General features: G+C 42.4%; 2 protein-coding genes and 1 long non-coding RNA gene across 3 annotated transcripts; 2 read left to right on the top strand and 1 right to left on the bottom strand.

Moving 5' to 3' along the window:
• The first annotated feature begins 12093 nt into the window (after nt 1-12093).
• Nucleotides 12094-13398, top strand: LOC124664383 (probable 3-hydroxyisobutyrate dehydrogenase-like 1, mitochondrial). The gene has a single exon (XM_047201917.1). It carries the CDS (start codon nt 12123-12125, stop codon nt 13149-13151), a length of 1029 nt encoding a protein of 342 aa, XP_047057873.1. The 5' UTR covers nt 12094-12122; the 3' UTR covers nt 13152-13398.
• An 18774-nt stretch (nt 13399-32172) lies between these two features.
• LOC124663792 (cell division cycle protein 48 homolog) lies at nt 32173-34530 on the top strand. The gene has a single exon (XM_047201454.1). The coding sequence runs from the start codon at nt 32173-32175 to the stop codon at nt 34528-34530; it is 2358 nt and encodes a 785-aa protein (XP_047057410.1).
• Nucleotides 34531-43614: 9084 nt separating this feature from the next.
• LOC124663793 lies at nt 43615-46820 on the bottom strand. The gene is made up of 5 exons (XR_006990418.1): nt 45939-46820; nt 45770-45782; nt 45545-45664; nt 44748-44807; nt 43615-44655 (listed from the first exon to the last, which is right to left on the bottom strand). It is a non-coding gene; the product is annotated as an uncharacterized LOC124663793 (long non-coding RNA).
• Between the last annotated feature and the right edge of the window lie 25269 nt (nt 46821-72089).

Genomic DNA, 72089 nt, shown 5'->3' with positions numbered 1-72089 from the left:
AAGTATTTTGGATGCATGAGAAGTATTCGCTCTCGATACAAGGTTTAGGCTAGCAAGGCTTATTTGAAACAAACACAAGGATGAACTGGTGCAGCAAAACTCACATAAAAGACATATTGAAAACATTATAAGACTCTACACCGTCTTCCTTGTTGTTCAAAACTCAATACTAGAAATTATCTAGACTTTAGAGAGACCAATTATGCAAACCAAATTTTAGCATGCTCTATGTATTCTTCACTAATAGGTGCAAAGTATATGATGCAAGAGCTTAAACATGAGCACAACAATTGCCAAGTGTCACATTACCCAAGACATTATAGCAATTACTACATGTATCATTTTCCAATTCCAACCATATAACAATTTAACGAAGAGGAAACTTCGCCATGAATATTATGAGCTAAGAACAAATGTGTTCATACGAACCAGCGGAGCGTGTCTCTCTCCCACACAAGCATGATGTAATCCAATTTATTCAAACAAAAACAAAAACAAAAGCACACAGACGCTCCAAGTAAAGCACATAAGATGTGACCGAATAAAAATATAGTTTCAAGAGAAGGAACCCGATAATTTATCGATGAAGAAGGGGATGCCTTGGGCATCCCCAAGCTTAGACGCTTGAGTCTTCTTGATATATGCAGGGATGAACCACCGGGGCATCCCCAAGCTTAGAGCTTTCACTCTCCTTGATCATAGTATATCATCCTCCTCTCTTGACCCTTGAAAACTTCCTCCACACCAAACTCGAAACAACTCATTAGAGGGTTAGTGGACAATAAAAATTAACATGTTCAGAGGTGACACAATCATTCTTAACACTTCTGGACATTGCATAAAGCTACTGGACATTAGTGGATCAAAGAAATTCATCCAACATAGCGAAAGAGGCAATGCGAAATAAAAGGCAGAATCTGTCAAAACAGAACAGTTCGTATTGACGAATTTTAAAATGGCACCAGATTTGCTCAAACGAAAATGCTCAAATTGAATGAAAGTTGCGTACATATCTGAGGATCATGCTCGTAAATTGGCGTAATTTTCTGAGTTACCTACAGAGAATTAGACCCAGATTCGTGACAGCAAAGAAATCTGTTTCTGCGCAGTAATCCAAATCTAGTACTTACTTTACTATCAAAGACTTTACTTGGCACAACAAAACACAAAACTAAGATAAGGAGAGGTTGCTACAGTAGTAAACAACTTCCAAGACACAAATATAAAACAAAGTACTGTAGCAAAATAACACATGGGTTATCTCCCAAGAAGTTCTTTCTTTTTAGCCATTAAGATGGGCTCAGCAGTTTTAATGATGCACTCGCAAGAAATAGTATTTGAAGCAAAAGAGAACATCAAGAGGCAAATTCAAAGCATATTTAAGTCTAACATGCTTCCTATGCATAGGAATCTTGTAAATAAACAAGTTCATGAAGAGCAAAGTAACAAGCATAGGAAGATAGAACAAGTGTAGCTTCAAAAATTTCAGCACATAGAGAGGTGTTTTAGTAACATGAAAATTTCTACAACCATATTTTCCTCTCTCATAATAACTTTCAGTAGCATCATGAGCAAACTCAACAATATAACTATCACATAAAGCATTCTTATCATGAGTCTCATGCATAAAATTATTACTCTCCACATAAGCATAATCAATTTTATTAGTTGTAGTGGGAGCAAATTCAACAAAGTAGCTATCATTATTATTCTCATCAAGTGTAGGAGGCATAGTATAATCACAACAAAATTTACTCTCCATAGTAGGTGGCACAAAAAGACCACTATCATTATCATCATCAGAAATAGGAGGCAAAGTATCATCAAAGAAAATTTTCTCCTCAATGCTTGGGGGACTAAAAAGATCATGAAAACTAGCTTCCCCAAGCTTAGAACTTTCTATATCATTGTCAACAATGGTGTTCAAAACGTTCATACTAATATTACTACCAGCATGCAAAGAAGATTTCATAGGTTTTTTTATTTTCGCATCAAACAATCCATGTTTTAAATCAGGAAATAGAATAAGAAGCTCACTCTTGTACATTATGCCAAACTAGTGTAAACAAGAAACAACAAGATGCAATTGCAGGATCTAAAGGAAATAGCTTTGAGCACACACACAACGGCGCTGAAAAATACTTTACCCGGGACCGTAGTATGAGTGCCTTTTTACCTTTCCTCCCCGAGCAACGGCGCTGTAAAAGTGCTTGATGTCTACGGGAGCTTCTATTCTTGTAGACAGTGTTGGGCCTCCAAGAGCAGTAGGTTTGTAGAACAGCAGACGAAGTTTCCCTTAAGTGGATACCCAAGGTTTATCGAACTCGGGGAGGAAGAGGTCAAAGATATCCCTCTCATGCAACCCCGCAACCACAAAGCAAGAAGTCTCTTGTGTCCCCAACACACCTAATAGGTGCACTAGTTCGGCGAAGAGATAGTGAAATACAGGTGGTATGAATAAGTAGTAGCAACGGCAAAAGTGCTTCGCCCGGGACAAGTAAACAAGCAAGGTAGTAACGCAGCAGTAGTAACGCAGCAGTAGTAAACAAGCAGTAGTAACTCAGCAGTATTTAGGAACAAGGCCTAGGGATTACACTTTCACTAGTGGACACTCTCAACATTGATCACATAACAGAATAGATAAATGCATACTCTACACTTTTGTTGGATGATGAACACATTGCGTAGGATTACACGAACCCTCAATGCCGGAGTTAACAAGCTCCACAATAATGCTCATGTTTAAGTAACCTTTAGTGTAAGATAGATCAACGCTACTAAACCAAGTACTAGCATAGCATGCACACTCGTCACCTTCATGCATATGTAGGAGGAATAGATCACATCAATATTATCATAGCAATAGTTAACTCCATAATCTACAAGAGATCATGATCATAGCACAAACCAAGTACTAACACGGTGCACACACTGTCACCATTACACACGTGCAGGAGGAATAGAACTACTTTAATAACACATCACTAGAGTAGCACATAGATAGTAGTGATACAAACACATTGCAATCATAAAGAGATATAAATAAGCACCTCACTATGCCATTCAACAGTGAATAAGTATTCTGTGAAATCTAGCCTAAGAGACCCACACGGTGCACACACTCGTCACCTTTACACACGTGGGACTAGGAGTCTCCGGAGATCACATAAGTAAAACTCACTTGACTAGCATAATGACATCTAGATTACAAGCATCATCATATGAATCTCAATCATGTAAGGCAGCTCATGAGATTATTGTATTGAACTACATAGGAGAGAGATGAACCACATAGCTACCGGCACAGCCCCGAGCCTCGATGGAGAACTACTCCCTCCTCATGGGAGCAGCAGCGGTGATGAAGATGGCGGTGGAGATGGCAGCGGTGTCGATGGAGAAGCCTTCCGGGCACTTCCCCGCTCCGGCAGGGTGCCGGAACAGAGACTCCTGTCCCCCAGATCTTGGCTTCGCGATGGCGGCGGCTCTGGAAGGTTTTCGTGGGTTTCGTCGAACGCGATAGGGTTTTCTGATCCAGGGGCTTCTTATAGGCGAAGAGGCGGCGCAGGAGGTCGAAGGGGGCCCACACCCTAGGGGGCGCGCCCCACCCTTGGCCGCACCGGGGTGTGGTGTGGGGCCCCCGTGGCTCCCCTCCGATTCTTCCCGGGTGTTCCGGATGCTTCCGATGAAAATAGGAACTTTGGCGTTGATTTCGTCCGATTCCGAGAATATTTCGTTACTAGGATTTCCGAAACCAAAAACAGCGAGAAACGGAACCGGCACTTCGGCATCTTGTTAATAGGTTAGTTCCAGAAAATGCACGAATATGACATAAAGTGTGCATAAAACATGTAGATAACATCAATAATGTGGCATGGAACACAAGAAATTATCGATACGTTGGAGACGTATCACCGATCCACGCGACCGGCCCCATGATGATGATAGACGGTACCTAACCGAGGAGGAAGTGAGAAGCGTGCGGTATCAACGTCCACTCTCCGCGCATCTCCTTAACAAGTATGAACAGCAGTATGACCGACGTCGGCGCTACGACGTAGATGATGAGAGATATCGTCGGTCTGATGTCGAGGGCAGGAGGTATCGTCAACATGATAGAGACAACAACGGGTACGAGCTTCACGCTAGAGGGAGGTCAAGGGAGCAAGATAACATGGATAAGCATTGGGACTGTCCTTTCTTTAAACATTGCTGGGACTCAGGAATGAGCTGATTGCCAACAATCGAGAACTGCCTGAATGCGTGACGGCGAAGGAAAGGGACAAACAAGGTTTCGGTGTTCGAGCGTCTAGGACCTCTCCCACCTCAGAACAAACGAGCTGAGTCATCTCAAGAAGAAGACTTTGAGGAGTCGGATGGTGAAGAAGATAGGTATCACCGGCCAAGGTGGTGCCCTGATGGACTCAGCCATTCTCGGAAGCGTAGGGTGCAGCGGCTACGAAACCCGGAGGAAGCCGAGGCACGATGCACCGTACACGTTGAGGAAAGCACGGCCCGATCTGGTCGTGAAAATTCAGCAAACATTGGAGACAGAGGCGCGCCCGCCGAAGAAAGTGTGGCGCCCTAAACAGACAGAAGCCGATGCAGAGGCATCGGCTGATACAAACATAGTGTCCATGATCTTAACAGAGTAGCAAGGTCCAAGACAATGGACGTACGTGGCAAGGCCGATCCCAGCGATCGGCCCCAAAAAATGGAAAGCAAGAATCTCATCTCAAGCATGCCACGTAGCTACAGTAAGAAATCAAGACATGGTAAAGCTTCACTAAGCATTGCACATGAAGAAGGAGGCCGTTTCTAGCAATCGGCCAAAATTATCCTCACCATACATTCCGCCCGGGTTCGGCATTGATCTAACAGGGAATACACGAAGAGCCGATACCCTCAATTACTTGAAAGAATCGGCTCGGGGGGCACCTAGGTGGATAAAACACGAGGATATGAAGTTGAAGTGGCTTTCAAATGCCCAGCAGCCCAAGATATTCTTTGATGATGGGTATTGAAGTATGGGGGCCGATACATAAATCGGCCGCGTAAAAAATTCAAAAAATTTTAAGCACAGCCGATGCGCAAACATCGACTTAAGGATAGAAAGCCGAAAGCCGATGCATGGCCATCGACTCAAGAGGTGCAGCTGTTATAAGCAGAGGCTCAATGAAGCAGTTGGCGAGTTACAAGGAGAGGCTCTACTGGATGAATTCCTTCTCAAGGCCTCCAACTCCTTTTGCAAATCTGCGAGTTCAGCAGTGCCAGTATAAGCGTGCAGATCAGGATTAAGGGTGAGTCCAGCAAAGGGAGCATACCTATCTTAGGAGCATGAGAACAGCCGATGACGAAGCCATCGACTGTGACGTTTTTGCCTGGGGGAACCAAGGTGGCGACTTGGTCGATGTCACTTTCAGAGGTTGTTACGTCCAGAGTTTGGAGGGCATCAGAAATTCAAAACATCCTCACCGGAAGTTGCATCAACCTGCCAAAGCTGATGAGCCGATCTGATCAGCAAGACGCGAGAATTGGACTGGAGAAGCTCGGAGGGGCAGCTCACCCTGAAGGTTCTCTGCTCTGGGGAGCCGATTTTGTTGAAATCGGCTGGCTCTGCGTTATAACTTGGGAGCCGATGATGGCACATTTGGGCTGGCTCACTACTTTTCTCGCCTGGACTGAGGCTCGGGGGGCAACTAACTCGGTAGATACTCTGTTCTTAAGAAGCCGATTGGGATTCCATCGGCTGACCCTGCATCATAAGCTTCTGCAGAAGTGGTGGGCTGTTGCAAAAGAAGACCACCAGAGCTGCTGGAAGGAATCTGAGAGGAGAGCCATCATCATCTACCGGGTCTGGGTTGTCCTGTTGCTGCAAATCACGGCTGGGTCGAGATGTGTCGCGACGACTGGAGAGTATGCAGCCTTGATAAGTAATAACGTTAAGGATCTTACAAGATTCAGGCTTTGGTCACTTGAAATAATCAAGGAGTATAAAGTATCGTGATCAGTTAAGGACCGATACGCTGCTACCGGCTCTTTGCGTGGAGACTTACTTTGGCAATCGACGAGACTGGTAAAGGGACATAATCGGCTGGGAAATGTCTTCTTCATTAATAAGAGAGGATTTTTACAATGAAGAGCCGATTGCTCAAGAAAGGAAGAACAAAAGAAGAGCCGATTGCTCAGGGACTACTAATCCTATATTGCTAATCCTCGCTAGCATCATCGTCGGCATCGGAGCTGCCGTCGGCGCTACCTCCGGAGACTTCCTCGTCGTCGCTGCCCCTGACCTTCGGCCGGAGCTTCTTCTTCCTCGTCATCATCATCATCCTCGCTGTCCGCCCAAGCGCGGAAGCGCTTCGCCGGCGGATACCCGGCGGAAGAGGAGGAATCATCCTCCTCCTCTTCTTCTTCTTCCTCGTCATCATCATCGTCCTCGCTGTCCGCCCACATGCGGGAGCGCTTCGTCGGCGGGTACCTGGCGGGGGAGGAGGCCTCTTTCTTCTCTACTTCTTCTTCTTTCTCCTCCTTGTCGGAGGAGATGGGGTTCGCCCCGGAGTGGAGGTCGTCCTCACTTTTGTTCTTCGGCGAAGATTGGAGGAAGAGGAAGACATTGCTACAGGGGAAGAGGGTTTTTTGGGTGCTGGTGAACAGAACAGAGCAGGGGGATGAAGCGGCGAACCGTTCGGCGCAGATAAATAAAGGGGTTGTAGTGGAGATTTAATGCCATAACAGTTCTCGAGGACATGGGGCCAAAACTGTCAAATCGTGCAGAGAAGTTGGGAAGGCAAGTCGTCATGATGAAAAATACTGCGACGATTCTGCTCTGCCACGACATGACCCTTCGAAGGAAAAACAGAGTGGTTTTGAAATTATCATTACCAAAACCAGGGGGCATGTGTTATCACCAGATTTTGGCCAAATCAGGAGACAGGCCGTAAGAGAGATGGGCTTGAAGGATATACGCGTGAAGGATCTCTGAAGCGGCCTTGCACGAGAATTTGGGCTAAATTGCCCGTGTATCTGTATTATAGTAGATCGCATCTTAGTTTAGAAGTTAGAGTTTAACCCGTGCACGGTTCGGTGCACGCTCGAATTAGAAAGTCCCCGGACTATAAATATGTATCTAGGGTTTATGAAATAAACAACAATCATCGTTCACAACAAACACAAACCAGGCGCATCGCCACCCCTTCTTCGAGGGTTTCCTTCCGGGTAAGCATCATGTCGCCTAGATCGCATCTTGCGATCTAGGCGAGACACGTTTATTCGTCTACCTTGTGTTACTCGTCGTTGAAGCGTTGTTGATGGCGAGTAGCACTACTTATCTTAGGTATTTTGGGGCTTGCATTGATGCTTTTCTTATGCATATCTGCTTAGCAATGCCGTCCCTTGACACCTAGCTGCCCTTACGCCTCTCTGGGCGTAAGGGCAGCATCTTGCTTGTTCGATACTTAGTAGATCCGATCTGTTATAGTTGCTCCTTGTTCCGCAAGGATTAGTTTAATATCCGCATGATTAGGCCTTATGCTTGGGGTTGGAGGATCCGGTAGTGCGCTAGGTGCTTGTTTACCGTTCCTAGAAGGGATGTTCCGGGAATTAACGTAATGTTGGTTTTTAGGCCTCTTCTAGGGATAGTTTTCATCATCTTTCGTATCCGCTAGGCCCAACTACGCGTAGGATGTTCCGGTTATGCGGTGAAAACCCTAAAGCTGTCGTAGATTGGTTTAGCTTTGTGTTGATCAAGCGGGGTCCCCATGTCATTGCAAATCCAACATGAACCATGGGGCGATCGGCTCTTTGAGCCGATCCACGAGGCAACCCGAGAGCCGATAGGGCTCGTATTTAATGTTTACGTGTCTACCATGCGGGAACAATCGAAGCAATCTAACACCTTCCCGATCGGGTCTAGGTCGGGTGGCACGCCCTTGCAACCGCCAGGACGTGTGCAGGAAACTTGCGGGACGACGCGAGGTGCCAGGGTCCACTAAGCGGCCTTGGGAGCCTCCCGGCTCTTCGTGTTGCTTAACCACTGCTCGCCGGTGAGTTTTGGCAGGCAACAGGATGCCATGAATATAATGTTATACCTTTGGTATTGGCATCAAGATCATCGATTTGAAGAGAAGAATATGATATGACCAAGAATAAGAAATGAAGATGGAGTTATTGTATGGAACTCAAGTTAGCCATGCTCTAACTTATGTGTTAATCAATGAATGATCAAGATATTATGATAGAGCATGGAGAGATACAAGGTCGACCAAGAATAAGAGTGACGATTGAATTCAAGTTGGTGCATGAAGCATAAAGATTGTACCACTTTGGATCATCTGATCTTGTGGGTGGTAAGCCTTGTCAATTATGCTTCATTAGCTAACCCACTATATATATGCGCATTTGTGTTGTTTATGTGGGTTCGGTATCTTTCCATGCCCATGAGCGGATGGCATCAAGCTTGGATGTCATCAAGGTTGAGAAGGGCAATTTCAAGATGAGCATATCGAAGATATCATGCTTGAAGCTTGCCATCTATTTGGTGATAATGGACATGTCAAGATGTGCCTTAATGATGCTATCCCATAATGGTGTATGGGGAAGCAATTACGAGTCTTCATGAAGCAACAACGATCAAGTGATTCCGGCTTGAGTGGAGCTTGAAGCGTTGTCGTCAAGATCAAGAGGGATATGCAAGGCAAAGGTATGACTTTGCTAGGCTTTCCTTTTGTCGGTCTCAAGGTGGTTGTTCGGAGACCAGGTTATAGGATAGATAGCCGCACTATCAAGATGAGATTTTGATTGAGTAAATTGATTGCATCGTCTTAGGGAGCTTAATCATTTGCATCCCTATATTATTTTGTGCTTCTTGGTGTTTTTCTATGTGAGGTTCTTGAGCTTGTTGCTAGTTTTTCAACAAGCCCAAGTTCATCGAAAACGGAATTCATATGCATCTTCTATTACGTTTTCGAGTTTGGATGTATTTACCGTTTCTTGACGTTGGGAGGCTCCCACAAGTCCAAGTTCATTGAAAATAGAATTCATATGCATCTTCTATTACGTTTTTGAGTTTGGACGTATTTACCATTTCTTGACGTTGGGAGGCTCCCTCTCTAAAATCACCTAAAAACATTCTATGAGTTTGTCGTTATCTTTCCAACAAAATTGGTTTCATCTCAATCGAAGTCCGGATGCAAAAGTTCTCGCATTTTTCGTAAGGGCTCTATTGTTCTCGACGCCACGGTCGGCGTGTCGGGTGCTGCTACGAGGCTGTTCGGCACCTGGGCCGGCATGTCGAGTGCTCTACCTGGTAACTTGGCACCTGTGTCGGCATGCCAAGCCCTATACTCGGTATGTCGGCACCCTAGGCGGTCCTGCCGGGTTCAGCGCCGGGTGGCTCGATTTTAGCTCAAACGGTCATTTTTCTTGAAGGGGTACAAAATGGGCCTTCTTCCCCATTGTTTCTTAGGGTTCTTTGGCACGTTGTTTACCACCATTCTTGAACCTCTTGACCTTGATTCCTCTCCCTTTCATCCCATGATTCTTGCATATTCTTGAGGGACTTGAAACGGGAGATCTAGATCTACAACCTCCACCAATCAATTCCTCCTCTAAGTGAGGGAAACTCTTGGGATCTAGATCTTGGAGTCATTTGTTGATTTTCACCATTATTCTTCCTCTCTAGTTTCTCAATAGCATTTGTTGCTTTGGTGGAATTGGAGTGTGAAGGATTTTACCACCTTTGGTGTTCTTTATTTTGCATCCTTGCATAAGTGTTGAGCTTTCCATTACGATTAGTTCGAGTGAGAGACCGTGAGCTTGTTACTCTTGGAGGGTTTACCTCCTAGTTGGCTTGGCGGTTGGTGCTCCGATGACCTCTTTGTGAAAGTTTGTGAACTTCTCCTTCGTCGAGCTTGTGAAGTGGTTGTGGAGCTTGCCATCTCCGGAGTGGTGAAAAATCTAACCATAAGGGAAAGGCCTTTGTCCTTCGTGGTATTGGCTTGGAGAAGAAGGTGAGCCTTCGTGGCGTTCAGGAGACCTTCGTGGTAGCCCGCATTTATCACCTTGCATGGAGGAACACGGGAATACATCTTCGTCTCCGCGTGTCTCGGTTATCTCTATACATGAGTTTAATTTCCGTGTGATAACCATCATGCTTGAAGTACTTGTATCTTGCTATCACTTGTGATCTATATATCTTGTGCCTATCTTTTTTTATCTAAGTTGAGCCTAGCATATTTAGGTTGATGTGCTTGTAAAATAAACGTTAGTTTAATTCCGCATTCTTACAAGTCAAATTTGTAATAGTTTTCAAAACGCCTATTCACCTCCCTCTAGGCGACATCCCGTCCTTTCAGTCATCAATGGCTTCCCTCCCATGCTATATGAGGAGACGAGAGACAAAACAGATATAGAGTTTAGCGCTCCCTTCCGTCTCTCTCACTCTCTACCAAGTTCTTTTGTTGTGATGCTATCTAGTCTTCCCCATCCCAGCGATTTCGTGCACGGTCGTTCGGGAGAGCAGGCCTCCAAATCCCCACCCGTGGAGATCCTGTACTGGGAGACGAGCGATAAGGTTTTTGGGCAACGTCTTGGCGCGACTGCTCGTTGTAGTTCAAGTTCTCCCTCGCCGGTTCTTCTACTTCCTTGACAGATATGGCTACTCCGACAACACCATGGACGATATCAACCTAGTGATGTTGCTGCTGGAGCAACCTTCCCGGTCGGGATGTATGTGCTTACCCTCTCTCGGTTTGCACCCGCACTTGCTCCATATTCAGGTATGCTAGATGTGTATTGTTAAATATTGTAACGCATATGTAATCTTATTTTCGGTAATAAAACTCACTTGAAAATTGCATAATAATCTACCATGCATTAGTTCAAATCAATTTTTGAGAGGTGTTGAAATCGTTTCTAAAAGAACTGCTTTGCCGGTCTATTTTAAAGTGGATCTTATTATTTTTTCTGGTAAATGATGTAGCTCGTGCGGACAAACTTGGATGGGCTTCACAACTTTTCCGTTCCCTATAAGTATATTTAAACTTCAAAGTTCAATTGCAACGTATGGGTTGAAAGATAGAAGTGACTTGTCTGGACTTTTTTTTTGCATTAAACGGTGCGATTTACAGAGAGGAACACAAATAAAAAGGAAAATACAACTTGGTCCTTCAGTTTTGCACAGAAGACCCTAGAACAAAAACTGAAAAAGCAAGCGGGTCCAGTCTTCTTCCTCCACAGTAATGAAGAAACAGATCACACCGCCGGTCTTGTTCTCCATCGCCGGGGAGCGTGCCACTTGGGATGGGGAAAAAGAGAAACTCCAGCGCTGATCCGTTGATGAAGAGCCTCCAAAGAAGGTTGAACATGCGACTCAACGACGTCGGGGAGAGGCCACTCTGACGGCCAAAGATCATCGCGGCAATCTAGGCCTTCATGTAGGTATCTCCAAGTTGTAGCAGATTTCTTAGCTCACCTCCAAAGCTGTTGATCCTCTCGCTACCTCTCGACCTCCCCTCGCCTCCATGGTCGGCCGGAGAGAGAAGTTGCAGAGCAGGCCGCCAGCTCGAGAAGAGAGCAACATAGGCCTTATTTATGGAGATTCCAGCAGACCCCAATCCTGCCGCCTCCGGCTCCCACCATGAGAGCGCCGCCACGAGGTGAAGCACCACCGGCCCGCACCAGCTTCGGCCCAGGGGAGCTGGCACCAATCTCCCGGTATAAAGCCAACACACGGCATCTCGCCGATACAACAAGCTACTAGCTCTAGTACTACTGCTACTATAAACACTAGGAGAACCGGCCCCTTGCCTCAACTCCCTCCGGCTGGCATCGCCGCCGAGGAAAGCTTCGGGTCGGCCCGGAGCACCGGGAGCGACTCTCAATGTACTGTAGCTATGAGAGAGAAGAAAAGGATGATAATGACTTGTGCTCATGTATGGACAATGGATAGGAGGTGCGATGTACCTGGCTGTTGTTATTTGTCTCAGAAAAATAAAGAACATAAAATAAAAACTGGCTGCTGCTATCACCTTTATCGGTTGATACTGCGAGAGTGGAGGGTATTTCAGTCAATTCCCTTCACACCCAGACAACTTACCTGGCTGGCAGTCCGCCCCCAAATCCAAATGCTCGCCTACATCTCCCGATCCATCGCACGCCGCAGCCCGCGCCTTCCGCTTGCCTCCGCCGCCGCAGTAGCAGCCATGTCGTCGTCCGGCACCGCCGCGAACGACTCCAGCCTTCCCATCTCTCCGGACACCACCCGCGTCGCCTGGGTGGGGACGGGCGTCATGGGCCAGTCCATGGCCGGCCACCTCCTCGCCGCCGGCTACGCGCTCACCGTCTACAACCGCACGCCCTCTAAGGCCCATGGCCTCGTAGCGAGCGGTGCCAGACTCGCGGACAGCCCGCGCGCCGCCGCGGCCGCCGCTGACGTCATCTTCCTCATGGTCGGCTTCCCCTCCGACGTCCGCTCCACTACCCTCGACTCCTCCACCGGCGCCCTCGCCGGCCTCGCCCCAGGCGGCGTCCTCGTCGACATGACCACCTCCGACCCCACCCTCGCCGCCGAGATAGCAGCTGCCGCAGCGGGCAACGGCTGCGCCGCGATCGACGCCCCCGTATCAGGCGGCGACCGCGGGGCCCGCAACGCCTGCCTCTCGATCTTCGCCGGCGGAGACGCGGCCGTCGTCGGCCGCCTGGCGCCACTCTTCAAGCTGATGGGCAACGCCGTGTACATGGGCGGTCCTGGCGCGGGGCAGCGCGCGAAGCTGGGCAACCAGATCGCCATCGCGTCCACCATGGTGGGGCTCGTGGAGGGCATGGTGTTCGCGCACAAGGCCGGGCTGGACGTGGCCCGGTGGATGGAGGCAATCTCCACCGGCGCCGCGGGGTCCAAGTCGCTGGAGCTGTACGGGAAGCGGATGCTGGAGCGCGACATGGAGGCCGGGTTCTACGTCCGGCACTTCGTCAAGGACCTCGGCATCTGCCTGTCGGAATGCCAGACCATGGGGCTGGCGCTGCCGGGACTCGCACTTGCGCAGCAGCTATATGTGTCGCTGCTTGCGCACGGCGAGGGCGGGCTCGGCACGCAGGCGCTCATACTGGCCGTCGAGCGGCTCAACAACACTAGCCTTGAGAAGAAAGGAGAGTGAGCTTCCCGGAGCCGTTTGTTTCTGAGAGTTGGGTTGATGTGCAATTTGAGAATGTTGGTGCTGTTTCAGTTGATCACTCGTGTAGTATTTGGAATTGCAGGCTCTGTCTGTTACTCTTCACAGTGGTTAAAGGTTCATCAAATAAGATTGCGAAAGTGGAGTGCTAAAACTTCACTACTTGCATTCAGCCCGTAATGGCAATCAACCATGGCAATGAAAACAGCATATTCAGGCTTATGCATTTGAAGTTCACTTTGCATTATTATACTTGCTTATATGGTCTGGAATGACATTTCTAACATTCGGTATGAATTATGGCCATGTGAATTGCTGCTAGTACTATAACTCAGAAGGCCAAGTAAGTTTTTCATCTATCGTCCTCTGTTACTAAACCTGTGGGTTTAATCATGTATTATGTTCCTATAAATATTCAAGAATGCAGGAACATGATAGACAAATCCTTGTGTGGTCTCCATCACCTCCATCTTTGACTGAACTGGTATATAATCTATCTATTGGCATCACACGATTTTGTTGGATTTTTATAGCGAGATATGTTCTCTAAACAGAAGTTTGAGAAGGAATATGATATGAACTTTTCAAGTAAATTTGATAGTTGATGCTGCTAAATACCTGCCCGAAGATGATGACAAGAGGCAACGGGGTTTTGCAGCTGATGAGGATAACTGGAGTGACTGAGAACATATGAGTCGATCATGCGTCTATCCTAGGTTGCTAACAGTATTGACACTCGGGGACGCTGAGTGTTTATAAACACTCGATGTCACTTCGGTTGCAAATATCATACTCAGGGATGCTAACCAGTAATGACTGATAATGGCTCTCGAAAATTTGGTGTTGACTTACTACTCTGTAAGTATGTTGTGCACTAGCATATGAAATTTGTATATTTCATTGAAACTCAAGTCAGACGTTATCTTGAAAAGAAACGAGTATTCTGTATGTTTCACTCAACTCTGATTCTCTGAAGCGTGTTGTTCTTGCAAGCATTGGACATGCTGACTGATGGCGAAGGCTCTAAAAGCTCAACCAAACACACCCCTAGTACATTGTGAATCTCTGCCTTTAGAGCATCTCTAGTAGAGCCCGAAAAAGTGGAAACTGAAAAAGTGGAATTCAGTCCCCGAAAACGTTATTTTGTTCGATTTTGGCAGTGGCGCAGAATAGAAACCGTAAAATAGGAACTGAAAACACGAAATTAAATTCTCGCGGGAGAATTCATCGATGAACACATATAGATGATAGTTCTTGCTCCGATTGAGCACCAAACTTTACATAATACGAACTAATAATCTAAATTAACTACTATCCGCAGCAACGCAAGCTAATTTTGCCCAAAATTCGGCCCCGACGGCCTCTACGCGCGGTGGCGGAGGTGGTGGCGGTGGAAGGCGAGGCGGCGGACGCGTGGAGCTCCTACTCCGCGTCGAGCTCAACGATCACCAGCTTCACGCGACGGACGCGTTCTTCTCGGCGCGCCGCCTCGTATTCCCGGACGGCGTCGGCCTCCTCGCGGCGCCAGCGTGCTCGGGCCTCCGCGTCGGACACGGCCGCCACCTGAGGGACGACCGCCGCCTCCTCGTCATCGTCGTGGACGTAGTCCCCAGTGGACAGGAGCGTCCTCGCCGGCTACGCGACGACCGCTTCCTCCGCCTCCTCCTCCTCCTCGGACGAAGGGGGGCGGCGCGAACCGCCGGAGGAGGACCCCTCGCCTCCAAGCGCGTACCTTGCAAGATTTCCTGGGGGCGTGAGCCCCCAGCTGGTCCACCGGCGGGCGCTGCGCTTGCGCGCGCCCTCCGAGCGGACCCATTTCCGCCGCTCCTCCTCCGTGCGGAATACGGGTGGGCGCGGAGACGAGTCCCCGCCACCCAAACTTCCTCCTCCCCCTAGCGGAGCTTTCGCGGCTAGCCATGCAGAGCTCTACGGGCGGCGCTGCGGCGCTGCGGAGACGAGAATTATTGCTCGTCGGAGCTAGCGGAGCGAGGCGGCGGCAGCGGCGGAGGGGAGTAGGTTTTGCGAACTGAATTCCCCTCCGCGGCCCCTTTTAATACGGGGCGTGTGGGAAGTTTCTCGGGCTCCCGAACTTCTTTTACGGGCCGGCCCACCGATTCGGGCTCCGTTCTGCGCCACATTCGGCGCGAACCCGTAAATCCGCCGGGATTTACAGGTTAGATGTGGCGACCCGGCATACCACTGCATGGTGTAGTATGCAAGTCTGATATAACACCAATGAAACACCGTTCCACTAGTATTATATCGCTCAGAGTGGTACAACAGAAACATATGCGGGTCCAAGGCATGTCTATAGAATTACAACATTTAACTCTGTTACATAAGATCATCACGACCTCCTACTTTACAATGAGGTAAAGCGCAAATAAACTCCGGAAGAACGACTCGTAGTCTAGTCTTATCACGAACTCTATTTGTAGTGTATTTCGAGTAACTACGAGAGGCTAAGAATAGACTCTAGCTAAATAGGAGCTAGGCTTAGGAAGCTAGTTCCCTTCTATGGCTAAACTAGGTTTTCTTCTTGTTGGATGTGGTATTGGACTCCTCCGACGAGTTCCTGTCTCTTGAAGTAGTCGTTGACTCCTCGACCTTCGAGTTGTACTCGTAGATCCTCCTTTGATGCCTCCATATCTAAGCGGGGATTTAAGAGTGGGATGAGTACGAGCGTACTCAACAAGTTCATTATAGGAAAGAGGTGTTTAATGCACTAGCTACGACATTAGACCGGAAAGTCTAATACCAATGCAAGTTTTCATAACCATTTCTTCAAAAGGTTGCTTTTATTCGGAAGAACTATGTCCGTCGGCCTTCACCGGTTTACTAGAACTTCATGGAGCTCCTTTCAGGCCGCGTTCGCAGTTCCATATCCCGGAACGAGGAGTGACAGGTCACGGTTCTTTACACTCTGCAGAGGTGTGTTGCTTTACCCATAAGAGATCTTAACCTTGGTGCCAACCGGGCATATTCCCCGTCCACACTTCCTTTGGTGTGAGGCCCGGTATAAGGTCTAGCCAATCATGTTCCTCCGCTACCTCGCACACCCACCCTTTGTTGCATACCCCGACCCTGGGTCCTCGTCGGTCCTCTTATACCAATTAAGGATGGACCCCGACCACGACAACAGTTTGGGACTCGTTAACCAAACTCCTTCGCCGACAGCTGCAACCCATCATAGACCACTTACCGTGGGGAATTAGAATGGGATCCCCACCCCACCGCTTGCCCAACCTGGGTCAAGTGTCTACGGTAAGCGCATCCGTTGATGTACGAGAGGTGGAAACACTTTTGACTACTCCGTCCCACTCCGGATCTTATGGTTAACACGGTATTACGGCACAAGAATCACTCGGCGACATTTGTTGTTTAATCCTAGATGGATATTAACCTTTGCAATGGAACCTCCACCATATCAACACAATCCATGGTTCCATTGCCCACCACATAGTCATATTCATAGTTATGAAAGTAGTGGTTTTGGTTTTTATGCAATAGTGATAACCATAATACTTTGCAAGTAATTTGATAGAAGTACTCAAATGACATGAGCAAGTGATGAACTTGCCTTTCTTGACTGCAAGATTATGCAGGCAAGGTCTTCGATACGTATTAACTCCAAATTCTGAAATAGCATCATCGTCCGATAAGGACGATGTTTAAAAGATTGGCAAGGATGCAATAATGCATAAGAATGAGATGCAATCGCTCTAAGCGTGACCTAACCCCGATGATTTATGATTAGTGAGTGGTAATGATTGATTCAGGGTGTGTTGCACTTTTAGGGTGATTCACAAACAAGGTTCTTATTCAGGTGTGATTACTTGGTATGATGAACAGGTAGATAATAAAGCACGATAATCAATTGAGCACACAAAGAATGATAATTGGCATAATGTTAACATGTAAAGAACAGGTTGTCGAGTTTTAGTACTATATGGCATGGTTAATGATTACTTGTTATATTCTTCAAAAGAATAACTTTTGAAGAACGAGGTTCTTTAATAAAGAACAAGTATGACAATTGGGTTTGTGGTTTATTATAATTTATTCTGGTTTCAAGTAGTTTCTGGAGTACGTATAAGATGGATCACAACATAGTTGGATTCATCAGCAACTAGGGCTTGTGAGGTTGAGATAAGCCTAGGCATCTTGAGCAATCTATTATAAATAGTTGCTATCAAGGTTGGTATACCTTGCTGGGGATAGCTAGTTAGGGTTTATAGGTCCTGTTAGGTAGGGTTGAGGATACCCTCCATTTTCTTCAAAAGAATAACTTTTGAAGAACATACTTCTTAAATACTAAGAAGTATAATAATTAGGTTGAGGTTGTTTAGGTTTGCTATTTAATTCCTTAAGTAAAGATTGGTTGGTTCCTAAATAGGATGTTTGATAATTATCTAACACTAGTAGGGTTTAGTGTGTATAGTATATGATGCATATTATTGGGTATGGTTGCTATTATGGTTCATCACAATGGTGTGATGCTAGTCAAGGCTAATTAAGGATGAAATCTTAGGTAATAGGATCTAGGGTTGATCCTATTTGATCATCTAGGTTTTATTAAGATGAACACATGGAATTCTAAATTCTTAGTGATAGGGCTCCTTCTTTTATGTGGACATGGCAAGTATTTAATTGTTATTATGGTTCTATGATAGAAAATAAAATATTATGATCACATGTTATAACCTAGGGTTTAGGTTTAGAACAATTTAGGGTTCATAGGGATTAATGGAGCTAGGGTCTAAATGGAATTAGGGTTTTAGGTTTGCACATGAAATGATGAGGTTATCACTTTATTTATAATGGAACTAGGGTTTCCTAATTACCCTATAATTATTGGATTAATAACTTCATTATAAAGTTGAAGTTATTAATAACTTAGAAATAAAAATAATATTGAATTTGGCTTTTTATTATTTTTAAACATTTAATAATTAAAGTAATTATTAATTAGGGTTTAAATTTCCACTAATAAAGATTTAACAAAATAACAAATAAAGAAAAATAGCTTTAATGTTTTCTTTATGTTTCTTACTGGTTTTTATTTATTTTAAAAGGTTTTACTATTTATTGAATTTTAATTCAATTTAGAATTAAAGAAAAGGCTTATTTAATAAGTATTAAATAATGAATTTCTATTTAAAAATATAAATTTCATTTTATATTTTTATTGGATAGATTTTTCTTTTATAATAATTTTGATATCTTATTTGTATTTTTCTGAGCTTTTATGAATTTTCTACATTATTACAAAGTTTCAGGCATTTTCTGTAATTTGAAATTAAACTGAAATACTAAACGTACCCGGCTACGCCTACCCCTACACACTGACTAATGGGCCCGTGGCCACGTCACACGCCACGGTGGCGTCGACATGGCTTGGGTTCACGGTGGCCGGCGGGGCAGTCGCCCATGGTCGCCGGCGTTCCCGGGTTCCCGCGGGGACGTGCGTAGGCGCGTTGTAACGAGGACGCCGAGGCGAACCTCATGATGGTGGCGCCGCTCCGGTTTGGTCACCGGAGCGTGCCCGGCGACGAGGTGTTGCGGCGGTGCCCACGGACTAGCTATGCGGCGGCGCTACGGCGTGTAATCGAGCAGGGCGAGCTAGCCACGAGGTAGAGTGGCTCACCGCGAGTATGACGCGCGTGACGGCGAGGTGGATGAAGGCTTGTATCGCCGGATTTCATGGTTCTGGCCGTCGGAGAAACGAGGTTGACGACGGCGCTACAAGCTGCTCCGGCTCGATTCCTCCTACACGGTGATGATGTCGAGCATGGCGGTGACGACAGTGGTCACGGCGAGGCTTGGGGCTTCCCCAATCGGCGGCGAGAGGTGGCGGTCCGGGAGCTAGGGTTTCATCCATTTTCGGGATAGAGACAGAGAGAGGGGAAATTTGAGGGCTAGGGTTTCATCCGTGGCATTTATACTACCCCTCGCAGTCGTCGGCGTTCGCGGGGTCAACAATTTCGGCCGGGACGTGGAGCTCCGTCGACGCCGTGGTGTCGATCCCTGGCGAGAGGACGAAGACGATTTGCTTCTCTGCCTTTATCCAGACGAAGGGTACGGTGGGCTGTGATGGGCCGTGTTGGGCTCCAGCTGCTGGGCTGCTGGTGGGCTACTCCACGGTCTACACGGCCAGGTAAGCCTGGTAAGTCCTTTTCTCTTCTTTTCTTTTTCTGTTTGATTTTCTATTTTGTTTTTTTCTATTTGAATTCAGATTTGTATTCATAGTTTAACTCTTTTCTGTTTTGCAGGTATTTGACAATTGGAATTCCATGAGAACTAATACAGGGATCATTGTATTACTGTATTGTTTTTGCATAAACATAATTATATGTGAGCCTTGTTGCAATATTTAATTAGGCAAGAATTTTAGGTATTCATTTTAGTTTCCTTTCTCATTTGTAATATAACTCCCTGTTGAATAATTAGAGTTGGTTATTCCTTTTCCAATTGTTTTGGAAGTTATTATTGGGACTTGATTTCATATTGGAGGAATTGGTCAATTGCACATGATTTTATGTGAGCTCCAATGTACTAGGGTTTTATAGTTTCTATCATAACCCCCTTATTAAGGTAATACTATTATTATATTTAAAGTATCTAAGTAGGTATTGTTTCCCTCATGGTTCATCTTGATTACAAAGTTAAATGGTTGTTAACCACACCTGGTTTAATTAAGGACTAAGCATTAGGTGGCTCTTTTGTTTTAAAATTGAAGCATAGAATCTGATTAATGAACCATTAGGGTTCAAATGTTATTTACCTAATGATACCTGGTTTGAATCTCAATTATGGCCTGGTTTTATAATTGGAATCACCCAAGTTATTTACAACTAGGTTTGAGATATACTTCTGGGTTGTAGAGTTGAGATGACACCATATTGCATGTGCTAGGGTTTAATCTCCCCCTAACCATGATAAGGTGGTTGTTTACTTAACATTTTAGGTTCTCCTCTAGTTATTATGATATTGAGAATTAGTTTTATCTTCTACCAATTGGTTTCTATTATTAACCTCAATTTATCATTTAAGTAGCTACATTGATTATAGTTCTTTTTATAGTTAACTTTGGTCTTATGGATATATGGTTTCTCACCATATAAAGTATAGAGTTTAACTCTAAGGTTTTCTTAGGTTGTTTAATTTCTGAAGTATAGATATGGTAGGATTCTACTTATGATCACTAAGTGGTTCACAAGTAAAGGTTGAAATCTAAGCCTAGGGTTGCTTATTATTGATCTCCTTATACTTTCATGTGGCTAATGATATCTGCTTATCCTATTAGGGTTTAACTTATCCTCACATACTTCAAGAGTATGATTATGGGTTAAGCATGATCAACTTGTTCTTAATATTTTTACCTCAAGTTCTTAGGGTTTATGATCATTACCCAATTTGTAATGATCAAGGTTTGGCTTCCTAAGGTATCTCTTATTAACTAGGTTTCTCACTTCCATAATCAAGCATTGTCTTGATTATCTAGGGTATAGTACTTCTATTTCACTTTCTAGGATGGCCTACTATGGTTGCCTCTAAAATATATATCCCGGGTAATGCCTGAGATATTATGTTAGGTTCTACTTAATCAATGATGATATAATCATCTGGTTATATAGATAGTTCTCTCCCTCACATTCAAGTGTTGCCTCAACTAGCTTGAGTGTAACACCATAGCTTGAGCTCTCTTTCATAGGAATATCTATTCTAGGGTTTATGGTATGTTCACAAGATCTCATTAGGTATTTAGTCCAAAACTTCACTTGGCTATCTTGGTTGTAATAATCTCCTCCTCTCCTCTTTAATCCATGGATATAATCTTATTCCATGTGATATTAGGTTGTTTCACAACCCCAAGATGAAATGGTTAATCTATTAATACTTTAGTTCAAAGGTTGTCCTTTATTCTTAAATAGGTAAAGCTATGATTTGTATGATTGGTCTTTCTTATTTTGGAAAGGACTTTAATACTAACTTAAGGTTAGGCTCCATAGGGATTGACGTGATCATCAATATCTATGTTTAACATAAATGGTTTCTCTCTCTAGGAATGTCTTGAATAATATCCTAGGGTTCCTCTTAAAGATGATGATTTAAATGCTTGGATGTATATCCAAGGTTTAGCTCAAGGTTTTCCATTGCTTCTCTAATAAATACTATAGAACTCTCACCTCTCTAGGTTTGATGTGTAATAACTTGGAATGGAGAAGAATATCTATTTATGGAGTGGATCTTCTTGTTATAACTCCAATGTTGAAGTGGAGTGAATACCCTGAGGTTTCATGGTAGGATTATGGATTAGTTTTAAGACATGGAGAAGATAAGTTAGGAATAGTTACTCCAATTATTGTTACTTGATTTCCAATTAAATGGATGTTCATATGTTGTGGCAAGGATTACCATATTATAATCTTTTATAAGATCAAGCAATTGATCATTGATTAAAGTGTTGTTGTGTTGATTATTAGTTCCATTTGATCTAACCCCTTAGGTCAAATCATCTCTACCCAAAACAATGTTTTAACCCAAAGTCACATTGAGGTTTATAGCGCTTGACTTGATGAGCTACTTCAATTCCACCAAGGTCAAGTGAAACTTCGATTCTTGTGATCTGTTTTACTTTAAAGCGCGAAAATTCCCAGATTTTCTATGCATGAATGCAATGCACACATCTGTTTCCTCTATTTTTGTAACCCCATTACCTGGGATATTACAGTCTCTACCCCTTAAACTAAACTTCGTCCTCGAAGTTTGATCGCTCTCACGTTTCCGGTGTGTGGATCTGACTTGTATAGACTAAAACTTTTCTCGAACTCCATGGTGATCTCACTAGATATAATTGAATATATCCCTCGTCCAGATTCTTCCTGGAATCCATTAGGGTTTGACATCAAACAACTATTACTTCCTTTACTTCCATGATTTCCTCCAATATTATAAGCTTGTTTCCTTTCTCATTGAATATTCAATGATTGGGACTCTTTCTTGTCCTGACAGTCTTAATTGAGGCCTAATTGGATAACATTCTCCTATTTGATAGAATAGGTCTTTGTTTTTCCCTTACTACCAAACTGCAATAATGATACTTGGTAAGGTACTTAATATGGAATGGTCGTGATGGTTTATTTTCCTAAGAATGGATTAGACTAATTTAGTCCATCCAATCATGGTTTATAGTTGATACCTACAACTATTTTGGTTTATTTAGGTTCCATGAAAGGAATCATTCTATTAGTCTTTGGTATTGGTATATTCTATCTTCTTCGGTCCTTGGCCTTTTTGAGCTGTATTTGGTCTATAGTATTTCCTTCATCCAACTTCTTTATGCTTGACTTACTTGAGATTTCATACTTCTGAGTAATCCCTACTCACTTTCTCAAGTGATAGTCCACTTCTTGCTTCCTCGAGGTATAAACCTCGGCTTCTGGTCTGACATCCATCTGAAATTAATGTTCAACAATCTTATGAAAATAAGATTGAACTTCCTCTCAGTTCAGACATTCTGCTCCTATCAAGCTTACAGTATTGAGTTATTGTACATCTAACTCAATCTTTACTCTACCCCTTAGAGTTTTCTTATGGTCTTCAACTCCTTTTCTTCCAACCATTGGATTGATGGTCAGAATATTGGTCTAGATGTAGTTTATGGTTTGTACTCTTCTAAAAGTCTCATGAAGAATGTTTGTGGTGTATCCACTCAATTGTGGACATCCAATGTGAATCCTTCAACTAAATGATTATAGATCTAGCTATTTGGCTGACAAAATTTTTATTTGTTCGATCACAAACTTTTGTTACAATTAATTAAATCGTGGACTATTTGTAATACCAACTGATACCAGCTGTGGTTATTATACCAACTGTGGCTATTTGTTATGTAAAAATAGATTCTGTTATAGGTTCTGATCAACTGGACGAGACATCTTCTGCTTTATCTCGCAATATTGATCCTATACCAATTGTGATCTTCTGATATCAACTATGGTCTTCTTATATCTGCTATGATTTCATAGGTCATCTTCCTTTCTTCGAGGGTTTATTGTTGCAAGAAAACCACTAACTGACACTATGAATATAGTATCCTAAGTGATTTCCCATGCATTCCCTCTTCCATAATGACTATGGATCTGCTTGAGCTTCACCATAATCACCAGATTTCTCATCTTCATGCTTCTTCCGTACTAAAGTACTCCTCTGTTGAGGCAAAGCATGAGTTTTGGTTGGTACTATCTTCAGAGTATTGTGGTTACTTCCCACAACTTTGCTTCCTTTCTCTGATGAACCTTCATCTTGTTTTTGGAATCTTCCAGAATTCGTCGCTTCCTCACACGAATACTATTACCCTCTAGATCTATAGCATCAAGTAATGACTTGATTCTGCAACATGCATTTGCATATCAAAGTTAAACTTCATGTATGGATCTAGTCAAACAATGAAAATCCAAATAAAATCCAAGAAGATTCAGCTTTGTGTTTATAGTACACACCATCATAAGCCTGAATATACTAGTTGAGTAATACATCTCTAAACATCAGGCTCTGATGTGTAGTATATAACACCACATAGATAGGTTTATATCGTGATACTTAGCATGATTATATGGGATTCTACTATTTGTCTCAACATTTACCTTAATTGCACATTTGCAATGAGATAAACTTGAAACAAAGTGGTTTAGGATAGTTAAGGTTAACCTAATTTTATCTGGAAGTACTACTTAACTTCCATTTTGTTGAGGACTACTACACATGATATGTCTGTTTCTAACATCATTATTCTAGACACATAACTATTGGAATATAGCTCCTATACTTCCAAGTTATTGTACCATAAGGCTATGGTTCTGATGTGCTTGGCACACTTCCCATGGTTTTGGAATACAATTCTTGCACTATTAGTTTAGCACTTGGCTTCTTATTGTACTCCTCCTAAATACTTTAGAGGTTCTACTTCATCACATAATGATTCTCAAGTGAATCATATATGACTAGCAACTCTACCATGTAAGTAGACAAGTTTTATTCCTATCACTCTTCCTTACTTCCCATGATTGACTCATCATGGTTTATACTACCTCGTATAACTTATATTCATCCCTTACTATCAGTTGTTTCACAATTTTAGATAAATTTTACTTACCCATTACATAACTTGGTCTACATCTTCTATTAGGACATCTTAATTATCTTTATCACTTGATACTACTCCTATTACAGATCTGGATAACTCTTATTTAATCATAACATATGTTGGTACACATCTTCCAATAGGATAGCTTCCTTATGGTTGTATCCTCTCTTTGGACTACCATGTTTTGTATACCAACAATGATCTACTCATCTATGGTTTTAAGAACTTATTGATGTGCTACATGTTTAGGATTAGCTAACTAACTTCACTTAGGAAAGATAGGTAAGAAATGTTGACTCAAGTGTGTCAGGATTATTCTCAAGTGAATATCCATCTCAAGTCATAAGAATATTTGGTTTAACTAAGACAACTTCCTATAGACACTACCAATCCTATAGGTCTCCTTTAAAGGGTTTTAATCCTTAGGTCAAAGCATTTGCTCTGATACCAACTGTGGTGACCCGGCATACCACTGCATGGTGTAGTATGCAAGTCTGATATAACACCAATGAAACACCGTTCCACTAGTATTATATCGCTCAGAGTGGTACAACAGAAACATATGCGGGTCCAAGGCATGTCTATAGAATTACAACATTTAACTCTGTTACATAAGATCATCACAGCCTCCTACTTTACAATGAGGTAAAACTGCAAATAAACTCCAGAAGAACGACTCGTAGTCTAGTCTTATCACGAACTCTATTTGTAGTGTATTTCACTAACTACAGAGGCTAAGAATAGACTCTAGCTAAATAGGAGCTAGGCTTAGGAAGCTAGTTCCCTTCTATGGCTAAACTAGGTTTTCTTCTTGTTGGATGTGGTATTGGACTCCTCTGACAGGTTCCTGTCTCTTGAAGTAGCTGTTGACTCCTCGACCTTCGAGTTGTACTGTAGATCCTCCTTTGATGCCTCCATATCTAAGCAGGGGATTTAAGAGTGGGATGAGTACGAGCGTACTCAACAAGTTCATTATAGGAAAGAGGTGTTTAATGCACTAGCTACGGCATTAGACCAGTAAAGTCTAATACCAATGCAAGTTTTCATAACCATTTCTTCAAAAGGTTGCTTTTATTCGGAAGAACTATGTCCGTCGGCCTTCACCGGTTTACTAGAACTTCATGGAGCTCCTTTCCGGCCGCGTTCGCAGTTCCATATCCCGGAACAGGGAGTGACAGGTCACGGTTCTTTACACTCTGCGAGAGGTGTGTTGCTTTACCCATAAGAGATCTTAACCTTGGTGCCAACCGGGCATATTCCCCGTCCACACTTCCTTTGGTGTGAGGCCCGGTATAAGGTCTAGCCAATCATGTTCCTCCGCTACCTCGCACACCCACCCTTTGTTGCATACCCCGACCCTGGGTCCTCGTCGGTCCTCTTATACCAATTAAGGATGGACCCCGACCACGACAACAGTTTGGGACTCGTTAACCAAACTCCTTCGCCGGCAGCTGCAACCCATCATAGACCACTTACCGTGGGGAATTAGAATGGGATCCCCACCCCACCGCTTGCCCAACCTGGGTCAAGTGTCTACGGTAAGCGCATCCGTTGATGTACGAGAGGTGGAAACACTTTTGACTACTCCGTCCCACTCCGGATCTTATGGTTAACACGGTATTACGGCACAAGAATCATCGGCGACATTTGTTGTTTAATCCTAGATGGATATTAACCTTTGCAATGGAACCTCCACCATATCAACACAATCCATGGTTCCATTGCCCACCACATAGTCATATTCATAGTTATGAAAGTAGTGGTTTTGGTTTTTATGCAATAGTGATAACCATAATACTTTGCAAGTAATTTGATAGAAGTACTCAAATGACATGAGCAAGTGATGAACTTTCCTTTCTTGACTGCAAGATTATGCAGGCAAGGTCTTCGATACGTATTAACTCCAAATTCTGAAATAGCATCATCGTCCAGTAAGGACGATGTTTAAATGATTGGCAAGGATGCATTAATGCATAAGAATGAGATGCAATCGCTCTAAGCGTGACCTAACCCCGATGATTTATGATTAGTGAGTGGTAATGATTGATTCAGGGTGTGTTGCACTTTTAGGGTGATTCACAAACAAGGTTCTTATTCAGGTGTGATTACTTGGTATCATGAACAGGTAGATAATAAAGCACAGTAATCAATTGAGCACACAAAGAATGATAATTGGCATAATGTTAACATGTAAAGAACAGTTGTCAGTTTTAGTACTATATGGCATGGTTAATGATTACTTGTTATATTCTTCAAAAGAATAACTTTTGAAGAACAGGTTCTTTAATAAAGAACAAGTATGACAATTGGGTTTGTGGTTTATTATAATTTATTCTGGTTTCAAGTAGTTTCTGGAGTACGTATAAGATGGATCACAACATAGTTAGATTCATCAGCAACTAGGGCTTGTGAGGTTGAGATAAGCCTAGGCATCTTGAGCAATCTATTATAAATAGTTGCTATCAAGGTTGGTATACCTTGCTGGGGATAGCTAGTTAGGGTTTATAGGTCCTGTTAGGTAGGGTTGAGGATACCCTCCATTTTCTTCAAAAGAATAACTTTTGAAGAACATACTTCTTAAATACTAAGAAGTATAATAATTAGGTTGAGGTTGTTTAGGTTTGCTATTTAATTCCTTAAGTAAAGATTGGTTGGTTCCTAAATAGGATGTTTGATAATTATCTAACACTAGTAGGGTTTAGTGTGTATAGTATATGATGCATATTATTGGGTATGGTTGCTATTATGGTTCATCACAATGGTGTGATGCTAGTCAAGGCTAATTAAGGATGAAATCTTAGGTAATAGGATCTAGGGTTGATCCTATTTGATCATCTAGGTTTTATTAAGATGAACACATGGAATTCTAAATTCTTAGTGATAGGGCTCCTTCTTTTTATGTGGACATGGCAAGTATTTAATTGTTATTATGGTTCTATGATAGAAAATAAAATATTATGATCACATGTTATAACCTAGGGTTTAGGTTTAGAACAATTTAGGGTTCATAGGGATTAATGGAGCTAGGGTCTAAATGGAATTAGGGTTTTAGGTTTGCACATGAAATGATGAGGTTATCACTTTATTTATAATGGAACTAGGGTTTCCTAATTACCCTATAATTATTGGATTAATAACTTCATTATAAAGTTGAAGTTATTAATAACTTAGAAATAAAAATAATATTGAATTTGGCTTTTTATTATTTTTAAACATTTAATAATTAAAGTAATTATTAATTAGGGTTTAAATTTCCACTAATAAAGATTTAACAAAATAACAAATAAAGAAAAATAGCTTTAATGTTTTCTTTATGTTTCTTACTTGGTTTTTATTTATTTTAAAAGGTTTTACTATTTATTGAATTTTAATTCAATTTAGAATTAAAGAAAAGGCTTATTTAATAAGTATTAAATAATGAATTTCTATTTAAAAATATAAATTTCATTTTATATTTTTATTGGATAGATTTTTCTTTTATAATAATTTTGATATCTTATTTGTATTTTTCTGAGCTTTTATGAATTTTCTACATTATTACAAAGTTTCAGGCATTTTCACGTAATTTGAAATTAAGCTGAAATACTAAACGTACCGGCTACGCCTACCCCTACACACTGACTAATGGGCCCGTGGCCACGTCACACGCCACGGTGGCGTCGACATGGCTTGGGTTCACGGTGGCCGGCGGGGCAGTCGCCCATGGTCGCCGGCGTTCCCGGGTTCCCGCGGGGACGTGCGTAGGCGCGTTGTAACGAGGACGCCGAGGCGAACCTCATGATGGTGGCGCCGCTCCGGTTTGGTCACCGGAGCGTGCCCGGCGACGAGGTGTTGCGGCGGTGCCCACGGACTAGCTATGCGGCGGCGCTACGGCGTGTAATCGAGCAGGGCGAGCTAGCCACGAGGTAGAGTGGCTCACCGCGAGTATGACGCGCGTGACGGCGAGGTGGATGAAGGCTTGTATCGCCGGATTTCATGGTTCTGGCCGTCGGAGAAACGAGGTTGACGACGGCGCTACAAGCTGCTCCGGCTCGATTCCTCCTACACGGTGATGATGTCGAGCATGGCGGTGACGGCAGGTGGTCACGGCGAGGCTTGGGGCTTCCCCAATCGGCGGCGAGAGGTGGCGGTCCGGGAGCTAGGGTTTCATCCATTTTCGGGATAGAGACAGAGAGAGGGGAAATTTGAGGGCTAGGGTTTCATCCGTGGCATTTATACTACCCCTCGCAGTCGTCGGCGTTCGCGGGGTCAACAATTTCGGCCGGGACGTGGAGCTCCGTCGACGCCGTGGTGTCGATCCCTGGCGAGAGGACGAAGACGATTTGCTTCTCTGCCTTTATCCAGACGAAGGGTACGGTGGGCTGTGATGGGCCGTGTTGGGCTCCAGCTGCCGGGCTGCCGGTGGGCTACTCCATGGTCTACACGGCCGAGTAAGCCTCGGTAAGTCCTTTTCTCTTCTTTTCTTTTTCTGTTTGATTTTCTATTTTGTTTTTTTTCTATTTGAATTCAGATTTGTATTCATAGTTTAACTCTTTTCGTTTTGTGTGTATTTGACAATTGGAATTCCATGAGAACTAATACGAGGATCATTGTATTACTGTATTGTTTTTGCATAAACATAATTATATGTGAGCCTTGTTGCAATATTTAATTAGGCAAGAATTTTAGGTATTCATTTTAGTTTCCTTTCTCATTTGTAATATAACTCCCTGTTGAATAATTAGAGTTGGTTATTCCTTTTCCAATTGTTTTGGAAGTTATTATTGGGACTTGATTTCATATTGGAGGAATTGGTCAATTGCACATGATTTTATGTGAGCTCCAATGTACTAGGGTTTTATAGTTTCTATCATAACCCCCCTTATTAAGGTAATACTATTATTATATTTAAAGTATCTAAGTAGGTATTGTTTCCCTCATGGTTCATCTTGATTACAAAGTTAAATGGTTGTTAACCACACCTGGTTTAATTAAGGACTAAGCATTAGGTGGCTCTTTTGTTTTAAAATTGAAGCATAGAATCTGATTAATGAACCATTAGGGTTCAAATGTTATTTACCTAATGATACCTGGTTTGAATCTCAATTATGGCCTGGTTTTATAATTGGAAACACCCAAGTTATTTACAACTAGGTTTGAGATATACTTCTGGGTTGTAGAGTTGAGATGACACCATATTGCATGTGCTAGGGTTTAATCTCCCCCTAACCATGATAAGGTGGTTGTTTACTTAACATTTTAGGTTCTCCTCTAGTTATTATGATATTGAGAATTAGTTTTATCTTCTACCAATTGGTTTCTATTATTAACCTCAATTTATCATTTAAGTAGGTACATTGATTATAGTTCTTTTTATAGTTAACTTTGGTCTTATGGATATATGGTTTCTCACCATATAAAGTATAGAGTTTAACTCTAAGGTTTTCTTAGGTTGTTTAATTTCTGAAGTATAGATATGGTAGGATTCTACTTATGATCACTAAGTGGTTCACAAGTAAAGGTTGAAATCTAAGCCTAGGGTTGCTTATTATTGATCTCCTTATACTTTCATGTGGCTAATGATATCTGCTTATCCTATTAGGGTTTAACTTATCCTCACATACTTCAAGAGTATGATTATGGGTTAAGCATGATCAACTTGTTCTTAATATTTTTACCTCAAGTTCTTAGGGTTTATGATCATTACCCAATTTGTAATGATCAAGGTTTGGCTTCCTAAGGTATCTCTTATTAACTAGGTTTCTCACTTCCATAATCAAGCATTGTCTTGATTATCTAGGGTATAGTACTTCTATTTCACTTTCTAGGATGGCCTACTATGGTTGCCTCTAAAATATATATCCCCGGGTAATGCCTGAGATATTATGTTAGGTTCTACTTAATCAATGATGATATAATCATCTGGTTATATAGATAGTTCTCTCCCTCACATTCAAGTGTTGCCTCAACTAGCTTGAGTGTAACACCATAGCTTGAGCTCTCTTTCATAGGAATATCTATTCTAGGGTTTATGGTATGTTCACAAGATCTCATTAGGTATTTAGTCCAAAACTTCACTTGGCTATCTTGGTTGTAATAATCTCCTCCTCTCCTCTTTAATCCATGGATATAATCTTATTCCATGTGATATTAGGTTGTTTCACCACCCCAAGATGAAATGGTTAATCTATTAATACTTTAGTTCAAAGGTTGTCCTTTATTCTTAAATAGGTAAAGCTATGATTTGTATGATTGGTCTTTCTTATTTTGGAAAGGACTTTAATACTAACTTAAGGTTAGGCTCCGTAGGGATTGATGTGATCATCAATATCTATGTTTAACATAAATGGTTTCTCTCTCTAGGAATGTCTTGAATAATATCCTAGGGTTCCTCTTAAAGATGATGATTTAAATGCTTGGATGTATATCCAAGGTTTAGCTCAAGGTTTTCCATTGCTTCTCTAATAAATACTATAGAACTCTCACCTCTCTAGGTTTGATGTGTAATAACTTGGAATGGAGAAGAATATCTATTTATGGAGTGGATCTTCTTGTTATAACTCCAATGTTGAAGTGGAGTGAATACCCTGAGGTTTCATGGTAGGATTATGGATTAGTTTTAAGACATGGAGAAGATAAGTTAGGAATAGTTACTCCAATTATTGTTACTTGATTTCCAATTAAATGGATGTTCATATGTTGTGGCAAGGATTACCATATTATAATCTTTTATAAGATCAAGCAATTGATCATTGATTAAAGTGTTGTTGTGTTGATTATTAGTTCCATTTGATCTAACCCCTTAGGTCAAATCATCTCTACCCAAAACAATGTTTTAACCCAAAGTCACATTGAGGTTTATAGCGCTTGACTTGATGAGCTACTTCAATTCCACCAAGGTCAAGTGAAACTTCAGTTACTGTGACTGTTTTACTTTAAAGCGCGAAAATTCCCCAGATTTTCTATGCATGAATGCAATGCACACATCTGTTTCCTCTATTTTTGTAACCCCATTACCTGGGATATTACATTAGAGATGCTCTTAGTATGGTATGCGTTGTTATACTACTTAATCTTTGCATTAACTTTTTGAACATGTTATGGCTGAAACCATTGAACAGTTCTCAAAGTGAGACCCTCATTTAGTAAGGTATACCTTGTGGTACTAGTTGATCTCTGCATTAACTTACTTTCTGAATGTGTTAGGACTGAAACCATTCAACAGTTCTCAAACTGAAATGGTCCCTCATTTTCCTCTTAAAACAATTGTAATCTTACCATCACTTATATATTTTCAGAGTTGAAGAGAGCCCTCGTTTTGTCCTTCTGGAATTAATTAATCCTCAAGTCTGCACGCATTCTCATTTGAGTTTTCTCCCTGAGCATCTACGAAGCACACGACAATTTCTAGAAACATCAATACGGGGATATGGAAGTTACTGCATAAAAACTAATAAAATGCCATGTGATAAAGATAAAAGATAAAGAATGTGGAATGTTGATCAAGATACTAGCAGTAAGTACAGGAAGAACAGAGGAGAGCACGCACGGATTGGGAAGTTATGTTGCTAGTCGCGAAGGAACGGGCTACCCGGTCGGAGTCGACTTCCAGTTCCAGGACGAGTCGGCCACGCTCGATGCCTTAAAAAGGAGGACTAGCCCCACTGTTTCCTCTTTTTTTTTTTTTTTTTTTTTTTTTTTGAACAAAAGAGGGGTCAAGAAAGACCCCAGGCTGCACATTATATTAAAAGCGGGCCCCACTGTTTCCTCGATCCTCACCAGACCGCAATCATCTTTTCGTCACAACCCACGCACACGTTCGATCGAAACTTCAAATCGAGCCAAACGAATCCAAGGACTAGAGATCAGTTGAGCGCGATGGCGAGCGCGTCGTCGTCGAAGAAGGCGGCGAACCGGCTGGTGGTGGAGGAGGCGACCACGGACGATAACTCCATCTGCAACCTAAACCCGACCACTATGGACGAGCTCTCCATCTACAAGGGCGACATCGTGCTGCTCAAGGGCAAGCGTCGCCACGCCACCGTCTGCATCGTCGTCCCCGACGAGACCTGCGAGGAGCACAAGCTCAGGCTCAACAAGGTGGCCCGCTCCAACCTCAGGGTGCGCATCGCCGACGTCGTGTCCGTGCACCTCTGCCCCGACGCCAAGTACGGCAGGCGCGTGCACGTCCTCCCCGTCGACGACACCATCGAGGGCATCACGGGCAACCTCTTCGAGGCCTACCTCAAGCCCTACTTCGCGGACGCCTACCGCCCGGTGCACAAGGGCGACCTCTTCCTCGTCCGCGGCGGCATGCGGAGCGTCGAGTTCAAGGTCATCGAGATCGACCCTGCCGTCGACTACTGCATCATGGCGGCGGACACGGAGATCTTCTGCGACGGCGAGCCGGTGAAGAGGGAGGACGAGGACAGGCTCGACGGCATCGGCTATGACGACGTGGGTGGCATGCGTAAGCAGATGAATCAGATCAGGGAGCTGGTTGAGCTGCCGCTTAGGCATCCGCAGATTTTCAAGTCTCTCGGCGTGAAGCCTCCCAAGGGCATCCTCTTGTACGGCCCTCCCGGCTCCGGCAAGACGCTGATCGCTCGTGCGGTGGCAAACGAGACGGGGGCCTTCTTCTTGTGCATCAATGGCCCCGAGATCATGTCCAAGATGGCTGGAGAGAGCGAGAGCAACTTGAGGAAGGCGTTTGAGGAGGCCGAGAAGAACGCTCCGTCCATCATCTTCATCGATGAGATCGACTCCATTGCTCCAAAGAGGGAGAAGACACACGGTGAGGTGGAGAGGCGCATCGTGTCCCAGCTGCTGACGCTCATGGACGGGATGAAGGCACGAGCACACGTCATCGTAATGGGCGCCACAAATCGCCCCAACAGCATCGATCCTGCTCTCAGGCGTTTCGGGAGGTTCGACCGTGAGATCGATATTGGCGTGCCAGACGAGATTGGGCGCCTTGAGGTACTGCGCATACACACAAAAAACATGAAGCTCTCTGAAGACGTCAACCTTGAGGTTGTCGCCAAGGACACTCACGGGTATGTTGGTGCCGACTTGGCCGCGCTCTGCACCGAGGCGGCGCTCCAGTGCATCAGGGAGAAGATGGATGTGATTGACCTCGAGGACGACACAATCGACGCCGAGATCCTAAACTCCATGGCTGTCACCAACGACCACCTCAAAACTGCTCTCGTCGGCACGAATCCTTCGGCGCTTCGTGAGACCGTCGTGGAGGTGCCCAACGTCAGCTGGAGCGACGTCGGCGGTCTCGACGGCGTCAAGAGGGAGCTGCAGGAGACCGTCCAGTACCCCGTGGAGCACCCCGAGAAGTTTGAGAAGTTCGGCATGTCGCCTTCCAAGGGCGTCCTGTTCTACGGGCCACCAGGCTGCGGCAAGACGCTGCTGGCCAAGGCGATCGCCAACGAGTGCCAAGCCAACTTCATCAGTATCAAGGGGCCCGAGCTGCTCACCATGTGGTTCGGCGAGAGCGAGGCCAACGTCCGTGAGATCTTCGACAAGGCGAGGCAGTCAGCGCCGTGCGTGCTCTTCTTCGACGAGCTCGACTCGATCGCGATGCAGCGCGGCGGCAACGTGGGAGACGCCGGTGGCGCGGCGGACAGGGTCCTGAACCAGCTGCTGACCGAGATGGATGGCATGAACGCCAAGAAGACGGTGTTCATCATCGGTGCCACCAATAGACCAGACATCATCGACTCAGCGCTGCTCCGTCCCGGCCGCCTCGACCAGCTCATCTACATCCCCTTGCCGGACGAGGCCTCGCGACACCAGATCTTCAAGGCTTGCCTCAGGAAGTCTCCCGTGGCCAAGGACGTCGACCTCGGCGCGCTCGCAAGGTTCACGACAGGTTTCAGTGGCGCCGACATCACCGAGATTTGCCAGAGGGCGTGCAAGTATGCCATCAGGGAAGACATTGAGAAGGACATCGAGAGGCAGAGGTCAGGCATGGAGGTGGACGGCGGGCAGGAAGATGAAGTGGCTGAGATCAAAGCGGCGCACTTCGAAGAGTCGATGAAGTACGCGAGGAGGAGCGTGAGCGACGGTGACATCAGGAAGTACCAGTCCTTTGCTCAAACGCTGCAGCAGTCCAGGGGCTTCGGCACCGAGTTCCGCTTCCCAGCGCAGGCACAAGCGGCAGAAGCTTCTCCCAATGCCTTCGACACCTCGCTGGCAGACGATGAGGATGATCTCTACAACTAATTTGGCGGGTAGTTAGCATAGATAGGTTCTGATTTTTCTTTAGCTTTTATCAGTACACATGTAACTGAATTTGGCATGAGTTTTCCTGTCATATGTTTTCTCATATAGTTAAATATACAGATGATTTAATCGAAGAAGTAGCATGCCATTATGTTTTTGGGTGGCTTCAGAAACAGTGACAGGGATGATAGTTTTTACTTGCTGCAACCTATCGGTTTTGGGGGCAGAAATAGTAGAACTGATGCATCACTCTGTTAAACACCTCGTTTCTGAAGCTGTTCTTTTAGTTACAGATAGAGCTCTTGTATGTGTAAAGAACCTCGATACAATATTCATCCAGTGTAAAATTAGTAGCAACAATTAGTAATGCCAGATGTAGGTTAAAGAATAATTCTCACACAGTGAAGGTGCAGATAAAAAATATTATTCATATCCAAATCCTCAAGTAATCACAATCCATAATACAAGTCAAACATAGTATCCTGAAGTATAACACATTCGCGGGAGTATCTATTCCTAGATGTCTATTATGTCACAGTTCCTCACGACTGAACAGGTGCTCCAGAAAGGCATCAAATATCCATTGAATATTTAACTGTATGGCGACCCAGGATTGAAGTACTGGAAATTAGAAGATCCAATATTAAATGTAAATAATTTTACAAAAGAGTTTAAAAAAAGACTACATGAACAATAAACACCAAGGAAAATATGAAATTTTGATGCCCATTACAACTATGAAACCTGATCAAACAAAACAACCAATAAGCCAGGCTAATGACCTTCCTACAATGATCATCCGACACATGATTCAAAAAATTGTCATGATTTTTTTCCGATGAAAGCTTAACCATTAATTCAGAGTCTAAATACATCACATTAGAAATCCCAACTCTACAGCACCTCACTCTCCTAAAGGGGTGCACTCTTTCTACTTTGCTAAGGTAGGGCATAGAGGAAGTTTGTCAACTAAAACACATTTCTAATTTGGAAAATTAAATGTGTTGACAACTACCAAGTCCAAAGGGAAATTTGTTAAGAAACAATGCTTGGAAGGGTGGAGCTGCCTCATCTGGAGGGAGACTGACTCTTGTTAATTCCTGCCTTTTCAACTTGCCTTCCTACATCATGGCAATGTTCCTCCTGAATAAAACCTTCATTGAACTTTGAATAAATATAGGAGACGTTTATTTTGGCATGGTAAGAAGCAAAAATAAAAAAGGTACTAGATGGGTAAGTGGTCGAGAGTATGTAGATCTAAAAAGAAAGGTGGGCTCGGAGTCAAAGATTTAAGAAAATGGAACATTAGCCTCCTTCGCAAATGGTGGTGGAACCTTGAATTCAAACAGTTCTTTGGCAAGATATTGTATAAGTCAAACATTTGAGAAATAAAACTGTAGCAACGGTCAAGGCTAGACTTAATGACTGTCCGTGCTAGAAAGCTATTTTTAAAGTGAAAGAAACCTATTTTACTGATAGACATGTCAATTTGGAAAATGGCATTATAACCAGATTGTGGAGTGGTTTCGGCTTAAGGTATAATTCTGATGCAAATTACAACATTCCTTTTCGTAGAAGGTTGTGTGGTGATGTGCTCATTCAATGGAATACCATTATTGCAAAATTATTACTCTGAGCTTGTCTAATGATAATGATAGTATCTCGTCATCCTTGAATAACAATTATTTCTCCAGAATCAGTTTATAAATGACTTGAAAGAAATATTGCTGGCTCTCATAGTAGTTGGGTCTGGAAAGAAAAAATGCCCCTTAAAATCAAAATTTTCATGTAGCAACTCTGTCAAGATGATTTCTTACAAGAGAAAACGAGGGATTTTTTTTTGGGCATGGGTCCACTTTGTCTTCTTTTTGCCATCAAATAGAGACCAATTTTCACCTCTTTTTCACCTACAACACTTCGAATGTGGTTTGGGAGTTTTAGGCGCTACCATGGGTGTCAATTGTGTTCCAAACTCTTTTTGGCAGGCTATGGCATGGCTGCATTCTTTCATTCCTTGCTGTCTTTCCCTCGATGACATCCAGCTGGATGTTTTGGTTCCCTTGTTTCTAGTTCTATGTTTTGAACTTTATATATTCTGCTTTGCAGACGCTGCAGCAATCCAGGAATCTGGCACCGAGTATCTCCTTGCCATATGTTTATCACAATTAACTTATAAAGTTATTAAATATATACAAAGCATAGAAGCGAAGAAACGTCCTTTCTTTATGCTCAGGTGGCTTCATTAAGTTGATGATCTTTGTAACTACTTGTCGGCTTTGCTAAAATTTTGGACAGTACAGTTTATGAGGTGCTGCAGATACACCACTCTTGGTAAACACCTCGTTTCCTTCTGCCCTCGGCAAATTAAAAAAGGGTTCAGCCGGCCTGCTTGTACAAGTAGATGCTATGTGGCAGTGGCAATTCCACGTGCAGATTTACAGACTTGGCAAGAAGTCAGCAAGTCAGATATACAGAGCTCTAGCAATTGTACATCACCTCACTACAAAACTCATTCATTGTAATTCCTTGCATGATTCAGTGCAAAATTAGTAGCAGTAACAAGTAGTAATGCCAGATGCAAGATAAGGTATAACTAAAGCACAGTGAAGGTAATGATAAATGAAATTTCATGTCAAAATCATCTGATGATCTCAATCCATGATAGGAGTCAAACATAGCATGTGTCAAAAAAAATTGAGTATATGTTCCTGGATGTGGTGTAGTAATGCCCAATGCAATTATTAAGGTATAGTATTTATAATTAAGGCACGGTGGACGTGATAAATGAAAGTTTCAAGTAAAAATTGACAGATAATCACAATCCATAGTGCAAGTAAAACATTGTATCCAGATGCCAAACTCATTTGCAGGAATATCCGTTCCTAGATGCCTGTTGTATCACTCTGTTTCAGACTGAACAGGTGCTCCAGGAAAGCAGCAAGTAGCCATGAAATATCTGAGACATTTAATAAAACCAGCCACATACAAAGCAACACAAGATGTAAATTACTTGAAATTACAATATCCATAATTCCCCTATTAAACAATTTACAAAATTGTGAAAATAAGACAGCATGAACAATAGATACTGAGGAAAAAATGAAACATAATGCCCATCACAATATGAAACCTGGTCACCAAACAGAGCAACCAGCCATTTTAAGCACATGATTTATGAAGAATCGCATCAGTAAACTATCATGAATTTTCTCGCACTGAAAACTAAACCATTAATTGACAGTCTAAAGACAATATACATTACAAATCCCAAATCTACAGCACCTCCCTCTCCTATAGGGGTGCCCACCCTTTCTACTCCACTAAGATAGGCCAGAGAGCAAGTATGTTAAGTAAAACATATTTGTAATTTGGACATCTAACTGTTTTGACAACTACCAAAGTTCAAAAAGACAAAAAAAAGGGCATCAAGAATCCGATTCAGGGGAGACTCACTGTTTTGCAGCAGGTTTAGGTACCAAACTTTTCAGATAAGTTTCACTTGGAGCAAGACTGCTGTGGGAATTCAGCACGCACAAGGCTTACGTGGCTTGTGTTTTCGGCATCCCAACAACACTTTCTTCAGATTTGGGATTCAGCTGGCAAAGCGCATTACTGGAAGGCCTCATTTGTGCTGTCGCCGGAGTATTACTGCGCTGCATTTCACCTCCCTGGATTGCCTTCGCTTGAGAAATTAGCTGACTGTGCTGCAGAGGCTGGGTGCTGACAGGCTGTTGCACCTGTGGTGGATTCGTGTTGTAATCACTAATCAGACACACCCAGATCAGACGCCAGATTAGCAAGTGCAGCCTGCCATGATTTTTGGTTTGCTGATGGATCTTGCGCGCGCCCGGAGATGTCCACGCGGAGTACTGAAGAGCCTGCATAGTACCAAGAGCAGCAAGAGAACGCTGAGTAGGGTTGGCTGCCCTGGACGTCCTGTTGCTCCATCTCTTCCTTGTGCTCCATAGCTTCCGTGCAGTCCATTCCTTCCTGGCTGTCCATTTCTTCCTGGTGCTCCATTCATTCCTGGCAGTCCATTGCTTCCTGGTGCTCCGTTAAATCCTGGCAGTCCATTGCTTCCTGGTGCTCCGTTCATTCCTGGTTCCTTCCTGGTGCTCTCTTCATTCCCGGCAGTCCATTCCTTGTCTGATGCTGAAGTTCCCGGGAGGAACATCAACGAAATTACAAAGACTCGTCACTATTTTTCTGTTATCAGACAGATGCCGAACCGTATCTAGCTGCTACATAGTACCCAGCAGAAGAGGCCACGAGTACCGGTGTTCCGTTTACCTATAATAGCTCCTTCAGTTCGAATTTTTAAATCACGAGGTGCAGCTTCCGCACCAATGGCTCATGAGCTCCATTATTCATCTATATATTACATGTTTGGCGTGACATCGTTCAGTTTGTCAATGTTACAAACTTACAATTGGGGCGACAGTATTCACTGTCTGACTGCATCAGCGTTGCTTATGCCATCAGTATCTTTCGTTAGAGGATCAGATAAAACTACTGCGAAGTAGATGAGTTCTTCGGCCTTCACCAGGTCCATCTAGTTGACCCTCTCTGAGTTCTAGATCTAAATTCTAAGCAGGGTTGTTCAACAGGCATGCTGTTGGATAATTAGGCACAATTTCCATGATTAATTCCAGAATATTAAGCATGACGACAGTAACTACTAACATGTGAAACTCGAACATACTAGATGCATCAATCAACATGGGTAGCAGGAACACAAACGGTAAAGCATCCATCGCTAAACAGATCGAGATATGTCACACGTACCGATCTGGTGGAGGTGGCGGTGGAGGTGTAGCAGATGATGTCGCAGCAGTAACGTTGTTGATGACAACGTTGTGGACGACAGGGACGACGGGTCGAAGTAGACGGCGTTGAAGACGACGGTAGGCAGCACCGCCCGACTTGGACGGAAGGCGACCCGTGATGAAGAGCTTGAGCAGTCGCGCAGAGCGCTTCCCAAAAACCTAATTCGCCCTCTCCCGTACAGGATCGCAAGGACGAGTGGTTCCGGAGACCTGCTCTCCCGTTCACCGATGCACGTCGGCGAGCGGGATGGAGTAGGCTACGATGGCGGCGCAAGCAGAGAGAGGTGGAAACCCTAACTCGTGTATTAGATGTGTTTCTGCGGTAGCCGGGCAAGAGATTATATAGGCTCAGGAAACCCTAGGCAACGTGGGGCACGCCCACGTAGCGCGCACGTTTCGAGTCGGTTACAGATAGCCCACGGTCCGGGAGCGACCCGAACCGACTAACTGCGACCCGAACCGACTAACTGCGACGCGTCCGTCTAGGACTCTGTTAGTTTTCCTGAGCTGCAAAAGTAAGAAAAGTCTCGGCTCGAGGCTCAATCCACTCACCACTCACCACGAGCGCGGCGTGTCGTGTCGTGTCGTGTCGTGTCGTGTCGAGACGAGGAGGAGGAGGAGCGCGCGTGAACCACTCCTATTCTTACTCACTTACTAGTGGTGGAACAACCCACCTTATAAGGTGGTCTAACTTCCTCCCAACTTTCCATGTGGGACTAAACTTCCCACCTCTTGCCACTCCCTAGTGAGCTGCCACCAACTTGGGCTCAAACTCACAAGGCTGCCACTATGTGGGCTTTGAGATTTGTAGGGAAATCTGAAATCTACTATGGGCCACTTAGTGTGGACCCAATATTTCAACACATGCCAGGCAGTAAGCCAATGGTACAAGTTGCATTAAGGTGAACAGAGGTTGCTTCTTCGGTCAAGAAATTGCAAACGGTCTTATCAACACGCAAACGTATAACTCCCTAGGAATTTCAGTTGCGAGGCGCTTCGTTCCTACCTGTACCATAGTCACACAAATGATTCCTTCATTGTTCTTCAGGCGTCTTATCAGTATCTACAGAGAACGAGGGTAACCCACATGGCTATTTTTATTACAAAAGCATATGAGATATGATGTCAGATTCCTGAATCCTGATATTTGCAACCGAAGTGACGTTGAGAATTGATCATGTAAACATCAACACATTTTGTGCGACGTTGACAAAGCACGGCCTCGCCTCATCTGGGAGGAAGAAGGTCCGTGTACAAGCTATACAGAGTTGTGTGGATGAAAATAAAGACAAAGCACATTTTGCCGTCATTTTCAAGAAAAGTCATGATTGGAGCGCCCTAGAGACTAAATTATCTCATACTACCTCCATCCCAAGTCTTAAGACCTATATTTTTTCAGAAAGTCAAACTATGTTAACTTTGACTAAGTTTTTATCAAAAATCATTAACATGAAAAGTACAAAATCAATATCATTAGATAGATAATGAAATATATTTTCATATGGTACCTACAAAATATCATATTTGTTCATAAATTCTTCTAAAATTTTGGTCAAACTTTACTTCATTTGACTTTCTGAAAAAAATACATACCCTTGGGATGGAGGTAGTATGTAGTAAGTCAACACCAAATTTTCGATGAGTTGGTTACAAGTGTGGAGTTTGCGTCCTCTACATTGGCGGCGCTGGGTCTGGCATCGTGCGCCGCGCTGTCCACCTCCACCGCCACCTCCTCCTCCTCCACGAGACCCCAAGCCGCTGCCACGACCACCGTCTTCGCCACACGGTCCACCTCTGGTGCATCGTCTGTGGCATGTTCAGCCTGTCACGGCGGTGACCTTGGCAGCCTTGCGCGCCACCGACTTCAACGTCACCGTGCCCGCCTCGTGGCGAATCTCGTGCAGGGCCACCACCTGCTTGGCAGCGACGTGGTGAATCTCGTGCAGTGTGACTTGGGCGGCTTCGCGCCCCACCGCCTCGACCACCTCCACCAACGCCTGCTGGGCCACTGCGCGTGCCTTCGCGCTCGAACCCGGCGACCTCCTCCTTGGCGTAATGTCGGGCCAGTTCCGTAGCCTGCAACATCACATCCTCCTCGGAGGCATGCGGGAAGAAGATGAGGCACATCTTCCTGACGGTGGTTCAGTTGGCGCGGTGCATAGATGGTTGGCATTTGGTGGTGCTTGGGTGGTGCTCCTCGCCACGTAGGAGGACATATTTATAGACCACAACCTAGGCGGACCGGGAGCGCGATGTTTTCGGCCGTGGGCGAGAATTCACCATGGCACCTGGCGATGTCCCGTCACCATTAACGCCCGTTGCCATACAAGTAGAGCGTCAATCCTTAACAGCCGATGGGAAAGGTCAATATGCATCGGGCCGCTGGTTGCACCCTGTGACTTAAACGGACCGCAACCCATTATCTGTCCGCGGGCCGATCCATTCAGACGATTTAGGTCGCTTGCAACTTCCCATCCTATGATGAACATTGTCGTGAAATACCGCCATTACTCACTTTTTTCAGTAAATAAGACGTGTAAATTTTGTCAAAAGCCAAACTATGTAAAATTTAACCATATTTTTAGGAAACTGTTTACCATGAACAGTGTTAAATTAAGCTTACAAAATATATCGTTAAATATATGTTCATATTATGTATATTATAATTCTCAATGGCTTTCCATTAAATTTGGTAAAATTTTAGCTTGGCTTTAGAAAAAAACTTTGTCTTGAGGGACTGCAAGGAGAGGAGCGTGGAACAAATATATGCTCCCTCTCTATCCAAAAATAAGTACATTTCTAGCATTTATCTTAAGCTAATTTTTATAATTTGAAAATTCTATAAAAAAGAGTTGCAACATATATGGCGTTAAATTGATATATTATGAAGCTACATTTTACGACTGATTCAATGGTACTAATTTTATGTCATAAATGACGCTATATTTTTCTATACAATTAATCAAAATAAAAAAGTTTGACTTGTAACGACGGAGGGAGTACATGTGAGATGGTAAATTGGAAACCTATCGCTCTGGCCCTTGAACACATAGACACGTCTATAGTCGAGTTTTTCTTTTTTACTAGTTGAATGCCAGTGCGTTACTATAGAGAATAGATATTCTAATAGTGTTAGACATGTAGGATCCTCGTGCATATCAATCATCATTGTCCAAATTTTTAGCGGAGATCAATTGGCCTGTATTGTAAGCAGCACTAGCCTAAGTCAACAACCTAACCATTCAAATGTGAACACAGAAGATTTATTTTATACCAGCCAACGATTGAAACAAAATGCACACATTTTTCTTCAGACAATGGAGCAAGTCAAAACGCACGCAGGCGCTCAAATTCCAGAGCCTCATACTGGCCATCGAGCGGCTCAAAAACTTGCCTTTAGAAGAAACTAGCAAGGATAGGCGCGGCGGCACGCCGCGCCCAGCCAGGAGCTGAAGAATGAGTAACATTTTTTTCATCATGTTAAATTACGACTGTGATGTGATAGGATGTGATAGTGGAGTAACATGATATCATATGGAAGCCAGCACAATTGAATTGGCAAATTTTACTTTTAATGAACTATAAAATAAGTTAACATCTTCGTTACTTTTATGTCGAACGTGCAAGGGAACCTGAAACAAAGCATCATATTTATGTAAAATACAAAGTTGATGAGTAATAATAATAATAATGGTTTCTACTCCGTCGCCGTATATGCTCGTGCGGCCCGCTTCAAGCTAGTACCCCCTCGAAGATTGGGGATTGACCTTGGTATGTCAGGGTTTCTTAAGTATCTACTATGAGGCTATATACTGAAAATGAATCTTTTCTGCGCGGGAACTCCTAGAGTACTCCGAATCTGAAACTGAAACTATAGGGTTTGATAATTGCTCTAACAATTCTATAAATTTACCTAAGCTTTTTTCCCTAGCTTAATATGCAGTTGTTTATAACTAAATTATCGTGTGTGCATATTAACTTATACCATAGTATTCCAGGAAACAAAAAAGTAAGGGATCAAAAGAAGTAAAGCCAGCAGGAAGCAGGACAAAGTAATTTGAATGTTCTGAAACTGGTTTGTGATCCGCCTAGCTCACTGAATTAACAATAAATTCAGTAACAAAAACTACTTAACTAAAACAAAGTGTCATGTCCAAACTGGAATAATGAATTTCAACATTTCAACAACATTTACAAACATAAAACATGTAGTTACAATATACTTCAGCTGAAACCACAGATAGTGCTTGCACTTCGGAATCAGTCATTTCAAATTTAGCGGCATGAGAAACTTAATAAGTAACAGTTGCACTGAAAAAGAATTTTAACAGAGCTCAGCGAGGATGACCAGCAGCATGTGCACTTCAGTATCTGTATCTGCTATCCTAAGCCTATTGCTGCGAGGAACTCCAACGGAAAAATGAGCAGGGAAGTTAATGCTTCTAGTAGAAAGCTGAAAGAAAATAACAACGAAAAACGACATCGACAGTGCTTCATCTCTGTCTCGGGTAGTTGGAACAGGTTGGTCTGATGATGCAGATGGTATCTTACTGCTTGCTGGGGGAAATAACAGAGTAAGATCAGTGTGCCGCAATGGTAGTGTGTAATTTAATCTAGCATGTGCACTGAAGTGAATACCTAACAGAGCAGAAATAAATACAGAGTAGAAAAATAAGAAGAAACAATAATAGATAACTGAGTAGCATAAATAATATAAGCACTCGATCACATGTGCAGTGAAGTGAATACCTGACAGGACTATTGTCGACTGCACGTATCTGCAGGACCTCAATCGAGTTGCATTATATGAAAATAGAGGAAGGTTATCAGGTTGTGGAGTGATTTCCTGAACCTTTGAGCACTGAGTAATTTTGATTCTGTAAGGATGATCTGCTACTCTGTATTTATTCCGCACATCAACAATGATGAATTTTCTAAGGTGTAAACTGAACCTTCTTTTACCCGTGCCTTTAATTAATCTATACGATTAGTTGGCACAAATCCTTTCATCATGTTCCCTTGGGACGGAAGCAAGATTTTAATGCTTCTTGGACTGAAAAAATTTGCATTAAGAAATTCATACAAACTCACCTCAGTAACACCTAATCAGAAAGCACATCATCTAGAATCTCATCAACCACAAAGGACTTCGAGTAGAAACAGTTGGTTATAGGTAAAGCATCAGAATATAAGCAGAAAGTTATCCTAAACAATAGTGTACCCAGAAATTTCAACACCTGGCACGGCATACAGTAGTATAGTGAGGAGAAAGTTTGGTATTTTCCAAAGAGGACAAACCCTGGAAAACAAAAGAATGAGGAATTAAGTTAATGAACGAAGCAGATATAGCATGTAAGTGGAATATATAAGAAGAGAAAGATGAGTATATACATGAACCAATTCGTATAATGCCGAGCAATCAACTCACATAATTATGGTGGAAAACAAACACTGCAAAACAAAGCAAAGGAAACAGACATTAATTAATAAAACATGAACTATTAAATATCTTACATGAAAATAAATCAGTTATACCCATATGCACATGTCGTAATTATGTAAGTGACATGTATCATATTAACCGAAATAGAAATTAGTTCAGAAGGAACACACCATCCAATACATCATGTAAATATTGTAGCAGCGTGTGTTGAGTAAATTGTGACTCTTTGTGGCAACTTAATTACTCAAGAAGACCTATAAGATTAGAATCTAAACACTGAATCGTTTACTCAGTATGTCAACGTCGCCTTCAAATAATACTTAGGCCTCATTCCATTTGTCAGCATTTTAATTAGCCCGCTAGAACAGTGTACTGTTATTGAGACTAATCACTGATGCTAGATTGGTCATATTTTCTTGCATTGAAATATTTGTATTACTACACATGAATCCAAAGATCAGATAATCTCCGATTAGAACTACTTAAAATGATGGCTAAAGTACATGGTAGCAATAATAATTTTGCTGTAGTTGCAACCGTCAGCCCACTGACACACAACATAAAACTCCTTTACCCATTTAGCTTACATTGAACTATATGAGTATAGCGCACCAACTGTGCATATTTTAGTCACCAACTACATCGCCCAAGAAATTCTGAAATATAAATGAAGATCTAACCTACCTTGTAACAAAAGAAACTCTTAAGTAATGATTGGGGTTGGGCAGAAAAGAAAGAAGACTACCGTGTGCACATCCTGCATCTTAAGGTAGCTCTCAAGGCACCGATTCATCTTCCTACTATGTCGATCTAGATTGTGTGGATGATAGTTCATATATCCTCATGGATTGCTTGTTGGCCAGAGCTGCATTACAAAAGATTAGATCATCTAGTGAACACCCCTTTCCACCATTTTAACAGATGCTGAAAGGGCACTACTTGTATTAACATTCCTCAACACTCCACTCACTTTTGTTGTAGTCCTGGAGAAAAAGAAGATCAATTATCAAACTCAGAGCATGCACACTATGAAGCAGCACACAGTGAAATAATGAGTCTAGGACCATCTAGGCTCAAGAGTTGCTCGTGTGCATGCCACACACAAGCTGCAACTAAAGGTTAGAAGGCGACATACCTACCTGGGAAAATCTACACTTCATGTAAAGAGAAACAATCCATAGTGAAGACTGGAGAATGTACAGTCACTATTCCATAGCTACTAAAAGCTTCAGCCATCCGTGAACACCATAAAAGACTCATATGAGAAACCTGTGGTGTTGTTTATATTCACATGTAGAGGAAAATTTTGTCAAGAGGTAAGGAGAAGCATGAACCCTACCACATGGCATATGTGGTTTAGCAATCTCATAGCAGAGTATGTAGAAGGAACAGAAGGAGAAGCATGAACCCTGGTAATGTCACCTGTTGACAGTAACCTCCTAACTATATAATTAAGCATATAAGAGTTGAAAGCCAATTCCGCTTCGTGGATACAACGGGCTTCTTATAAAATTCCATTTCAGTCAATTCTAACAGGGCAAAATCAAGAGGAAGAGGGATTAATTTTCCTTGCTTTACTTTTAGACAGATAAAAAACAGAGAGCCGAAAGGAGAAAGACTGTAGCTTTCAACGTGCTCATATAAATACAGTAAAGAGAATACATACATGTACAAATCGAAACACAGAAATCTAATGAAGTAATATTGCACTACTTAACTGACATCTTGTAAGTGTCACTGGAATCACAATAACGCACATGTTCCTTAAACTGAAGAGAGAACATACTTGCAGCCCCTGTGAGCTAACCTTGAAATTCAGAGTAGACATTGTAATTCTGGTACTGTACATGTTAAACACGAGAACGAAGGAGGCAAACCAGCAGGCAAGACCGACGACTGGCACGGGCTCGAGAGACCTGGTGCCCTACCACGCCGGGCACGTGGAGAAACAGTGGCGGCTTCAAGCAGCAGACCGGAAAGAGGACCGGCAAGCCAGCACGGCATCAGCCGGGACGTGCCGTCGGTGTACCACGCCGCCCACGCGGAGCTACACCAGCCTCTACATTTGCAATCAGTAATTACCAAACAAATTTTCATAAGCTGATAAATTACCAGTTAGAGCTCAGACAAAACTCACCAAATTCGCATGTACGATGTCCAGCCTAGGCGTGGTGTAGATCAAGGGGACATGACCAGACCATCGGCGGCGGCGCCTGGCTCCAGGCTGCTTGACCCACTTTCCCCTGCTCACCAAGCTAGCGTCAACAATATGGCGTTGCAGACACAGGGGAGGTTGCAGCCCTTGAGCGTGTGCAGTTGTGCACCGCACCCTCGCACATGGAGAAGAACTGCGGCAGCACCCACCCGCCGTCGCCGCACACCAGGTAAGCCGTACGCGTCGCCGTGGTGGTGTACGGCCAGCGCCCCGGACCGGCGCTACTCACCGTACTCCGCGGCTGATTTTGGACCTTCTGAGATTTCATGGGCATCGAGGCCAACACCACCGTCACCGGCGGTCTCTGGTGGCGCGCGGCTTAGAGGCCTTGGAGGTGGGCGTCGACGCGAGGACGCCATAGCTTCTCCCGCTCCCCATATGATGTTGGCCTCATCGAGCTCCATAGTCGGGTCAGCGCCGTGAAGCACTCCATGGCCAAGGGCGGGGCTGGTTTCCTCATGGTCTAACCAATCTGTAGAATTTGATTTCCAACAACCTCCTCTGCTCCCTCTCCAGGATCTAGATCAGAGATAGAGAGAGGAGGCCGCAGACCATGGGAAGCTCGTACTGGGGAGAGCTTATGGTTTTGCCGGTGATGCCGGCGAGTCACCCAAAGGAGAAGATGGATGCCGGTGTACTCAATAGACCAGATGCGCAGCAGATGCAGAAGAAGACGAAGGCTGGCGCTGGCACGTAGCACGGCGGCCTGTACGCGGTGGCAACCGAGGGGCATGTCGGCCGCGACCAGCCGGCCGACCACCGCGGCGGCCAGGAACAGCGGGCAGCCCCCATGGACCGCCCCTCCATGAGCACGAACAGAGGCAGAAGAAGGATGAGCAGGCCCTCCATTGGCAGGCCAAACCAGTGGACGACACGGCGGACGGACCATCCCAGAAAAATCCAAGCGGAGAAGAAGAGGAGAAATTCAGAGAAAGGAAAGAGGCGGACGGAGGACGGAGGAACAGGGGTTAAGAACAATACCTGGGAAGAGGACACGCAGCGGAAATGGCGTGGCCCCACAACGTAACAGCGGTAGGAACATATGGGTCTGGTCAGAGATAGTGCGGACCCACAATACCAGCATGAAAAAGTTTAGGCACACACGGATCGAAGAAAATAAATCGCGAAGGAGACAGGCAAACCCAAAAGGAAAAGCAGGACGTCCCCATATGTGTACACGAAATCAACTGGATGCACTAAATCACACGTGTCAACAAACGGCCTAAGCAACAAAATTAACCAAAAATCTGAGAAAAATCGGATCTGTTAAGGTTTAATATAGTAATTATGAGAGTGAGAACCGGTAGCTTACGAGAGTTTGGTTGATGCAGCATGAGAATATTGGTGATACTACGTACTGTTTCGGTTATTCCCTTGTGTATATGGAACTTTTTTTTTTGAACAAGAAGGCCCGAAGGGCCTGGAAGCATTCATTAATATCGGTGGGTACAAGATTTACAACAATGCCCTTTTGCATCTCTAGCCCTAGAAAACCTGAAATTTGAAGAAAAGGCATTGAACTTTGCAGAAAGGACCCTAGCAAGAAGTGGAAAAAAACAATCAGGTGCTTGGTCTCCTTCTCCACCGGTCGCCGGCGACCTCAAGGCGTAGGACGCCGAGGTCAGAGAGAAAGTAGCTCGCGGCGCTCTCCAATCCGACGAAGGACTACCAGCGCCGGCCGCGACCACACCACCGGGGATGGACCACTTGGTGGCGTAGCAACGGCGAGCTCCAGCACTGTGTAGCAGAGGGCCTCCAGAGGAGGTAGAGCTCCTGGTCAAGGGCCTCCCTTCGGCCATCGAAAGAGGGGGCGAGGCAGTGGAGCCAGCAAAGGTCCCCCATTGAATAACTCGCCAGGCATCAAGGCAGCGTTCCAGCATGCCAGGATCCACAAGAGCTTCCAGATGATAGCACCCCGCGGGCATGAGTATGCACCGTCCAGAGATCACCACACCATCTCCTCCTCTGTCAACACCTCCATGGCTAGACAGAGATGGAGAAAAGATGCAGGTCATCTCCATTTGACTGCATACCCGGACTAACCTTGATCTCGCCGGCGCGACGATCCCCCAGCAGCAGCCCAACTCCCGCTCGCCTCCATGGCCGGCCAGGAGAAGGGAAACAACCGGGCTCACCAAGAATCCTCTGATCTCCTCCTCGCCACCACAGCCGGCCGGGAGAACACACTTTTCTTGGCCTCGAACTCACCAGCAGAGATCCTTTGCCATCTTTATTGAGGAGGTGGCTCCGCTCCTCCTCCCACTCTGCTCCGCCCATCGGAGCCCAAGAAACAGCAGCAGCAGCCCTACCAGGCCATGGATCTGGCGGCGATCCAGGCCACCACCTCCACTACAGGGCATACGCCCAAAATGCGGCATAGAGCCTAAAACTACAAAGAAACTACTGGATCTACCCTAAGACTACTCCGGCGCCTATCCAAGACCGACTCCGGCCGGCTATTCCGGCGGAGCGGCGCTCGGCGGCCCGGTCAACGGCGGGTTACCCTCAAGGGTACTGTAGGAGGGTGAGAGCTAAGGAGGGGGCCTCCAACCTTTCCGTTCGAAAACCCGACCGCCACCTGTATATGGAACTTCTGCAGGCTCTATCTGTTCACGCTTTGACAGTTTTTTCTTATTTGAACCTTTTCTCGGCATGAAAATAAGATTACTCCCTGCCCCCTGCCGCAGCCCCATGTGTCGGCAGCATCTGAGAGTGAGGTCATAGCTCCGGTGATGCTAATCATGCCTAAGTTGCAGGAGTTGTGGGGGAAGTCAGTTCGTCCCTTATCGATCGGGCATTTGGAGGTGGACTCGATTGGGTCTAGATCTAGCAAAGAGATTGGGCATCTTCTATCAGAAAATGATACGGGTGACAAAACTAAGAAGGCCTGAAGGGCAAAAGTAAAAAAGAGTGGAACCACAAGGAAGTCATCCGCAAACGCTTGATGGATGATCTCATCTTGTAGGGTTGTCGTGTCCGGATCTTTGCTCTTGCGTTTCTAGTGGGTTTCCATTGTGTGCGGTGATCTTGTTGAGAGTTTGGGGCCATGCAGGTTGGGAGAGTTGTTTGTTTCACCTAGGCGATCGAGGAGATACGGACTTTGGGTTTAGTGCACATGTGGTGTTGTTGTAATGGTTTCTTACACGGTTTTTGTTAATTAACTGAGCGCTTTTTTCTTAATTAATAAATTGAAGCAAATCTTTTGCCTCAGTTTTTTTAAAACAATAATCAGTGTTTTCACTCGATATTTGATAGTTTCTTGACATATTTAATGAGCTCACTCACTATTTGTTAATTTTTTTATAGGGTTTCGCAACACATTTTTTCTCTCTTCCTTAAATCACTCCCCTACCATATCAGAACTACTGTAAACGATGGCATTTCTAACACACATGAATAATTTGCCGTTCTGCCGTCTTGCGGATGCGTGAATTGTGATCTTAAAGTTACCCTTTCAGTATCTCGTAGTACAAGCAACAACATGATTTCAGGGCTAACGCTATCTCATAAAAGAAAAAGGCATATTACCGTGATTTTTTATTATAAAAAAGGCATAGTGCACTTCGTGTCAAACAGAAAATTACCTGAAAACATAACAATACGAGTTTGTAAATTTATCAAAATAACATCATTCATTATTCAAGAGCATAATAATTTACATTATCCAAGCTTTGGGATAGAGTAGTAGTATTTTCTATTAAGAAATTGAGGTTTCCTCCTCGAAATAGGCTTTCCACAGGTTTCATAGTTGAATTCAACCATATGCTGACATGTAATGAGTCATTTTTTCCACAGGTTGCAACAATATCTTCAATAGTACAATTAGCCTATTGTTCCGAAACCAAATATAAATTGTAACGCATAGTCCTATTACTCTGACCGTTTAGCAAACAATATTGTACTAGGCGCTATTTGAAAAAAGATGCCTTCATCTACACCATTTGGGGCATCTGGAAAGAGCGGAATAGAAGGATTTTCCGCAACGAGTCGTTGATGCCAGACATTGTGGCTCACATTATTTGGGAGGATATGGCGCAGAGAGCCTTCGCTCACTCTCAGGATCCTGAAGACCTAGCGGTTGTTTTTTAAAGGTTTCAGGCTTTAGTCTTTACGCTTGCTGCCCTCTCCTGGTTGTGGGCTTGGAGAACTGATCTTTGCTCTCGCGAAGACTCTATGTAATGGGCGGCCCTAGCTGGCGCTCGCGCGCCAGGATCTTATTGCGCGATCGGTTTCCGACAACCCAATTCGGGAAATAACCGTGTTTCCCTTTCGTGGAAATAAACGTGCGGGAAGTTGTGGACCACATAGGTTACGTGCCGTATGTGATTTGCTTTCTATTGCAGCTGCATAATTTCCTTTTCGTGCGCGATACAAGTTTCAGAGTCGTACATTATTTTGCTTCCTGTACGTGCGCAATTCCCTTTACTCGTTCACGAAGTAATTCTCCTTATTCCCTTTTTGGGCTAGTGAAATTTTAGGGTTAAAAAAAAGGGAGGGGAGCAGCATAGTCCACTTGCAAATGAAATGAACTACGACTTGCAACATGTAATATAATAACAATTCCATTCTTCCGCAATTCCCTTCTTGGTAACATCAGAACGTAGGTGTTGGTTAACCTTCCAGATACATGTTGATGAAGACTGAATGGGAGGTTTGGTAACACATGGACTTAGGTGTTGATGAATAATGAATGCGTGGTTTGGTAACACATTGAGTCAACTGTTGGTGAAGAGTGCATGGGAGGGTTGATAAGTAGGTCCCTTGTTCCTTTAAAAAACAAAAAGGAACAAATTTCATATATAAAAAAAAGATGAAGCTAAAGAATGGAAATGGGTCGGTAACACATGGACTTATGTGTTGATGAATAGTGAATGTGTGGGTTGATAATTATTGTTTCCCTTGTTCCCTTAGGAAAACAAAAGGACCACCTTCTTCTACACAAAAGAGAAAAAAAGAATGAGGTAACAAAAGAGTAGATGGGTTGATAAAACATTGAGTCACCTGTTGATGAAGAGTGCATGAGAGGGTTGATAAGTAAGTTCCCTTGTTCCCTTAAAAAACAAAAAGGACCAAATTTCATATAAAAAAAGATGGAGGTAAGAGTGGAAATGGGTTGGCAACACATTGAGTTGGGTGTTGGTGAATGATGAATTAGCGGGTTGATAATTATTGTTTCCCATGTTCCCTTAGGAAAACAAAAGGACCACCTTCTTCTACATAAAAAGAGAAAAAAAAAGAGGTAACAAAAGAGGAGATGGGTTGGTAACACATTGAGTCAACTGTTGATGAAGAGTGCATGGGAGGGTTGATAAGTAGGTTCCCTTGTTCCCTTAAAAAACAAAAAGGAACAAATTTCATATATAAAAAAAAGATGGAACTAAAGAATGGAAATGGGTCGGTAACACATGGACTTATGTGTTGATGAATAGTGAATGTGTGGGTTGATAATTATTGTTTCCCTTGTTCCCTTAGGAAAACAAAAGGACCACCTTCTTCTACACAAAAGAGAAAAAAAGAATGAGGTAACAAAAGAGTAGATGGGTTGGTAAAACATTGAGTCACCTGTTGATGAAGAGTGCATGGGAAGGTTGATAAGTAGGTTCCCTTGTTCCCTTAAAAACAAAAAGGACCAAATTTCATATAAAAAAGATGGAGCTGAAAGTGGAAATGGGTTGGTAACACATTGAGTTGGGTGTTGGTGAATAATGAATTAGCGGGTTGATAATTATTGTTTCCCTTGTTCCCTTAGGAAAACAAAAGGACCACCTTCTTCTACAAAAAAGGAGAAAAAAAAGAAGGAGGTAACAAAAGAGGAGATGGGTTGGTAACACATTGAGTCAACTGTTGATGAAGAGTGCATGGGAGGGTTGATAAGTAGGTTCCCTTGTTCCCTAAAAAAACAAAAAGGAACAAATTTCATATATAAAAAAAAGATGGAGCTAAAGAATGGAAATGGGTCAGTAACACATGGACTTATGTGTTGATGAATAGTGAATGTGTGGGTTGATAATTATTGTTTCCCTTGTTCCCTTAGGAAAACAAAAAGACCACCTTCTTCTACACAAAAGAGAAAAAAAGAATGAGGTAACAAAAGAGTAGATGGGTTGGTAAAACATTGAGTCGCCTGTTGATGAAGAGTGCATGGGAGGGTTGATAAGTAGGTTCCCTTGTTCCCTTAAAAAACAAAAAGGACCAAATTTCATATAAAAAAAGATGGAGCTAAGAGTGGAAATGGGTTGGTAACACATTGAGTTGGGTGTTGGTGAATAATGAATTAGCGGGTTGATAATTATTGTTTCCCTTGTTCCCTTAGGAAAACAAAAGGACCACCTTCTTCTACAAAAAAAGAAAAAAAAAGAAGGAGGTAACAAAAGAGGAGATGGGTTGGTAACACATTGAGTCAACTGTTGATGAAGAGTGCATTGGAGGGTTGATAAGTAGGTTCCCTTGTTCCCTTAAAAAACAAAAAGGAACAAATTTCATATATAAAAAAAAGATGGAGCTAAAGAATGGAAATGGGTCGGTAACACATGGACTTATGTGTTGATGAATAGTGAATGTGTGGGTTGATAATTATTGTTTCCCTTGTTCCCTTAGGAAAACAAAAGGACCACCTTCTTCTACACAAAAGAGAAAAAAAGAATGAGGTAACAAAAGAGTAGATGGGTTGGTAAAACATTGAGTCTCCTGTTGATGAAGAGTGCATGGGAGGGTTGATAAGTAGGTTCCCTTGTTCCCTTAAAAAACAAAAAGGACCAAATTTCATATAAAAAAAGATGGAGCTAAGAGTGGAAATGGGTTGGTAACACATTGAGTTGGGTGTTGGTGAATAATGAATTAGCGGGTTGATAATTATTGTTTCCCTTGTTCCCTTAGGAAAACGAAAGGACCACCTTCTTCTACACAAAAGAGAAAAAAAGAATGAGGTAACAAAAGAGGAGATGGGTTGGTAAAACATTGAGTCACCTGTTGATGAAGAGTGCATGGGAGGGTTGATAAGTAGGTTCCCTTGTTCCCTTAACAAACAAAAAGGACCAAATTTCATATATATAAAAAATGGAGCTAAGAATTGAAATGGGTCGGTAACACATTGAGTTGGGTGTTGGTGAATAGTGAATTAGTGGGTTGATAATTATTGTTTCCCTTGTTCCCTTAGGAAAACAAAAGGACCACCTCCTTCTACACAAAAGAGAAAAAAAGAAGGAAGTAACAAAAGAGGAGATGGGTTGGTAATACATTGAGTCAACTGTTGATGAAGAGTGAATGGGAGGGTTGATAAGTAGGTTCCCTTGTTCCCTTAAAAAAACAAAAAGGAACAAATTTCATATATAAAAAAAAGAAGGAGCTAAAGAATGGAAATGGGTCGGTAACACATGGACTTATGTGTTGATGAATAGTGAATGTGTGGGTTGATAGTTATTGTTTCCCTTGTTCCCTTAGGAAAACAAAAGGACCACCTTCTTCTACACAAAAAAGAAAAAAAGAATCAGGTAACAAAATAGTAGATGTGTTGGTAAAACATTGAGTCACCTGTTGATGAAGAGTGCATGGGAGGGTTGATAAGTGGGTTCCCTTGTTCCCTTAAAAAACAAAAAGGAACAAATTTCATATATAAAAAAAAGATGGAGCTAAAGAATGGAAATGGGTCGGTAACACATGGACTTATGTGTTGATGAATAGTGAATGTGTGGGTTGATAATTATTGTTTTCCTTGTTCCCTTAGGAAAACAAAAGGACCACCTTGTTCTACACAAAAGAGAAAAAAAGAATGAGGTAACAAAAGAGTAGATGTGTTGGTAAAACATTGAGTCACCTGTTGATGAAGAGTGCATGGGAGGGTTGATAAGTAGGTTCCCTTGTTCCCTTAAAAAACAAAAAAGACCAAATTTCATATATAAAAAAAGATGGAGCTAAGAGTGCAAATGTGTCGGTAACAGATTGAGTTGGGTGTTGGTGAATAATGAATTAGCGGGTTGATATTTATTGTTTCCCTTGTTCCCTTAGGAAAACAAAAGGACCACCTCCTTCTACACAAAAGAGAAAAAAAGAAGGAAGTAACAAAAGAGGAGATGGGTTGGTAAAACATTGAGTCAACTGTTGATGAAGAGTGAATGGGAGGGTTGATAAGTAGGTTCCCTTGTTCCCTTAAAAAACAAAAAGGACCAAATTTCATATATATAAAAAATGGAGCTAAGAATTGAAATGGGTCGGTAACACATTGAGTTGGGTGTTGGTGAATAGTGAATGAGTGGGTTGATATTTATTGTTTCCCTTGTTCCCTTAGGAAAACAAAAGGACCACCTTCTTCTACAAAAAAGAGAAAAAAAGAAGGAGGTAACAAAAGAGGAGATGGGTTGGTAAAACATTGAGTCACCTGTTGAAGAAGAGTGCATGGGAGGGTTGATAAGTAGGTTCCCTTGTTCCCTTAAAAAACAAAAAGGACCAAATTTCATATATAAAAAAACATGGAGCTAAGAGTGGAAATGGGTCGGTAACACATTGAGTTGGGTGTTGGTGAATAATGAATTAGCGGGTTGATATTTATTGTTTCCCTTGTTCCCTTAGGAAAACAAAAGGACCACCTTCTTCTACACAAAAGAGAAAAAAAGAATGAGGTAACAAAAGAGGAGATGTGTTGGTAAAACATTGAGTCACCAGTTGATGAAGAGTGCATGGGAGGGTTGATAAGTTGGTTCCCTTGTTCTTTAAAAAAATAAAAAGGACCAAATTTCATATATATAAAAAATGAAGCTAAGAATTGAAATGGGTCGGTAACACATTGAGTTGGGTGTTGGTGAATAGTGAATGAGTGGGTTGATATTTATTATTTCCCTTGTTCCCCTAGGAAAACAAAAGGACCACCTTCTTCTACAAAAAAAAGAGAAAAAAAAGAAGGAGGTAACAAAAGAGGTGATGGCTTGGTAACACATTGAGTCAACTGTTGATGAAGAGTGCATGGGAGGGTTGATAAGTAGGTTCCCTTGTTCCCTCAAAAAACAAAAAGGAACAAATTTCATATATAAAAAAAAGATGGAGGTAAAGAATGGAAATGGGTCGGTAACACATGGACTTATGTGTTGATGAATAGTGAATGTGTGGGTTGATAATTATTGTTTCCCTTGTTCCCTTAGGAAAACAAAAGGACCACCTTCTTCTACACAAAAGAGAAAAAAAGAATGAGGTAACAAAAGAGTAGATGTGTTGGTAAAACATTGAGTCACCTGTTGATGAAGAGTGCATGGGAGGGTTGATAAGTAGGTTCCCTTGTTCCCTTAAAAAACAAAAAAGGACCAAATTTCATATATAAAAAAAAGATGGAGCTAAGAGTGAAAATGGGTTAGTAACGCATTGAGTTGGGTGTTGGTGAATAATGAATTAGCGGGTTGATATTTATTGTTTCCCTTGTTCCCTTAGGAAAACAAAAGGACCACCTTCTTCTACACAAAGAGAAAAAAAGAAGGAGGTAACAAAAGAGGAGATGGGTTGGTAAAACATTGAGTCAACTGTTGATGAAGAGTGAATGGGAGGGTTGATAAGTAGGTTCCCTTGTTCCCTTAAAAAACAAAAAGGACCAAATTTCATATATAAAAAAAAGATGGAGCTAAGAATTGAAATGGGTCGATAACACATTGAGTTGGGTGTTGGTGAATAGTGAATGAGTGGGTTGATATTTATTGTTTCCCTTGTTCCCTTAGGAAAACAAAAGGACCACCTTCTTCTACAAAAAAGAGAAAAAAGAAGGAGGTAACAAAAGAGGAGATGGGTTGGTAACACATTGAGTCGACTGTTGATGAAGAGTGCATGGGAGGGTTGATAAGTAGGTTCCCTTGTTCCCTTAAAAAACAAAAAGGAACAAATTTCATATATAAAAAATAGATGGAGCTAAAGAATGGAAATGGGTCGGTAACACATGGACTTATGTGTTGATGAATAGTGAATGTGTGGGTTGATAATTATTGTTTCCCTTGTTCCCTTAAAAAACTAAAAGGACCACCTTCTTCTACACAAAAAGAGAAAAAAAGAATGAGGTAACAAAAGAGTAGATGGGTTGGTAAAACATTGAGTCACCTGTTGATGAAGAGTGCATGGGAGGGTTGATAAGTAGGTTCCCTTGTTCCCTTAAAAAACAAAAAGGACCAAATTTCATATATATAAAAAAGATCGAGCTAAGAGTGGAAATGGGTTAGTAACGCATTGAGTTGGGTGTTGGTGAATATTGAATTAGTGGGTTGATATTTATTGTTTCCCTTGTTCCCTTAGGAAAACAAAAGGACCACCTTCTTCTACACAAAGAGAAAAAAATAAGGAGGTAACAAAAGAGGAGATGGGTTGGTAAAACATTGAGTCAACTGTTGATGAAGAGTGAATGGGAGAGTTGATAAGTAGGTTCCCTTGTTCCCTTTAAAAACAAAAAGGACCAAATTTCATATATAAAAAAAAGATGGAGCTAAGAATTGAAATGGGTCGATAACACATTGAGTTGGGTGTTGGTGAATAGTGAATGAGTGGGTTGATATTTATTGTTTCCCTTGTTCCCTTAGGAAAACAAAAGGACCACCTTCTTCTACAAAAAAGAGAAAAAAGAAGGAGGTAACAAAAGAGGAGATGGGTTGGTAACACATTGAGTCAACTATTGATGAAGAGTGTATGGGAGGGTTGATAAGTAGGTTCCCTTGTTCCCTTAAAAAACAAAAAGGAACAAATTTCATATATAAAAAAAAGATGGAGCTAAAGAATGGAAATGGGTCGGTAACACATGGACTTATGTGTTGATGAATAGTGAATGTGTGGGTTGATAATTATTGTTTTCCTTGTTCCCTTAAAAAACTAAAAGGAACAAATTTCATATAAAAAAAAGATGGAGCTGAGAATTGAAATGGGTCGGTAACACATTGAGTTGGGTGTTGGTGAATAGTGAATGAGTGGATTGATATTTATTGTTTCCCTTGTTCCCTTAGGAAAACAAAAGGACCACCTTCTTCTACAAAAAAGAGAAAAAAGAAGGAGGTAACAAAAGAGGAGATGGGTTGGTAAAACATTGAGTCAACTGTTGATGAAGAGTGAATGGGAGGGTTGATAAGTAGGTTCCCTTGTTCCCTTAAAAAACAAAAAGGACCAAATTTCATATATAAAAAAAATGGAGCTAAGAATTGAAATGGGTCGGTAACACATTGAGTTGGGTGTTGGTGAATAGTGAATGAGTGGGTTGATATATATTGGTTCCATCGTTCCGTTAACAAAACAAAAGGACCACCTTCTCTCTACACAAAGAGAAAAAAAAGAAGGAGGAAACAAAAGAGGAGATGGGTCGGTAACACATGGACTTATGTGTTGATGAATAGTGAATGTGTGGGTTGATAATTATTGGTTCCCTTGTTGCCTTAGGAAAACAAAATGACCACCTTGTACTACAAAAAAAAGAAAAAAGAAGGAGGTAACAAAAGAGGACATGGGTTGGTAAAACATTGAGTCAACTGTTGATGAAGAGTGCATGTGAGGGTTGGTACATATTTGTTGATCATGTTTTCGTGATGATTTTTTCAATTGCACACAAACACTGAAAGTAACATTTAAGCTACATACACAAACACAGTACCGACTCGGTATCATTTTCGTTGAAGATTTTTTCAGGTGTAGACACACGCTTTGCATTTGTAAAAGGATCATACACCAACATAGTAGCATTTTTTCAGCTACACACTCACACACAAATTGAATTATTCACGTACACACAGCAAATTCGTTGAAGATTTTTCAGGTGCACACACACGCTTTGCATTTAGTCAAAGTAGTTCAACACATTTACCAAACCATAGTATCAACATACACACTTCACAGAACATAGATCTATCTAGGGTGTGTTTGGGGCATCACCACTCCAATCTATCTTCGGCTTCTTCTCCTCCGGCCACTTGTCCCACTGGACCCCAGGGAAACGAGGAGGGCTTATTTGATAAAAAGAGGGAAATCTCCAGGACGCGGCACTCCAATATTCATGTCCATCAGAAATGCGCGTGTATGTCCACCCTTCATCACCCCTGGGGCGCTTGCTGCCAGCCAATTCTTTTCCCTTGCTGCTGCTCGATGAAGAAACGTTTATGCCACTCGTTGAAGCGGGTTCAACTGCTGTTGGTGTTGCCAGCGTAGGTAGCAGGTGCCGCAGTCCATAGTTGCAGTTACGAATTATACGGTACAGTTGATACGCCACAAAACCATCTCTGGCTGCATACTCAAGATTAATATCATCAAGCGGATTCTTCTCCCAGAACTTGTGCTGAACAGATGGAACTCTTTCTTCATTCCTTTGTAGCTATTGTCGATGAGGCTGGCTGCCATGTCAGCCATCCCAGTCCTGTCACGATCGAGCTTGAACAGGTCTTGCACATCAATGTGGCACTGAGTTGGTATCTCAATATTCCAACTTTGCTTGATTGCTATTTTGTCATTCCTTATGTCAACGCTAGCAAAATGTACGCCGCTGCGTAAGAAATCCATAAGTTTCGGACACCACTTCAGGCTACTGCAAACATAAAAACAGAAGGATGTAAGTTATGAAAAAATCTGCTTTCACCACTGATTAAAACACAAAAAATTTGGAAGTTGAACTATCAGCAGCAAAAATAAAAAAATAAAAACTAGCATTAATCATTGAATCTAGATGACAAAAAAAGTTATTAAAACATCTGGTTTCACAAAAAACTGATTAGAACACAAGAAAATAAATGGAAGTTGACATATCATACCTTGACCATTGGTATACCAAAACATGATTGTTCATCGACAGTTGAACAACCGCGATAAGATAGTCACCGTCGTATTCTGGGTCGCAATACTCAAAGTCAAGGCCCATGAACTTGTTTTCATCCTTGCTAAGCCACTGCTCATACATGTCGACAATCTCAGCTGCTTTATGGTTGTCATCAGTATAGACAACCTCAATCTCGGCCGTATGTGCAAACATCTTACGGATTTCAGTGATGTGACTCCTAACTTCCACATCCTGATCCGTGGCAGTGCTTTGATTGCTAAGCTCTTCTTTCTGATCCTTGTCACTGCTGTGATTGCTAACCTTGCCTTCCTCATCCATTACGATAGGGAGACGAAAGAGTTCAGTGGAAAAAAAGAAGAGAATGGACAGCAGGGTGGATGACTTGCTGCGGAGTGCCCTGGAGACAAAGAATATATTGGATCACATATGTTGGCTGACTGCTAGGCAAAAAATGTGTAATAAAAACATGAACATAAAGATATTTACTCTACAAAAAAGATGTCATACATAAGCAAGTATAACAAGAAGAAAAAATGCAGGCAAAACAGATATGTAAAATGATAACTAAAATGCACCAAAGTTCATAGTTAATCTACAAAAAAAACCTATGATAACTGTTGTGCATCTCAAAAATAACCCAATAACTGACGGTGAAGAACATCAATGAGCAGATTATTAAAAATATAAAAAGGCAACTTAATGACTACAATGAATGAATGTTGATAATTATCATGATATGTACTATGCTGCTGGCAAAATAAACTGGATTTCAGACCCTTGGATTACCAAAAAAAAAAATTGGATTTCATTTCTTGGCTTACCGCTAGAAATAAAAAAAATGCATACTAAAAACATGAAGATTAGAAAGTTAAAATCTAGGTAATAGGTAATAAAAATACATAAAAAAGGAGGAGAAGTTTTCACCGCCTAGAGACAAATAGCAGATCTCCGACAAAAAAGATGAACAGCAACAAAGCTCCAGAGAGAAAAAAAACCCGCTTTTGTTCGTACTTACTGTTCACCTGCGAAATGGAAAAACTATCCGACATCAAAAAGTCGATTCAGAATATAATGGATGAGCAGAGAAAATAGTCGATTAGGATAAAGATTCGAACAAAAAGAAAAGAAGAAAAATGCTTGAGTGGCAACTCAGATTCCGCAGAAAAAGGAACAGAGAGACATAGATTAGTTCCTCCAGCAAAAAAGCCCTAAGAACTTGCAAAACGCTACAAAAAGCAAATAAAACAGGAATGCGACGTGGAGAGTAAGAAGAGAATATAGATCGAATAGAAAGTTGATGGGCGAAGATTTGAGATTGAACCTGCAACAACGTCCTATCCGCTTGGTCTCAACCGCCCCTCCCACTTCTCGAGCGACCAGAACTGTAAATGGGAGAAACTGGACGAGTGGGGGCTCCGTCGGTTCGAGAAGACACATGCTTTGTAGATTTTTTACTGGACTGGGCCTAAAAAAAGAGACGGCCCAAGAAGAGAGTAAGACACGCTAGACATGAAAAACAGGTTGATAAAACATTGATTAACGTATTGGTGAAAACTGAATAAATGGGTTGATAAAAATAAGTGGGTTGATAAAAAGTCTCACCCTCAGAAAAACTCGGAAAGTTGCGTCTGCCCCACCCATCTCCCTCGTTGCACGACTGCCCCCGCCCATCCTCCATCCTGTCCTCCTCGCAACCGCCACCGTCTCCATTCTCCCCTACGCACCCCTCATCAGGCCCAGCTCCGGCGAGACCATCATCAGGCCCTGCATCGGCGAGCCTCTCAGCCGGCACTAGTCCGGCGAGCCCCTCAGACGGCCAAATTGATTACAACCCTGAATTCCAAAACACATCCGAACAAAAAATAAAAGAAATTGAGTTAGAAGCCAATTACTTTCAATCTCGAGTTTTGGAATATTAGTACAATTCAATCTCGGGGTAGGTAACAAAAACACGGAAAAAAAGGGTTGGTAACAAAAACACATTACCATGGCAAAAAAAGATATGTGATAAGTGATTCGAATTGGTAGATAGCAAAATATGTTGCAATCATAGCTTTTGATAAAAAAGAATTAAAAAGGATCACATACATACAGGTCACTTGAAAAACACATAAGAAACATCGATCTCGAAAAAAAGTTGAGGTACAAACATAGTTCAGTTACATAGAAAATGGCTGACAAAGTGTTTCAGACGATACAAAAGGACTTGAACGATGTTCAAACATACACAGATTCAATACATATTTAAATGACATCAACGGTAATAACAACACCCTGCCTGCGTGTCATGATATCACCATACTGATGGAAGAGAAACATCACCACTTGACCAGCTGCTAATCCCTTCTTTTCAGCAAAATCTCCCCATGCATGAACACTTACTATCATCCTACCATCAGTGGAGGGAAAGAACTGTCCAATGACATCTGGTGTGTTATCCGCTGATAGAACCACGGAACCTGATGGTTCGAGATTAAGACCCTGGACAACCATGCTTGGAATTTTCTGCACAGTACAAACAACAAAAAGAAACAACCCTAAGTATATAAAAACATGCATGTTCATACCATGATTTTGAGTACAAAAAAATAAACATTTTAAAATAGGACACATATAAAAAGAGACACAAATTACATACATACCATCAGGGATTTGTTAATGTTTGTGGCAGTGAGTTTGTGGATAAACAATGGTCCCAACCCAATGCCTCTCCTATTAACAATTGCTCTCCACCTAGCCAAGAGATTCATAGTCCAATCAAGTGGCCTTGTCATGACAACAACCCTATGTCGATCATACACTGATAAACAAGAAATCAAAACAAAAAGAAAAAGAATGAATAAGTTAATGTTGTTTAAGGTCTATGCATTTTGCATCATAGGTAAACCACATGTGAAAAAAGGTAAAAAAATCATACAACCTTGATCTGGTTCTCCATCACTTGATTCACTTTGATCTGGTTCTCCATCAATTGATCCACTATCAGAATCACTCGAAGTATTAGATTGGACCTTACTGAACTGAGACATTGTTGCTGACTTGCAACATCCTACTTTAATTGGTGTGTCAGAGTTATTGGTCATTTGAAACATAATAAAATCACCAGGATTGGAATTGGACATGTTCAGAAATTCCTTCCACCCCCAACCATAAAAACTTGTTACCGACTGATTCATAGCTACATTGAAAGTGTAATTGGTTCCAGACTGATCAGATACAGGGATTTCAGTTCTGCCAGTACATATCATGTTTATCTGGTTCCTAACATAGCATGGAACATTCTGCCAAAAGTAAAAAAGTATGGTGAAAACATGCAAAACAAAAATATGTAGAACAAAAAAATACATTGCTGCAGTGATAAAAAGGCTATCAGGAAATAAAACCCACAAAAACAAAGTATAACACAAGAATGGAAGAAAAAAATGTACCATCCAATTATCAGAGTTAACCAATAACTCTGATATGAAAAAAGAGCAATCTCTTGTTTTGGCCCTGCATGGTCCATCTGGATTACCAAAGACATTGCAGACCATCTTGAAAAAAAGAAAAACCCTGCACAATGAAAAAAAGGGACATCTGTGAGTAAAACTAAAGGGAAAATAGAACACAAGCTCGCAGATATTAGAAAAGTAAACTAGATCTACAAAAATATTGCTTGTAGATCTGCTCAATTAGGGTTAAATCTTCAGAATCTGATTACATATTTAAAAAGTTGTTGTCCATGGTACTTTCTAGATTTAGCAAAAAAGGCCAACAGACAGAGGGGGCAGAAAAAGGGAATGAAACGAGTTCGTACTGCATAAACACATGGAGCTGCGGGATTCACAAACATCAACAAAAGGAAAAGAGAACAAACAAAACCCTTACCGTCCAGATGCAGCTTTGGAGAAAGATCCACCAAAAAAAGAGATAGAAATAAAGAGAATTCCTTTCGTCTGGTCTGAGGGAGGAGCAGCACTAATAGAAAAATGGCTCGATGTGGATGTAGACCTAGAAAGAGGGAGAAATGGAATAGCCGAGAGTGAGAAGAGATGGAAAAGTGATAAGGGGTCTCTATTTATTGAGACCTAGCCATCTCACCTTCCACCAACTGTAGCATTAAAAAATTCACAGTGAACAGAAGCATCTAACGGGCACCTTGAGTTGTGCTAAAAAAAGGAGAGGAAGAAACCACTACAAGGGAGCGAAACTATGCATAAGTAAAGTGCTATCAAAACCAGTTCCCCAGATGATAACTCGTGGTTTGGTGCATCGGTGGCCATCCAGGGTTCGTGCTACACAATGTAACTTAAGAATGCTGGCACCGTTTAAACCGGATTGAAATTAAGTTCCGCTGGTTGCATGATTACGGGTTTAGGATGCTGATACTGTATGACTTAATCAAGTTCTAGCTCAGGCGAATGAGGTAAGAGAAAATAAGTTGCGATTATTATTTGATAAACACAATGTTCTCACTCACATTCCAACCGGATGGATATGTCGACATTATAAATCCAACTGACAAAAAATAATAACAATTGCTACAGTCTCAATTAGCTTGTTTTGCACAACAAAAAATCAGATTAATAGATATGTGAAAAAATCAACTGATAGTCACAGGTGAAAAAATCATAAGCTGGAAAAATAAAATAAAAGAATATTTTAAAAGTCAGTACACTTCCACAAAACTAGAAGAATGACTAGTCAATTAATTAAAAAAAAAGAAACATAAAAAGGATTGATAAAAAAAAGATTGTCTACACTACATCTTATGGGTCGCATCTCATCTCTTCTTCACAGCAATGGGACACTCATATCACGAAAAAAGATCAGAAAATAAGCATTTCTTCGATGGAATCAGTATCATCTGCATTCAAAAAAGAAGACAGGCAACTCATATCATGGAAATATAATAAAATTTTATTGCAAAAATATGAAAGAACAGAAAGAAAAATGAAGATCTGACAAAAAAGACTATGTGATATTCACCATTAACAAGCTTGTTTTGCTCATGCATCCAGGGATAGTAACCTGGTGTCTGAAAAAAAAGAAGTACAGTCAATTGTGTGCAAAACAAACCACAAAAAATGATATGGGAAAAAAGCCATATAAAAATAGATTTAAGAAATACAAACCTTGTGGTCAAATGGAATTCCCTGTCTCATGAAATGCATGCCAAAAAAAGAAAAAAGAACACTGATCAATAGATTTGATCAAGAAAGATTAACATATTCAGGAAAAAGAAAAAATCAAATGTGAAAAAACGTACATGCTTGCTAAGGATTTCTTTTGTTTCCGGTGGCATCTTCTCACTGAAAGGATGAGCAACCATATAGTAAGTAAGACTTTCGCGCAGTGGTTTTGCATGGTTCTAAAAAAACAAAAAAGAAGACATATATTAAATAAAACATTTAAAAAAATATATTTCATTCATCGGTAAAAAAAAGAAACGAAAAGGAAATGAAAACACATATGATAAGTAATTAACAAAAAAGGAGAAAACATACTGGTTCAAAACAGAGTTTGTTTCCTCCCTTCTGATTTCTTATTAATTCCATGACGAACACACCACTGTCACAACTGAAAAATACATAAAAAGAAAGGATAAAAGTTACAGTAGAACTTGTATGGCATTAGGATGTATAAGAAAAGAAACACACAAACCCTCGTAACGACACAATCAAATGGCCTGACACCTTCTTAAAACAACATAATTTGAGAACACTCAAAAAAGCAAAACCTATAAAAAAGGAAAAAGCTGTATAGAATCATAACTTGCCCCACCCCCCCCTCCCCCACCCCTTGATAACTATATAATGAATGACCTGGTAACTTATTATCACAACCAATGGTAACTACATAACAATACCCCTGATAACTTTTAATCAAAAATACAAACAAAACAAAAAACTGCAGGGTGCATGATTGCTTATATACATAACAGAAGAAACAAAAACAGCACAAAAAATCCATAAAAAAATATATAGAACATGTGAAAACAAACATAGGAAACTTGTGACATACTCTTTGTCCGAAGAACATACACTCCTGTAAATTGTTTGCATGCCATCAACTTTGATCAATGAGTGCTTGTACGATATATTGAATGCCATTTTAAAATTCTTAATTGCAACCTCGACATGATCAGACACAAGATTGAATTTTGTGTTAGGGTATAACACTTCAAACAACTTTAACCTAAAGTTGATAAGAAGAAGGTAGTAGAACCCAGATGTCATCAACGGAACATGCACCTACGATAAAAAAAGCATAACAAAGAAAGGACACTAATAAGTGTGAGAAAAAAATACAACATCTGATAGATAAAGTTTCAAAGCTGCTAAAAAGAATAAGGCAAAATAAAAAGAGGGTTATAAAACAATTATTTCAAACATATATAAAAGTTTATAAAAACATACCAGATCCATTGAATCGATCTTAAAACCAATCATTTCATGTGATATGACTCTAGACAGGGTTCCAGGGTTCTCATAAGGTTTTGCAAACAAAGCCTACATATTGATAATGAAAACATTAATACAGGTTTATCAAAAAAAGTCCAACCTATATGTATCGAAGCATATATATATATATATATATATATATATATATATATATATATATATATATATATATATATATCGACGCGGATTTTCTAACTAGGGTGATAGCTACGCATGCAGTTAGAACCGTTCGATGTGGTATCCTGATTGACACTTCCGTTCACGTCCGTTAAGTGGCAAGGAGCCGTGCATGTCATTGTCTTGGAATAAAGAAACAGTGTCCTTCTGAAACGTGCCTTGTCCATTGCTTTTTCCAAGCTCCGGTTGCCCCCTGTCCTCTGCCTTTTTCCATGCCTCCTATGACCCGCCGGTTCCATTCATGTCCACAGAAATCACAACGTGTTTCAATAATTACAAAATGCACAATTTCTTCCGTGGAAATAATTAGTGCCATTGATCTAACCTCCATCTAACCTCCAACAAAAAAAAATCATGTCAACAGTCCGTGGAAAGAAAAGGTGCCGTTGATCTAACCTCCAGCAAAAAAATTATACACAAGAGTGCAACTCTTCACAATTTCTTCTAACCTCCAACAAGAAAAAGGGATTTAACCTCCAGCAAAAATCACTACACAGTAGTGCCATTCTACGCAATTCTTGGTTGCTCAAATTTAAAATTAGAAACTTGTCCAGGAATCCAAATCACCGATCGCTGGAGCTTGTTCTTGGCTGTCCAAATCAACGAATTAGGAAACTTATCCATGAGATTTATTAAGCAAAAATTAAGCACATAATGATCCGATTAATACCAAGAGCACAGAGGGCACACAATCAACTACCAAAATTTTCAGCAGCATCTTTACAGCAGATCTTGAAAAGAGATGGAAAAAAATCTTCTCATAAACATGGAAATCTAGATCTTGAAAAAGCCATACCGAAATCACAAATAGTGAACCATCAAACGAACAGATCTCATGTGAAATCATTCGGTGTGTACCCGTGCTATGCAAAAAAAAAAATCCGCAAAAAAATTCTTTGCAAATTGATCTAACATCCAACAAAAATACATGATCTGCACAGAACGAGCTGTCGAGACGGGGCTTGGGCAAAATATTTAGCCAAATTACCACAGAAAAAATCGCCAATCTCACAAATCTGTTAATAACTGTAACCACACAAATCTGAGCAGAAAAGTTTCGCTGCAGGCCCGTCTGCCAGCACCACTGTAGGCCTCAACATTTTATCATTGTTTTGAATAAAATCACACAGAAGTCGGCAACACAAAGAATCAGAACCAATCACAAAGCTACTCCAAGTTTTTTCGACCAAAATTTTTTGCATCAAATTTTCAATTCGCTTGCGCCTACTGCAGCCGTGGATAGGCAAGAAGAAAGCAAGATCCACAGTAAAAGAAGGAAATAGAGGGGGAATTTGGTTAACTATCTCCGTGTCTAAAAACAAGAAAGCTAAACATGCCTGAAGCCAGATCAAACTGTTCCCAGTGATCAGGGGAAGTGGAGCCTTTTGCCTCGCGCCCGAGCTACAGGGGAAGTGGAGCCTTTGTCGCGAAATCAAGTGACCGGCGTTCTTCTCGTGTGGGCAATAGCTCAAACGAGCAAAGCTGAATCCAAGCAAACTACCTTTTACAAGAAATCTGCCCAAGCCTAGAGAGAGAAATGAATCTAAGAATACAAACACGGAATCTCAATCGGACCATGGGATCTGGATCGGAAAACTCCATGTAGAAAAAAATCAACACGGAATCTCAATCAGAAACAGAGGAAAATTCGAGATCAGAAAAAAGAGGTGCCCTTGAGCAGGGAGTTTTAGACTTCCGCTCAGGCGACCTCTGGCCATGGGTTTCTGGGGTAGGTGGGTAATGCACGATTTGTTCTTTCCTAGGTGGTTCAGGTGTGTTAGCTGTGCAGCGACGGCTGCGGGGCAGGGAGCCGCCGGATCCGCGCGTTGTAGTGGATGGAGGCCGGCCGCTGTACACGAGGAAGCAGTGGTGGGCTGCGCCGGAGCCGGCGGGTTAGGGGAGGAGGGGCAGGGAAGGTGGGTGGTGTCGTGGTGGAGCCTTGGGGGCGTGGGAATGTCTCGGGAGAGAGAGAAAGTCTGGTGCGGGGTCAGGTGGTACCGTGTTACCGTGGTGGGTTTGGCACTAACGGCGTCCAAGTTTAGCCGTTTAGATGAGTGGTGGAAATGATCTATAGAACTGATCCAATGGTTACATGGGTATGCACAGCTATCCACCTAGGTAGCCCACTATTTCCCATATATATATATATATATAAAGATGAAAAAGAAAAGAAGCTTACAGATTCATCAAAAGGGATGAAATATCGTTTCCAATGTCCTTCAGGTAAAAGTTTCAGTGAACGCTTCTCAGTATCCTCAACAATGACAGCTTTCCCTAACATGTTGATAACGTATTTGTTCACATTACCATACACTTGCATGCTGATGTCTACGGGTGTTTCTATTCTTGTAGACAGTGTTGGGCCTCCAAGAGCAGAGGTTTGTAGAACAGCAGCAAGTTTCCCTTAAGTGGATCACCCAAGGTTTATCGAACTCAGGGAGGAACAGGTCAAAGATATCCCTCTCATGCAACCCTGCAACCACAAAGCAAGAAGTCTCTTGTGTCCCCAACACACCTAACAGGTGCACTAGTTCGGTGAAGAGATAGTGAAATACAAGTGGTATGAATGAATATGAGCAGTAGTAACGGCGCTAGAAAAGTGCTTGCTGGCGTGCAGTTGATGGTAGTAATATTGCAGGAAGTAAAGATGCGATAAAACGAGTAAACAAGCGAGCGATAGCGATATTTAGGAACAAGGCCTAGGGATCATACTTTCACTAGTGGACACTCTCAACATTGATCACATAACAGAATAAATAGATAGATGCTAGACTCTACACCCTCTTGTTGGATGATGAACACCACTAAGCGTGTAGGATTACACGAACCCTCAATGCCGGAGTTAACAAGCTCCACAATATTCAATGTTCATATTTAAATAACCTTAGAATGCATAACAGATCAACATAACCAAACCAAGTACTAACATAGCATGCACACTCGTCACCTTCACACTACGAAAGGAGGAATAGATCACATCAATACTATCATAGCAATAGTTAACTTCATAATCTACAAGAGATCACAATCATAGCCTACGCCAAGTACTACACGATGCACACACTTGTCACCATTACACCGTGCGGGAGGAATAAACTACTTTAATAACATCACTAGAGTAGCACACGGATAAATTGTGATACAAAACACATTGCAATCATAAAGAGATATAAATAAGCACTTCACTATGCCATTCATAACGGTGAATAAGTATTCGTGAAATATAGCCTAAGAGACCCACACGGTGCACACACTCGTCACCTTTACACACGTGGGACAAGGAGTCTCCGAGAGATCACATAAGTAAAATCCACTTGACTAGCATAATGACATCTAGATTACAAGCATCATCATATGAATCTCAATCATGTAAGGCAGCTCATGAGATTATTGTATTGAAGTACATAGGAGAGAGATTAACCACATAGCTACCGAGTACGGCCCCGTGCCTCGATGGAGAACTACTCCCTCCTCATGGGAGACAGCGAGCGTTGATGAAGATGGCGGTGGTGTTGATGGAGAAGCCTTCCGGGGGCACTTCCCCGTCCCGGCGGCGTGCCGGAACAGAGACTCCTGTCCCCCAGATCTTGGCTTCGCGATGGCGGCAGCTCTGGAAGGTTTTCTCTGGTTTCGTCGAACGTAGTAGGGTTTTCGCAACGGAGACTTTAAGTAGGCGGAAGGGCAAGGTCGGTGGAGTCCTGTTGGGGCCACACACTAGGCCGGCGCGGCCAGGGCTTGGGCCGCGCCGCCCTACTGTGTCCCCACCTCGTGGCCCCACTTCGTTTCCCCTTCGGACTTCTGGAAGCTTCGTGGAAAAATAGGACCCCGGGCGTTGATTTCGTCCGATTCCGAGAATATTTCCTTACTAGGATTTACGAAACCAAAAACAGCAGAAAACAACAACCGGCCCTTCGGCATCTAGTCAATAGGTTAGTTCCGGAAAACGCATAATAATGACATAAAGTATGCATAAAACATGTAGATATCATCAATAATGTGGCATGGAACATAAGAAATTATCGATACGTCGGAGACGTATCAGCATTGTGGGGACCCTGGACTAGCTGTCCGAAATTCCCTGTTATGTATACAGTTCACGATCCCATGATCAGTGCGCCGTGAACACATAACCGAACTGATATCAAATTACACCATCCAATTACAAAGCGGAATAAGAAAATTACAACATGGTCACATGACCGATAATTACATAATAGCCTCGAAGGGCCTAACTAAACATCGAGTAGCATCATCACTTCGAGCAGTGCAGTACCCAAGTCATCCGCCATAACCCTACGAGCAACCGGTCGGGAAGACGTTCCTAGCTCGCATAGACATCGCCAACTCCTTCTTCATCTGTCAAACTCCTTCAAGTCTGGCCAAGTAAATAGCCAGGGACAAAGCCGTGAGTACATTTGGAATTGTACTCGCAAACCATTTACAAAGTAACATATCGAGGAGAACAAGGTACCGAGGACTAACTAGGAGATCAAGAGGGAATGACCACTTATATAACAAGAATATGTTATGTAGAAGAGAAGAAGTGTTTTAGTGGAGTTAGCATCTCAACTTCATGGGTGAAGGAGATGAGAGAATATATCTAAGACCTCACTACTAGACTTAATTTAGGAAGATCTTTCACGACATAAACACTTAGGAAGGGTAGACCCAAATTTTTATCAATTCCTCTCCGACCACCTCATTGTGGTCATCAACCATTTTTCCAGTACTCCAAGTACTCCAATCACAAATCCCGTTTCTTTCCTTTGTCAAACATTTTCATAAACAAAACACATCAGGCTAAGCAACAGCCAATCCAACCGTCCATGACCGCGGACACGGCTATTCGAATAGATTTAACTCTGCGAGTTTGCACACTTTCCCCACAAGATCCGATAAATCCGTCGGGATCATCCCCGGGCCATCATACGAAAGTATGTGGGTATCGGATAACCGATCGAAGCCTTTCGCCCATTCTAATTAGCAAGAGGTCCTACCCTATGGAGTATGTACCTCCCCGGCACCGTGGCAGCTCACCTCCTTTTGAGCGTGGCTCCACCGCCAAGCCGGGAGACCCATAGTGTCTTCCGGACGGGTCAGCCCCGAAGGCCTCCCGTTATACTATTGTCCCAACCTCGACAACCCGGACTCGGGGTATCCGTACCCTTGTATAGTTATGCGGTGCCTCATGCTAAAGAGAACGAACGTCGAGCTAAGCCCCGTGCCCATGTTGGAGTAATGTGGTTGCGCTAGTTTGTTGTCATGGGTGAGTACTTAGGCGCCAAAGTTTTCGTAATATCCCAACACTTTCTCATTCCCATCATTTTTACCAAATCCTTTCCTTTCTCAAATTCTCACTTGGGCATAACATTATACCCAAGGTTTTAACAAAAACTTTTACAACAAGGTAAAACCTTGAGGGTTTTCCCAACCTAAAGTTTATGTGTGAACTAAGATGTATAATAGCATAATGATTGCCATCATAACATGAAGGGGTGTCAAGGTCATCCATACTCCAATTGAGCATGAATGGAGATGATCAAAAAGTAGAGCAATTTTAATGATATTATCCCAAGTGTTTACTAGAATTAGGGTGTCAAAAGGTGGTGAAATGTGATTCACATACTTAGAGCAAGTACGCAATATATCGAGAGGGGACATTACACACTTGGTGGCAAGTATGTAA

Source organism: Lolium rigidum, chromosome 6, assembly GCF_022539505.1.
Source record: "Lolium rigidum isolate FL_2022 chromosome 6, APGP_CSIRO_Lrig_0.1, whole genome shotgun sequence".
Lineage (NCBI taxonomy): Eukaryota > Viridiplantae > Streptophyta > Magnoliopsida > Poales > Poaceae > Lolium > Lolium rigidum.
The sequence above is the reverse complement of the archived record's forward strand: the minus strand, read 5'-3'. Positions and strand labels throughout refer to the sequence as shown.

What these genes read in the sequence shown, in the direction of transcription:
- LOC124664383 (XM_047201917.1), top strand. Translation starts at nt 12,123, where the DNA reads ATGCTCGCCTACATCTCCCGATCCATCGCACGCCGCAGCCCGCGCCTT.
- LOC124663792 (XM_047201454.1), top strand. Translation starts at nt 32,173, where the DNA reads ATGGCGAGCGCGTCGTCGTCGAAGAAGGCGGCGAACCGGCTGGTGGTG.